The 52,278-nt window shown below is 28.9% G+C and overlaps 5 protein-coding genes and 1 long non-coding RNA gene across 11 annotated transcripts; 4 read left to right on the forward strand and 2 right to left on the reverse strand.

Annotated features, from left to right (window-relative positions):
• Positions 1–314: 314 nt before the first annotated feature.
• Positions 315–7,942, reverse strand: LOC107167586 (solute carrier family 53 member 1-like). Its single transcript, XM_015516715.2, has 10 exons — positions 7,451–7,942; positions 7,217–7,370; positions 6,903–7,150; positions 2,497–2,758; positions 2,054–2,418; positions 1,831–1,978; positions 1,543–1,737; positions 1,295–1,464; positions 999–1,132; positions 315–925 (listed from the first exon to the last, which is right to left on the reverse strand). The coding sequence occupies exons 1-10, from the start codon at positions 7,517–7,519 to the stop codon at positions 670–672; spliced, it is 2,001 nt and encodes a 666-aa protein (XP_015372201.1). The 5' UTR covers positions 7,520–7,942; the 3' UTR covers positions 315–669.
• Positions 7,943–8,048: 106 nt separating this feature from the next.
• Positions 8,049–18,477, forward strand: LOC107167588 (uncharacterized). Of its 2 annotated transcripts, XM_015516716.2 has the most exons (6): positions 8,052–8,855; positions 14,593–14,682; positions 17,049–17,174; positions 17,270–17,388; positions 17,529–17,697; positions 17,784–18,477. In XM_015516716.2, the coding sequence occupies exons 1-6, from the start codon at positions 8,658–8,660 to the stop codon at positions 18,141–18,143; spliced, it is 1,062 nt and encodes a 353-aa protein (XP_015372202.1). In that variant the 5' UTR covers positions 8,052–8,657; the 3' UTR covers positions 18,144–18,477. The 2 variants fall into 2 exon arrangements, with proteins under 2 accessions (XP_015372203.1, XP_015372202.1); XM_015516717.2 differs by lacking the exon at positions 14,593–14,682 and having other exon boundaries at positions 8,049–8,855.
• Positions 18,478–18,772: 295 nt separating this feature from the next.
• On the forward strand, positions 18,773–28,859 carry LOC107167584 (uncharacterized). The gene is made up of 2 exons (XM_015516709.2): positions 18,773–20,036; positions 28,165–28,859. Exons 1-2 carry the CDS (start codon positions 19,889–19,891, stop codon positions 28,371–28,373), a joined length of 357 nt encoding a protein of 118 aa, XP_015372195.1. The 5' UTR covers positions 18,773–19,888; the 3' UTR covers positions 28,374–28,859.
• Positions 28,860–32,260: 3,401 nt separating this feature from the next.
• LOC107167580 (uncharacterized) lies at positions 32,261–36,647 on the forward strand. Of its 5 annotated transcripts, none has more exons than XM_089224337.1 (4): positions 32,261–32,516; positions 32,602–33,822; positions 33,928–34,195; positions 36,063–36,647. In XM_089224337.1, the coding sequence occupies exons 2-4, from the start codon at positions 32,679–32,681 to the stop codon at positions 36,121–36,123; spliced, it is 1,473 nt and encodes a 490-aa protein (XP_089080463.1). In that variant the 5' UTR covers positions 32,261–32,516; positions 32,602–32,678; the 3' UTR covers positions 36,124–36,647. The 5 variants fall into 5 exon arrangements, with proteins under 5 accessions (XP_089080463.1, XP_089080462.1, XP_089080461.1 ...); XM_089224336.1 differs by having other exon boundaries at positions 32,263–32,516; positions 32,602–32,880; positions 32,950–34,195; positions 36,063–36,645; XM_089224335.1 differs by having other exon boundaries at positions 32,263–32,516; positions 32,602–34,139; positions 36,063–36,644.
• A 5,495-nt stretch (positions 36,648–42,142) lies between these two features.
• LOC149056677 (uncharacterized) lies at positions 42,143–44,710 on the reverse strand. The gene is made up of 2 exons (XR_016190921.1): positions 43,533–44,710; positions 42,143–43,368 (listed from the first exon to the last, which is right to left on the reverse strand). It is a non-coding gene; the product is annotated as an uncharacterized LOC149056677 (long non-coding RNA).
• Positions 44,711–45,971: 1,261 nt separating this feature from the next.
• LOC149056678 (uncharacterized) lies at positions 45,972–47,981 on the forward strand. The gene is made up of 2 exons (XM_089222622.1): positions 45,972–46,189; positions 46,289–47,981. Exon 2 carries the CDS (start codon positions 46,340–46,342, stop codon positions 47,687–47,689), a length of 1,350 nt encoding a protein of 449 aa, XP_089078748.1. The 5' UTR covers positions 45,972–46,189; positions 46,289–46,339; the 3' UTR covers positions 47,690–47,981.
• Positions 47,982–52,278: the final 4,297 nt, after the last annotated feature.

The raw sequence follows: 52,278 nt of genomic DNA on the forward strand, positions 1-52,278 counted from the left end.
GTAGATAAAATAAATAAAATATAACAGATTTTTATCATAAAACTATTTTTAATATTATAGTAATATTACACAATGAAAATTAATTGATATTCATGTTTTACAAATAAAAATCATAATAATTATAAATATATATTTGTTATGAATGTGTACACCTATAATTAAATTCTTTAATTATAACTAATTTGGCTTTCATTGAAAACACATTTACAGGAACATTAACAAATAATAATAAAGGAATAAAAATATTTTAATTAATTAAAAAACATGTTTTCATTATGTTGAATTGACTATTATTCATTTACTAAATCACAAAAAAAAATTAAATAAGGTAGGCACCAATTTCCCGTACATCCGTAATAAAATCATAGTTAATACTAAACCAAGGTTAATTGAAAATATATTATACTACTTAATTAAACTAGAGATCACAATATTTAAGTGTATAAAATCATTTCAGTACCCTTTTTTTATTTCTTTTTAAGTAACACATTTAGTAATTTGCATTCATTAAAAATACGTTCTAAAAATTAAATTAAATTCGATTGTTTTCGACTATATATATAAATATACTTGAGCTTACAAAGTCTATTATCAAGATTTCAATTTATTTCTATACAAAATGTAATGGAATTATAAAGTAGAATATATTATGTTAGATGTTTAATCGATTTATTCAGTTACATCCAAAGAATATGAATTTCGGTCAGTAACTAACTGCAATCTATCTTCTTTTAAAGTCTTCTTTGTTGGAAGAAGCTTACGTTTCCGTCTGTTCGTCACACCCAACTCCTCGTCCATCATGCGAACTATTTGAGCAGAGTCAGAGAAATCAATTGGCGCTATTGATATGTCTCTTACTGCTCGGAATTTACCACAATTGTTTAGATGTTCATTTTCTAACCGGAAGAAATTCCATACAAATCGTCTGTAATTAAAACCAAAAAATAAGTTAATAAAAAATATTCAATATGAATACTATACTGAATTGAATTCCTTACCTAAAGACTTCAAGAGGTGATACTAAAGAATTAGCCATTTCAGTAGATAAAATACCATAACTTGTAAGTAAATATTGGGGAACCCATAATAATCTAATCACAAGGTCTTCAACAATTGCAAAATAATAATAACCCTAAATAAATAATTATCATATTACACATCATAAAATATTAAAATATTAATGTATTTTTAATTTCACACTTAAGTACCAAAAGAGACAAATGGCATAATTTAAATGCATTTAGTAAAAAAACCCCATACTTAAATATTAAAAATAAAACAAAAATTAGCTTACTGTATTATCATATACAATCTCTTCTCTTAAGAATGTATATTCTCCAGAATTGTTATTGAATAAACCCCAATCCATTTTTACATCCCAGGTGTATGTATAAATTGAACTTATCACAGAACATATAACCCAAAAAAAAAAGAATGGATTATCATAACTACTAGTATAGTTATCTGAAACAAGACAAAAACATTCTCACACATTTGAACATAATAATAAGTATTAAATATACAGTCAAAAAGATTTATTACTTTTTGTTTGTTTCAACAATGTTCTTGCAAACACAACAAAAAATGTTGTTGAATACTTTCCGGCATTAGCTAAATGTGGAAATGTTTCACCAGTATCCCGGTAACGTCTAATACATTGAGCAAATCGAATCCAAGCAGGAATACAATTTACTATCATTTTAGAAATAAAATATTCTTCAACATTAAATTTAACATCTAAAATTAAAGAAATACACTATTAACACAGATCAAAAAGTGTAAATATCGTTCAATTCAAAAACTATATTTTAAATAAAAAATTTTCCTAACCTGAAGTTTGATACCAATTGTTATTGTAAATGTAAAAGCAAACCAAATAGTGAGCATCGAGCAGTACAGTTACCAAACTGTTCAATTGATCTGCAAGCCAAAAGTCAGCAAATCCAACATAATAAAATGGAGCACAAGCCATTCGCCACTAAAATCAAATTTTATAATTCTAAATATTTTATAAGATAAAAAAAACAACTTATAAATATACAAATTAACTTACTACTATACGTAACAGCCAAAACCTTGCTTCAAAGTAAAATATTTTAATTGGGTTTATCATAAGCAGTGTAAATAAAATTACTAAGGACAATGGATTTATATATGCAGGTATACTCAAAGCATCAGAGTATAAATAACCTAAAATACTAAGAGCACACACAACACCAAGGATTCCTGCTATTTCAAACAGGTGTTGTTCAGTAACATGCTTTCTTGGATCCAGTTCAAATATCAAAACATGATTAACACCAGAAGATCGCCATCCGTAAACATTAATGCCCATCAGAAAAAGGAACTCTATAATAAGGAATGGTCCACGATATAAACGGAATGCTTGTTTAATGTTGGTATTTTTTTCAAAAGTAGCTAAAACAACAAATCAAACATTATTTTTAAAATAATTAATATAATTTTTATATACACTCAGATACAATGTACACTCACCAGAAATGAAAATTGCAACTAGCAAAACAATAAGACATCCTAAGTATAATCCCACTTTAAAAGTAGTCCAAGGACTTTGTGTTTCACCAAGGGGCGGAACTCTGAGTCTTTTCATAGCTTTTTGACGATCACCGCATTCCAGATCATGAGTAACAGTATGTTCAGTTTCATTAATTAAACGTAATATGTCTTTATTAGTATAAAAATGAGATAGTTCAACTTGCTCTTGACGCCACTTTGCCCCACTTTCTTTATTCAACAACTAAAACATAAACATAACATTGTTTGAAACTTAATAATTAAGATTTTAAGAATGACTAAAGAAATAATAAAATATTTAAAACACAATAGTGTATCTCAACATTGATAAAGATGTAGATTGTGAGTAAAATTATTTAATACAACTCTTAATATTCTTCAGAATCCCTACATTTATTAAATCATAAAATTTGCAATGACATTTATGATGTTGTATTTAATGCTAATTAGTAATTGTTATTAAAAATCATAATTTTGGGAAAAACACGGTGATATATTTGGTCCACTCCAGTGTCGGCCTGGCCATGGCCGCGAACGCAATGCGGAGCCCCCGGCACCGTATTTATGTCGAGGGGCCCCGATATTACTAAAAATATAATATTTCACTACTTATAAGCATTTTTTATCATTTTTATTTAATAACATGTTTGGGAGCCTTTCTGAATAAATGCATCCGGGGCCCTTTAAGTACCAGGCCGACAATGGTCTACTCAAATATGCTATTGCTTAGCCATCATATAAATCTATATTAACCAACAATTTTACTTTTATACATTTTTTAATACTTTCAAAAATTGTTATTGTGGCTTATGGATTTTTTTTTCGTTATTAAAGTTTTCCTGACATTAATCAACTAAAATTAGGTGTATATTTAAAATTGTTGACATTTCTATATCAAATTTTATTAATTATAAGATTACTAGGAAATAGTTTAACAAAGCGGAGTATGACTTATGGACTTAACTGATAGAATCATGAAGATAAATTTAAAGCAAAAAAATAAAAAACTATTTAAAATTTAAAATTTTAATTCTCAACTTTCATGTGTTATGTTGTAATATTACATGTTGTAATAATGGACTATCAACTCATACATTGTGGCTTATGGATTTTTTTTTTTCGTTATTAAAGTTTTCCTGACATTAATCAACTAAAATTAGGTGTATATTTAAAATTGTTGACATTTCTATATCAAATTTTATTAATTATAAGATTACTAGGAAATAGTTAAACAGAGAGCAGTATGACTTATGGATTTAACTGATAGAATCATGAAGATAAATTTAAAGCAAAAAAATAAAAAATATTTAAAAATTTTTTTTTTTTAATTCTCAACTTTCATGTGTCATGTTGTAATAATGGACCATCAACTCATATACTGACCAATCTTATACCCAATATATTGATAATTTAGTGCTATTATGTCATATAAGTAAATATATATTGTACTGTATCACAGTAACTTGGTAATCGAAAGTGCCTACTATTTTGACACAATGGAAAAGTGTAGAGAACCGATCTATTAATAAAAGGTCATAAAAGAGTACCTGGTTAGATTAAGTTCTAACCAGAAGATAGCACCTACTAATCTATAGTTATATGATACTCAATTTCAAATATGTATAATAACTAGGACTCGGATTTATATGTATTAAAAAAACCAAATTATGTAAATATATATGTAATAATAAATCACTTTATATGTGATTAAAAAATGAAAATATGGAATACAAAAAAATAGCTTCATAAATCACATAATTATCTAATTTACTTATTTTACTACTATTATTCATCTTGATCTTGATCTTGAAAGCAATGAGATACTATATACATGCTCAAATTGTCAAAATGATCTACGGTTTGGTCATAACACAGATTTGTACTGACTGAAAGAGTGCTCGACTTCAACCGAGGTAATAGGTGCAAATTTCATATTTGCAATGTCCAAAGCAGTGAGTTCAGCCGGAAATATTACCCCATTCATTTTGCAATGTGTACCTCTAATTAGTTTTAGACAGTCTAAACCAAGATGTTGATGTAATACGCTGTTTTGATAATTGGTATTATTTAGTTTACATACTTTTTGAAACATGGGAAATCAAATACATCGTATACAACTATTAATAAATTGTAAATTGTCAAAATATGTAGGGAAAAATGGAATTATTGAGAAATATGTAAAAATATGTAAAATAAAATATAGTTCATTACAATGGAAATCCCTTGAAACGAATTTATCACTTACCTAAATTAATTTATCAAGTCACAATAAAAATATGTATTTACATATAAATATGAGCCCTAGTAATAACCTAAATAACTTAAGTTGTATAACTTAAACGTGTATATTATATAAAAAAATTGTCAAATTTAAAAGATTTTTGTTTTTCACTATAAAATTATCAAGCTCTTATTAAGTTAAAATATAATTTTAAAAAAAAGCAATTAAATTAAATTAATAAGGGTACTTAAATTAATGGATATTATTCCATATTATTATTTATAACAGAAACCTATGACAGTACCTACCAAGAATTTTATGTTTGTAAATATTACACTTAATATTAATTGATTATCATAATGAAACATGACACAAGACAGATAATTGATAAATCAATACAATTTAAACAATAGAAGACATTTGATTGAGTTTTGTAATGGTTTATAAGATTAAATCAAAATATGAATATTAAAGTCACTGTGACATAGTTTATCTAGACATATTTAAAAACTAAAGAAAAAATGCATTAAGTATTTTAATATAACTGTTTACTCTAAATAATAATAACTAATGTTAAGTTATTAAAATTTAAATGTTTTAATTTATTAATATAGTTTATTTTTTAAACTATAAGCAACAAATGTAAGAAAAATTATCTTATATAAAATAAAAATATGTTCTGTACGAATCTAGGAAAAAATAACCAAATTTATCTGTTTTTACTTAAATTAGTAGATTACACTTTACTTTTTAATAAAATTAACTTAAATATCAAATTATTTAATTATAAAAATATACCTAATTTATAATAATTATATAAATATAAATTACGTTAGTAGTAATAATATCACAAAATATACTGCACACACATTAGTCAAATAGTCAAATAATATACTACACTATTTTCTAAAAATTTAGAAAATTTTTTCTAAAAATGTATTAATTAGTAATAACCAATGAGACTGTTTTAGACAATTTTATATGAATGTATTGACTTTACAATGCGTGAAAGTTTTTTTTAAAAACATTTTTCCACATTTTTTAGAAAATAATGTAGGTAGTCATTTTTTTAGCAAATTATTGCTGTATTCATAAAAACAAACTGTTTTACATTTTATTTTAAGTTTTTAACTATTTGACTAATGTGTATTCAGTATATTTTGTGATATTATTACTACTAACGTAATTTAGATTTTTAGGAGTTAACTTTATTAGAAAATAAAGTGTAATCTACTAATTTACGTAAAAACGGATATGTACATATAATTAAAAAACTCTAATATGTATAAAGAATAAAAATATTTTGTTTAATAATTTAAAATTTGAATGAGATACACAAAGATGTTATAACTATGGAAATATTTGTGAATGATGAGAATTTTCTTTAAAAAACAATCAAATTGAATTTTAATTTTTAACCTATTATAATAATTAAAATATGTAAAATTATTTATTTTTCTTGAAAAACAATCCACCCACTTTATTAAGTCTAGATATTGTTTTTTTTTTGTAACCTAAAAATCACAAAAATAGTCATATACTTTGATTCTAGTGATTTCATCATATAACTGAAATTATCATTAAGATACAATAACAATATCAGTATTGACAAAAAATGAAGCAATTGAAATTGTATAAATACAACAATCAAGTAGTAGATTAATTTACTATTGACATAAAAATTAGATTTGTGTACATATAAAAGATTGGAAAATATATAATTATGAAAATGTAAAACAAATGTCTACAAATTACTTAGCTTAAAAAAATACTGATAAGACAGGATTCCAATAAAACTAATTCAACATAACATTTGTTAAGCAAATAAAGAAAGGCAAATAATAATTAAAAAAAAAAATTGGATTAGTATTTAGATTATAAGAAAGTAATTAGAAGCTAAATGATATGGTTAATTAGGTGTAAGCAAATTGATGACACAAAAAATATTGGAGATCACAGTTTATCAATTAAAAAGTTAATAATAAATTAGTATTAGATTCTACAGGATGATATTACCTACATTGAAACAAAGAAACTAAAAAATAGTTTTTCACAGGAATTCAACTATATGGTATTATATTATATTATTATGAATTAAAAGAAAAAAAAAGGATAATACTAAGATATTATTTATAAAAACACAAACCTTATCATGTTTTTTCAAAATCTTTTTAAACCCTGTATAGTTAAGATTTTGATAATTTTGTAAAAGTATTAAGCTCAAATAAAACTCGCTGAAAGCTAATTTGAGCTCTTGCACTTTTCGTTGAGGTAAATTCAGTTTATTGGAATCTGACTTTTTACCATAATCTTTCATTTTTACAGCAGTGGAGGATAGCAGATCAAGTTCATTCTTTAATGTTTGAAACTTACGCATTGCTTCGGCAAGTTTTTCTGAAAAATCATCACACAAATAATAACAAAATCAATGAGTATTTATATTTTAGTAGCACTACAAACCAGAGTAGAAAACATTGATTTTAGCCAATTCCTTTTCGCAATACTGCAAAAAATGTTCGTCGAATTGAATGAAACGGCGGTGCAGGTTTTCGGGGTCTGTGGACTCTATTGACGGTGCTTCTTCTATGATTTTGTAAAGCATCTCTTTCATGTCCTAGGTAATAATATGATGATGAAAGCTACAGTAAGAGTCGTTGGAACAGGCCGGCGAGTTCTCCGAGTATGGGTACATACCTCGTAGTTGATGTACTGTTTCCGCCATTCTGGCGTGATGTGAGCCTGGAGATGTTCTGCAAACTTCATTTCGGTGGAGAAAGTATGAGCGTAGCTTGGGCGGGGCAGGAACCGGAGACGGCTTGAAGCGAATGAAAATGAAAATAGGAAGAACGTAAACGAGGGAAAAAGAGGAGAAAAGACGTTAAGTACCTAAGATCACAGCGTGTTCAAGTCATGAGTGTAAGTACATCGGAAGTACTACTAACCCGTGGTGGTACGAGTACGACCGAGACCGTGTGCAATACTGCAACGCTTTATGCTTGACGTTGACGGCCGCGGCTGGTCGCACCAGTCGATGACGGAGAACGGAGATAAGGAAACAATTTTGAAGTGGTATTTTTTTTTCCGTACCGTCCACGATAACGGCAACTGATTCTACTATATAGTGATAACCGTACCGTGTTTCGCGTGCACGCGGTCGACGCGGACAGAGCGCTCGAGCGGACGAAACCGCAACCGCGATAACCGTTCCGCTCTCCGCCACCGAACCGCCTACGGCGCAACCGCCGAATGCGACGCACGCCGCACGCCGCACGCCGCAAGCGTGGCGCGTCCGGCGACGGCTGTTCTACGATTTCGTCGGTACTCGGCGGCGCTATAGTCAGCCGTCCGTCGTTCAGCGTCGTCGTTTTCCGTCGGCCGTCGTTGCCGTGGTTTGTGCGTTGGTTGTCGCGCGTCCGTGGCCCGTGCGATTATTAATTGTGGACGGCGGCGAGTCGCGACCGTTTTGTGATTTGTAATCCGCGCGCGCGCGCAGTAGGGGCCCATGTGACATTTTGAATTTTTTTCCGTTTTTATTTTCGTCCGCGGATTTTTGCGGAAGTCTACGCCGGCCGTTCGAGACCCGGAGATCTATATTTACTTCGCATTCCAGCGGGACACGGCCACCGGACACGTCTTTTCGCTGGACCGTTTGGCTTTGGCCTAGTTTCAAAAAAAAAAAAAATAACAACCCATCATATAGGTAGGTGGTGGTAGCTACAATACCGGCGCGAGGTGTAATAATAAATCGTAAAAGGTCGACGACTTAGGTGCGCGCGCGTGTGTTTGTGTGTGTGCGTTTATATGCACTGCTGCGAACGTCTCGCGTTTGTTTATTGCCCGTGAAACGACGAAGACGACGGTGGTTCCCGTCCCGGAAGAAGCACGACGCCACTCGCCGGAAATGGAAAGAAATCATTATCTGTCCGGTTCGTTTGATGGTCTGTCCGACGGCGACCGCGACCAGCACCAAGTCCACCACCAGTACTTCAAGAGCTCGTTCGCCAAGTCCATGGCGCTGGAAACGACCAAGTCGCTGAACTTTGCCGATCTGGACTTGACCGGAAACGACCGGTACAACACCGTCGGATCGCAGCGGAAGGTAATGATTGTAATCATGAGAAACGAAAACGGGTTCTCCCTTATTCCGGGTTCATTCCGATCGAGGTTTTGTTATTACCCTCGTCTTTTTCTCATATTTGTTCACTATATTTTCCGTTTGCATCGAACATATCGCCGATGTATCACCGCCGTGTGTTATAATTATTGTTAGTTGTTACGTCGAGGCGTATCCTTCCACGATATTGATTGATTTCTGGCCGCTGCCACCTCCGACCGGTTAATGGGTAAATACTAGTTACTCGGTAATAATAATATTATTAACCACTTCGTCGTACGTGACGGATAGGCAAGTTGGGTTTTACCCGAGGCACGGTGCAATGTTTACCTGTACCGTGCCATTGACCGGTTGCTAGGGGATATGGTGTTAATTGGAGCTCAGTAAAAACTTATCGTTATTATTGTGGGTGGAGGTGTTCCGTTTGTTGCGTCGATTCGAGCGAAAAAAAAATTAATTATTCACGTGGATAGATGTTGATGATGATGAGCTTGTTGGAAACATGGTCAGGTGTGTTGTTGTTATAGGTTGGTTTGGCACTATGTTGATATTATTTTTTTTTCGCGAGAAGTCGGCTAATAAAAAAAATTCAATTTCCGGCTGGTGTCCGTTTACCGGCATATTTATTATAATAATTTTTTCGCGGTCCTACCTTTTGGGTGGAAGGGGAAGGTTGGTTTACTCGTGTTACTTACGATATCTGTATGCTGTACATTTTAATATTCTTGAACTATTCCTGTGTTATAAAGTGTTGTTGGTTATAATCTAATTATGATTTACTAAAAATAATTTTACAATTAATTTATCCTGTAAATATTAAATTTATAGTTTAATCTTCGCTTAAATGCCCGTGTGGCATTTTAATATCAGTGAAGTACAAACAATTCTCGCCATGATAAATAATTGTAATCTAAAATGACAAATAGTTAGAAACTCCTAAGTCTATTTTTATCAACGTATTACATAATGTTTTGTTCAATTTTATGTACTGTAATATTGTCATTATATTTACGACATTATTTCTTAATTTTTATAATAACGTTTAGGCTTTAGGATACAACATTTGTATTCAATATATTGTAAGATGAATTTTGAATTATTATTTTTTTTAATACTTTTCCAATTTTCCATGAAAATCTATCATATCAAACTAGGTTAAATTTATATCATGAATGTATTGGATATTTTTACTTTTTGTCTATTTATACAAGGTAAATCTAGAAATTAAAAAATGGCTAGTCTTGAGTTCTTGACGTACGAAAAACGTCCACATCTCGTATTAAGCCGTATAAAATACGAATTGATGAAATACGTCTTGTAAAAACTTTAAAAAGGGATAAATCATAAACGAGATAAATATAATATTTTACCTTGATATGGTTACTTGATAGGTACCACATTTTTTAAAATATTTGGTATACCTATAATATTATCGAAAATGAACCTTTAAAATAGTCAAGTGACGCCTCGTTGTCGTTTGTATAAAATTCTCTATAAAATTGGACGTACCCATATTTATTTACTTTTACCGATAGTGATGCAAGGGGTTGTAAATTTAAGTATTGTGGAAGATGTTAGATCAAAGAACCATAAAAGGCTTGATTTGCTGTGACCATGAATCAAATAAAACCGGTTTAATTCGCTATCTTTTTTATGCATAATCATAATTATTGATATGTCTACTTGTATTTTCAAAATGATGAAGGTGTATGTAAATGTAAAGGTTATGTTATTTACACAGTAATTGTTAATAACCGGTAATTATTTTTAGTATTTTTAGTTTTATGATAGATTTAGGATTATTTTATTAAAAAAGATAACAAAATATGGATTTGAGATTTCTTAAATAATTCGGTGATAATCGTTTGCGCACGCCGAACAGTACACAATTTTTTACGTGACATAACTGACAACTCGTTTGTGTACTTAGGAAAATGTGAAACCCTGCTAATACAAATGTTGACCCGAAAGACTTATTTTGTAACTTACAGTGCAAATTTCAATAAGATACACGTAATCTCAAAAGTTTTTGGTCGCAAATGTTTCAGACATTTATGTAACAAATTAAATTAAAATAATAAAAATAAAAATAAAACACACACATATTTTTAATCACGCCTGTTGTATACAGACAATCCTAAGCCTGTAAAAGTGAGAAATACAATCTTAAACATTATTTTTGTTAGTTCTTTTGAGTTTTTGTAAACTTTTGCCATAGTTTATGTACGCAAACGAGTCCTACGTTTTGAGTCGTTAATCACAGGTATTAAAAATTCGTGTGCGCAGTTGAGTTGTACATTTGTACGCAAACGAATCGCAAAAAAGGTTGAATGTAAGCTAACGGGTATCGCCCGAATAATTTTAATAGTATAATTATGTCGTTTTAGATGACACTGTTAGCTTGTAGTGTTATTCCTGTTAAAAATAGGTGTTTGTTATAATGTATTACGCACTATTGTAGTTCGTTACTAATAAGCATTAAGTACGGATATCATTTATAACATACTGACGCAAAGCACTCGTTTAAAAATGCATACTTTATGAACACTAATGTTTGTTCTGTTTTATAGTGAATACTGAGCACATAATATAACAATATAATTTTATAATATGAGCTATATGAGATCTTGAATTAGAAAGTACATGGAGTGTAACGGTTTAAAGGTCAATTTTACATTCAGTTATTGTGTCAAAAAAGATAACAACGATATGGACACTTAGGTACAATTATATATTAAAAAAATATAATATTTGGTGGTAGGTGGTAGTTACTACTTATTAGTTATATTATTTCGTATCTATCATTTATAATATTATAGGTAGTTGTGTCTTGTGTGTTCTGTGTAGTATTTACTAATTTGTATCTTATTATTTTTAAACAAATTTTCCCAGACCTACCTTAGGTACTATTTGTCTATTCCTATATTCATTCAGTACTTTTCTTAAATTGATTATGTTTGTAATTAGGTATATACATTAAATAATGAAAATATAATAATTAATTTTAATTAAATATTACCGAAATATTTAAAATTGTTGATAAAATATTGTTACTAATGGAAATATACCATAATATATGATCAATACTTATAAAAGTTTTCTGTTTTTATATTTAAAAAAAAAATTATTTACTGTAATTTATTAATGAAATACTGTCATATTTCCATATAATTGTATAAAAGTTGCATTTTTTAAAAAAAATTTATCTGATTCACAAAATACATTTTTAAAATATAGATCTATGCTACGTAATATCGTAAATTTGAAAGTATAAAATTACATTTTGTAACTTCATATTGGTACTGGTTCTCGTTCCAAATTAACATTACATTTTCTGTTATTAATTTTACATTGGTTTTATTTATTTAACAGTAAGTATCTCGTCAGTGGGTCTCAGATGTATACTGATGTTTTAATTATAGTTTTTTAACACACAATGAAGAATTTTCTTTTGTTAATTTCTGAATTTTTGAGAGCAAATTTTCGCATACAAATCCCGGCTTAATTGTAATATTATATTTATTTTTGATCAAATATTACATTTTAGATGGATTAAGTACACAAGACCCGTCTAATATTAAATAAAATATTAAGAGAATAAGAAGTGGTGATTTTTCTTGTCACTTGTAAGTTGTAGCATAGAAATATAGATGTGTTCTATTTCAAACCTATCAATTGATCTAGTGAAGTGAATAAGCTTTCTGAAAACTTTTTTAATTTGTCGTAAGTCTACTTTGGATCGAATTTCCACTTTTTTATTTGATGCCCCTACATTTTCTTAGTGAGATTTATCTGAGATAGTTCATATTAGTAGTGCATTTTCTGATTATTTTTAACTGCTTTACTTTATTTGAGTTCGGTTATTATAATTTTTAGACTGAAATCAATTTATGACATATATGTGTAACTACCTATCTACTTCATACAATTCATACAGATGTTACGTTTGTACAAAATAATATATTTTTATTTATCTGTACTCTAGTAATATAATCGTTAAGAATTAAAACGTTTTAATGTTGAAGATGTAACAATTAAGTTAATGTATAAATAACGTAGAACCTAGAAATAACCGGACATATAATTACCAAAATTAGAGTATAAAGGCCTGTTAAAGAAGCGGTACAATTCTGGGTAACACAATAAAAATGTATCAGTACTACAGCAGCAGTTTGTGAGTTTTGCCTTTTAATTTTAAAATTTATTTATCCTGAAGCACTGCCTAATGTTTCTGTGCCTTCCTTACTGGATATCTACAACTATATTAGAACGATGTTATAAACTTATAACAATCATATTATTCTTATTCCGTGGGAATTTTCGACCAAAAATACCGTTGTATTAAAATGCAATTTGAATTATTTAATGGTTTCAAATTGTTATTAACCTCACTAGGTACTTCAAACAAAACAACGATGAGTCATAACTCAAAAATATTTGAATAAGTTCCTCACATATTATATTAGAATAATAATAAAATTGTCGGGTTTATTTCGTTGTTTCATTATAAGATTATCTCGTTCTCACGAGTCACCGAGAACTTAGGTATTCAATATTTTTTTGCTGAGGTATTAGACTTAGAATTTGTAGGCACGCCAAAAATGTATTTTTTATTTAATAAGTAAATGTAATACAAATGTGATGTATTGAGTTATGTAATAACTATAATAACCAACAAATACAAAATATGTACAATAATTGATATTATGATCACGACAGAATCACGATGTGTTCGAGGTTAGATTACAGGTAATATGCCGTTGTTTTGAAGTGTTAGAAGGACATAATACTCGTTGAACAAATAATGTTCACACATGTGAACAGTTATATCCATGTACAAAAAAAAGCATAATTATGACGATTATGTCATAATATAGCCAATATTTATTATGAATATTAAAACTTGATAAAATATGCTGTTTTTATATTATGATTTTACAGTTTATATTTATTTAAAACTGTCCAATACTTTAGTAAATTCTTTTCTTTCTTTTTTTTAATTTTCATAAACATTATTAACTAAACTTTCGTTCCCGTTTAATTAATGCGATGAATAATTAGACCATAAAATTATCTCGGTTTTATTTTCATTATTATTTTTAACGCGTTTTATGAATGTGTAAGGCCCGCAGAAATTACTGGCGCGTCCTCTAGTCTAAATTGTATAAACAGTATAATATTATACTATATATTCTGCGACCTGCCTGTATTCATTTCCACGCTAATTTCCTATATAATACCCGTATGGCGTATAATGTATATTATACAATTTTTTTCAGTAAGAGCATATTAATTCAAATATTTATATATGACATACAAATTAATAGTTGATGAAATGTGATTGTTACATCAGACTTACAAATGTTAATTCTAGAATCGTCTTTACCATTGTAGATTATTACTACTGGTATTGAAATTGTTTTGTAATAATTTAGATAACTTTCTCCATAAAAACTGTCAAGTATTCTCGATGCTATTCATATTTCTGGCGCTACTATCAAAATTCCATTGTTGACAAAATATAATATTTTGTGGGCCATAAGTGTGTACCTATATAATATCTCTTTTATTCAATATATTTTGTTAGTGTATTGTAAATATTAAATAATATTGTGTATTATGTATTTATTATAAATTGTTTTTTTTTTTTATTATTATTTAAATGATTATGCAAAGGTTATTGAATACAACTTTGTAAAATATGAAATATTATGGTTTTTAGGTAAATAGAAGACTTTCTCAAAGGTTTGAACCAAATGAAAACAGCGAATCATTCGAATTTATTAAAAAAGAATACAAACATTTGCAAAATGTAAGTATCTCCATACTCTGTGCATAGTTTCTTAAAAATATTTTATTGCTCATAGTTATCTAATAGATATAAGTAATTTAATGTTAATAGGTACCTGAAAAATATTCAATTTATTTATTCACAATAGTGTGATATATAAAAATTAGAAATCCAGTCATCATAGGAACTTGAATGATATTTATAAATAAATAGGTTGAGTTTATTTTTTCTACATAAATTCACACACACAAAATCATTTTAAAATCACTCGCAAGAGATTTTTTTTTCATTAATTTATTATGCAAAAAAAATCTAGATTATATATGATTATTTTCTTTTTAAATCGTCGGTAAAATCGATAGCTTTCCAATTGTACAACATATTTGTTCATTTATATTGTGATGCAGATATACTAACAAAAAATAAATATACCCGTGTATTGATTCAGTAACGTTTTTTATTTCTTCGTTGTCTCCTGAGTATATAATAAAATAATAACTGAAAGAAAAGAGGTAATAGTAATATTATACTATAATAATTGTGCAATCTAGCCGAATTATGGCAGGGAAGCCGGGGAAGGTCTGTCGACGCTTGTCGCCGTGTATAATTTCACAGAATTCGACATAGTAGTAAATATATTTTCTTATCATTTATAATCAAAACAAAAAAAACCTCGAACGTACAATATGACCATTGTAAAAATTGGATTTTTAACCTTCAACAATTTTAAATATTACATTAAACCAAAAAATATGTGTGTTTGTTGCATAAAATTACACTCCAGCGAATTTAATCTATATAGTTATACCTGTATGGTTTTCTTTGAAAACTAGAACACTATTGAACAAATAACCAAAAAATTTCCCATTATTTATCAATAAAGTGTAACTTTTTTTACTTCTGCGTTGTACTTGCTAGTCGATATTAGCAAGGTCTGTTGCATCAGATCGTATTATGTTTGATCTGGCTGAAAGTGAGATTGTTATAAAATTAATAATTATCAGATAATATTATTATAATAATGGCACATTAGTGAAAAATAACTTTTCTAAAGAAATATACTTTCACTGAATATTATTGGCTCTTTGTCAATTGTTATAAAATATAGCCTACTTTTGATGTTGTTATTGTTATATTGCGGAGTACTATTTGATCAATATTTCTGATTCAAAAGCGTGGAAATTAATTGATGATAAAACAAAACCATTTTAAATAATACTTCAGAGTACCTATATACCTGTCTTGATGTGGCGATGATTATTACTATTATTTTAATTATTTTTGTTAGAGTAAAAAAAAATGCTTTCTCTCTAGCGTTCGATCAATTGCCCGACTTGCATGGTTTTGTACTCATGATGTCAGTCTGTCACAAATTTCGTGTTCATGCATAGAGTGTATATAATTACACGTATAATACAGCCAGAGCATAATTCCTTTAAATGTTGTTTGGCTATTGTTGTTTCATAATAGTACGCCTCAGTACATGGTAAACCATATATTATTATTCTGATTCATTATCCGTCAAATTCTTTGTGGTTATTTTTTTTTTTTATATGTTTTGCTGCAATGTCAACAGTGTTTCAACATTTTTATTAATGGTGGTGGTTAGGTTAGTTTTTGTCTGGCCCGTATCTATCTGTTTCTGGTACTAAAAATGGGCATTTTACTATACAAATTGATTCTAACGATTTCTTTACACAAAGGCAATCTACATAATCCGTATTTTTGTTTTGCATTTCGTCTGAACTTATCTGAAATTATTGGTCTAAAAGCATTACATTTATATTGATCTGTGCTATTTGAAACAAACACTTGTTTGTTGCGTTAAATAAATACCTATTAAAGCTAAGCCAGTAAGTAATTAACTGATTAATTTGTACATTTTTTTTGCGCACTTAAGTAAAATATTCAGCTCTTACGTGACAATCGTATTATCATAATATTATTTTATTTCGAATATTAATAATACCATTGATTTTATAATATTGTGAAGAGAAAGTCATGTCTATTATATCATAGATCACGTGCTCTATATTAGGTCAAGAATCAAGATTAATCGTACTTAGACCATTTCGTTATTTATCCTTCGTACTATAAGCATTAACTAAAATTTGGGTATTCTGTGTTTTGAAAATTGAGTAATATGTTTAACATGTTGTGCGCACAAGTAGTAAACCCAGTTTCGGGACGGTACAGGATTCACACATGGTTTATCAACCATGACTGCCCGATGATTTTGTCTTTTTTTCTACATTAAACAAAAACAAAATAATATGTAAATAATTCGTCGTCCCGCTGTATAATCGCCCCTCGAAAACCATATTATTGCTAGGTACTTATTGTGTTAATTAATAATAAATTATCATTTGGTGTTTTATTCTTGCTAGCTCTACGACGACTTGCGTTCCAAACACGAGAAACTGATGCACAAAGATGCCAATGACCAGGCGCCTTGCATCGAGTTGACATTGGCAAAATCCCAAGTAGACACTCTTCAGTGGCAACTGAAGCAGGTGCGTGTTGTACACGTATATTTATATACAATTTTTTTCACAATGTTAATCGCATGCATTTTTTTAAACACAAATAACTTAAAATTTGTTTACAGGTTGAGGCTAGTAATCAAATGTATAAAGCAGTGTTGGAGCAAGTGTCTAAATTCTTGGAAAAAGCGCATACATCTTTAAACACCAACCACGACAAACCTAATCTGCCCATCAAGAATAGGTAAACTAAAAAAATATGAAATTCTTCAACAGGACAAAATGTCTTCATAACAATATCTTGCAAATGTTTGCATTTTATTCATAATTTTGATATTGCTAATTGTATTTGTATAATATTAATTTATTATTATCTTTGTCTAGAAGACCATCACTGAAGAGTAACAAAGGAGAATTTACAGAAAAGCTCTCACTAGAAGCTTATAGATTGTATCGCACCGTTCAGTCTATAATTCATACCAAAGAACCAGATCTAGTCCAACACTTAACACCATGCTATAGTACATTGTTTGAAAAGATTAGCAACTCTTCTGTAAGTATTAGTTTGTAACTTGAATATAACAGTATTTTTTTTTCTCATGTTCATAAAATTATTATTAATTGTCTCCCTATCTTCAGCTTTGTAGTTGCGATTCTTTACCGGCTGTTTGTAACGGTGTAAAATGCTTGGAAGTTTCTAGTAGCAGTTCAAACCATAGTGAAACATCTATTAAGGGATCAGACTTTTTCAAAAAAGAAACTAAGCAAAAAAATAATGTCATGGAAGATGAGAGTGGTTTCTCATCAATCAGTTCACATGATAACAGTAATTCTCCGACTTACCCCGAATTGGGATTGCCACCAACCGGACATTTTCCAATCGATAAAGTTTCAAGAAGATGGAGTTCCGTGTCAGCCACACCTATCAATCAATCATTTAATTACCATACGACTGGAAGTTCAAATACTTCGTCACCTATTAAAGTTTGTTGGGTATAAAATTAAGATTAAGTGTACAATATAACATATTGTACATATGAAAGACTTATGTATTCAGTAATTTATTTTTATTTATTGTTTTCATTAATTTGTTTAGAAGTATCAGCTATAATTGGCGTGCTTAAATTTTTATATATCATGTTTTTCATAATCTTAGTAGTTAAATTCTAATGACTGTCACATTTTTTAAATTTAAATATTTTATTTTACTGTTCTTATTTACATATTATTATTTTTATCCTTCACTGTGTTTGCTTCATAATTTATGATTATTTAACTCTGTATAATTTTATATTTTATTTTCATGGTTTATAATTTATTATTTTTGTTGTACGCAGGATTTGTACATTAATCAATAATTCCTTCTTAATTTGAATTAATATATTAATATTAGGATGTATAAAAGTACAAATATAATATATATTATAAATGTTAGATATATATTCATTTATGAAGTGTATTATTTTTTTTTCAACAACAGTTTTTATATAAAATATGTATTCTTAATATCTATACCTACTTTTTCAGATTAAGTATTGATCCGATAAACATTTTTCAAAACAATAAATTAACAAACAAAAATTGTTTGCTTTGCTCATTTAACTCTGAAATAATATTTTCTTAATTTGTAAGGGTTAGTTATTCTGCAAAAATTCTAGCCATTTCTAGTAATGTGCTGAAAATATTGTAGAATATTCTGAGTGCCATTTATTAGTCTTGGTAGTAGTATTATGCTTGAGTCCATCTCGAAAGTATTAAAATAAAGTAAACACTAAATATTACACTAAAAAGTATTTTAATATAATTTAGATAAAAAAATATAACAGTATACCCATGAAGAAGGAAAAAAAATGTTGAACGCTGTTGGTTTATTACAATTTACTGTTTTTTCTACGATTTAAATAAATTTGATGCACATCAATATAAGCGTTCTCGCTGACTTAGATATTTCCTAGCCGGGCCTATCCATATATTTTAATCATACGTAATTCGTCCGTCTCTACGATTTACACAGTGTAATGACTGTTATATATTATTATATTTTCCTCCTACGCACTGAATTATTATTTTCGGGTTAAAGCGTTCTCCGTTACATATTTTATACGCCGATGATAAAGTGTGAAAACTGTTCATGTTCGATTTCTCTCCCTTCCCTTTTTGCGACCGCAAGCGAAAAAAAAACCTTATACAAAACATCATCGCGCCGAGCCTTATGCGCGTTTTCCTTCTTCCGATCTCTCTCCGTTTCTGACGATCAATCGCGCGTCCATTTGACCACTGTTTCGTACCATAGGTATGCGACTATTCAAATCTCCATCATCATAAACAATATTTGAAACAACCTGCTTGATGCTCTCTGCCCCACATCCACTCGTGACTATCAACAACCGTGACCAAACGCGCATTAACGAAAATACCGCATAATAACTGATAAAAAAAAATAATATTATATATAGGTAGGTACATATATTGTAGAAGAGAAATATTGTTAGAAAAATGGCACTATTTGCGTCCTATGTGTATATTATTTCTTATGTCGTATTCACACGCAATAATAATGAAATATACCATAATATTAAAATATATATATACATGGTTTTGTTTTTATGCACGGAGCTGCGGTAGATATTGTGTACGTCATGTTTTTGTGCAGCCGTCGTTAGGCGACGATCAGACTTTGTTTGTTAAAAACCCGTTTTCAAAATTTTGGTCGTGGTCGTCGAGAAGTTGAAGATTCATATTGGATGACTATTATAAGTTGGTGCTGGGAGAAGATACGGTGTGCGTATGCGGCGTGTAAGCGCTTTATATTATGTCGCAGCGTCGAAAACATCGAAATGGATCAACCGGATCGTCCGGATCGCGTCCATCACGTGGATTTACCCGCAAGAGGTATGTGCTTACGATTTTGCATGTCGATCTATAATTATTCACTATTTAGAGCAGTGTTTCCAAGCCTATGATTTAAATATTTAAACACACAAAAAATATACGTGTAAGGGGGACTGCTAAAAAATTAGAGTTCAAAAAGGGAGTCGCCACAGTATACAGTAAAGAGGTTGAGTAACACTAATTTAGAGGACCGCGTGTGTGGTGGCGTCCGGTTTGCTAGCGCATAATTTACCAACATTTCGTCCAGCGACTTCGATTTTGTAGTATTGAGTTAAAATAAATGAATTGGAACTTGAATGTAAAAATATCATCATATCTGTGTTTCTGGTTAGTTTTTTAAGATGCTTTAATTTTTAAGTAAATTATATGACCATTTTTAAATCTTAATTTTAAATTGAAGACTCACTAAAAAATTTAATACATCGTAAACGGGCTAAATCATCAATGAACGATGAGCAGAGATGGATGTAGAAAAATAGTAGAGAACTATTATAAGGAATGCTTGTGAAGCAGCTTTAAACGGAGTACGGAGAGATATTGAAAGATGCTTGTATTTTTCAACCAAATGGTTGCCATAAAGTTGATAAGGAAAGAAGGAAGGATTAGGTCAAATTCACTCTTAAAATTTGAACTAATAACACAAAATTAGAACTGCTATGTAGTATGTACGTTCAAATTTTTATAAATTATGTGTTAGAAAGACTTCTGTGGATGAAGCGTTCTCTTTAGACTATTGATTTATTAGGATAGTTAATCATAATTAATTAGCATTTCTGCTCATTACTTAATTATGGTAATTACTATACTATTAACTGGCCAAGCTATTTTTCTTATAAGTGAATTTTGAAAAAAAAAAATGTTTTAAGTACTTGTGACTTGAACCACTATAAATGTACAAAATAATCTAATTTAGATTATGGTGACATATTTTTAGATTAGATTATGATTATTAAAAGCACTCCACGATGATAACAAAAAATTTAATTGCTTTTGATCGTTACCTTGAAAGTTTCATGAGTCATGACTACTGTTAGAGAACAATACTTAAATAAATTATGAAATTACAATTATGAAAAAGGAAAAACAAACATATTCTCGATAGATTTTTTCAATATGATAATTGATTTTTCTAATACTAAAAATTGTAATGTACCTACTAGGTTTTGCAGTGGCGTATTTTGGGTGATTTCTCGGGGGGTGTCAACATTTATTGAACCTCACAAACAAAATTTTTAGTATTATTTACTAATGTAAAAAGATATTGAATTAATTTTTTAACAAATTAATATGTTAGGAATTGACAAGAAGTTTTACATTTGATAAAAATAGTATACTATAAGATAAGTGACAACACTAATGTCCAATATATTAGGACTTTTTTTTAAATGTCGGGGGTGTCAAGACATGGAGGACACCCCCCCCCCCCAAAAAAAAAAAAAAAAAAAAATACGCCACTGAGGTTTTGCATTCTTGATTTTGTTTTGCGAATTAATTTCATAGTGCCGATAAAACATTTATAAAATAATAACAATGATTTGCATACTATAGCTCCTATAACAATAAAGTCATATAGGTACAACTAATTCAAACTACAGCAGTGTTTAAAATTTAAATTAATTAATAATATGAAAAATATCCATATTATTCATACTATTTTATGACATTCATTTTATACCTATACAATAAAATATAATCCCAAATAATGATGTCCGACAACAAAACAAATTCGGTGGCTTATGAAATATTTGTCGTTGAATTACGTTTTTTGACGTGTAATATATTTAATGTATATATGGTTATTTATTATTATTACCGTTAAAATAACGATAAATCAAAATAATATTCAACTAAAAAACATAAATTTTAACGGTTTTCTTTTGTACACCCTTGAAACAAGTTACGGATTTTTAAACATTTATATTATTAGATGTGGCGTTCAATCAAACCTCAATTATTATTGTTATACTTCGTCTCGTAAAATATTAAATATGACGTTCCCGTTTCATTTTTTCTATTAATATAGCATAAAAATCTGGCAGCGATTTAGTTTTGTTTCAAATGTCGCGTAAAAAGTTAATTCGGTTCCAGACATATATAATATAATACAGATAAATAGACTCGTATTTATATGAACCGCTACGCAGCATTAACATTTTAATAATCGTTTGTCAAAGTTCAATCATAATTAAATTTAAATGAAGAGTATAGGCACCCACGCATTATTTCAGTCTAACAGATGTTAATAAATATAATATCATATTTATATTATATTTGTATACAATCGACGTGCAGCCTTGTACATTAAACAATATATATTAAAATTGATTGGTCGATTTAACTATTAGGTTAATAAGACGCGTTTATAACAATTAAATTTAATCATATTAAAATAAAAAATTGGTCGGAAACGCTTGGTGGCCTATAGGTCAGGTCAATGGGCATTGCCTATATCTAATCGATGTGGTTGGTCACACAGTGGTTTATTTTAACATAATAATAATATGGCGGACGTCGTCTTCGCTCGTCTGGTTGAAATATAATATATGTAAAAATAATGATTATTATACAATGTCTTTGAACTCGAATAATAATACAATATTATACCTATTATTACCTATACGGCTCTATACTTGGTAGGTACTTTAATATAATAATATTATTGTTAACAGGTACAATATATTATAGGTACGTATTGTCGTATTATAGCTATAGAATATTATATTACGTAAAGTCACTGGTTGCGTTAAAGTCTTGCGCTCATGAATGTAACAATGCGACTACGATTGCGACCTCTGCGTATGGTACGCATTGGATCAAAACGAAGCATAATTATTATTACAATCGTACGCATAAATTTAGTAGAATGTTATAACAATAATATATACCCATTTATTACGATGTATATAATACCTCCTCTATAACTCGAGGATTGGACTCGTGAACGATAAATTCAAAGACGAAAACCCTTGAAAGTTGAAGGCCGTGTACTAATTATTATTGATTCCGGTTTATCGATAAACATATTATTGTATAGCCGCAGGTACCTATGTATTTTTTTTTTCATCCTCGCCAATAATGTGTTCACCGTATTCCGTTACATCTGTGATGACTCGATCGATGCTGCAGCTAGCACGGTCTTGCACAGGTAGGTTGATTTGCATGCAAATTTTCCACACAACTTGATCACGAGCGTTTTTTAAAAATTATTGTTGTACGATATGTAGTACCACCTATATAATAAAATAATATTTATGTTAATCGATTATGTCATACTATACAATCGGTATGGAATTATCAATATTATAAGTACCTATATATTATAGTAAGATGATATCCGAATTTCGTCCTATAAATTATAAAATTCGAACCGAGTAATATATATATATTAAAAAGTTGGTGCAATAAGCAACGTCACACACACGATTTTCCAGCATAAAAGCTAGCTCAGTGAGATCACTCAAAACAACAATATTTCGAGTTTAATTAGATATATAGGTTATAGGAAAAATAAAAAAAATTATTATTTTAAAATCGAAAGAGTACCTACAATAATTGTATAACAACTATTCATCATAGTTTATAAGCTTTTCATTTTTCTATTTTATTATATTATTATTATTTTCATCTTAGTTCTCAGTTACAAACCGGAAATGCGGAGTCGGTACTATGATCAATGACGATAAATAATAATAACTAATGACTTTTCGTACGTGCTTATGTCATAATAGGTATAGGTGCATTGTGTACATTAGTGTATTGTAAGGCAAGAACGTAATTGATGTAGTTGTAATATGAAAAAATCATACATTCCATTTTTGATTTATGTGTGATTGGCATAGGCGCCCGCAAAATTTTTTCTAGGGGGAGGCAATGTTAGGATTTGAGGATAAATATTATAATTTTACTAGGTGTTTTAAAATAATAACCTTTTTTATTATACTCGTATACAATATATTATATTTTATTACATTACAACTTATTTTATGCTTTAAATTTGTTGTTTAGTATATAGCAATTTATCTTAAAACATTCAATTTAAAAAAATATTTTGAAAAAGCCAGGAGAGGGTCAAATGCCCCAGCTTGCCCCCCCTGCGGGCGCCTATGGTGATTGGGTAACTTGAATATTTCGTTGACTTTTTAACTTATTTGGAGAGTGGGGACAAAACCGTTTTAATTTTAAGTTATATTACCTGAAAAATATATAATAAAATAATACAATATGTAATATTTCAATACCTATATGTGTTATTAAACAAATGATTTAGGCCGCTGCTCATTGCATTTTAATTTGTACCTATAATATATTTATAAATATTTTAAATCTTATCAAATAGTATTATGGTTTGTGATTTCAGAATCTATTTTCTTGGTTTAGTTATAATAGTATTAGGGTCTAGGGATGAGAAGTTATAGGATTTGCATATTTTTTTCTATATCTCCTATTTATAACTAGGTGAGCTAAAAATCTGTTCTATAACCTAATGAATTGAAATTTGATATTTCAATTTTGCATATTTTTGCATATATTGATAGTTTTCTTAAAAGTTGCATATTCATGTTTTTCTTGCATAAAAATGCATATTTAGTAAAATTATTTATTATTTAATTGAATTTTATAAGTTTGTAGTCAATAACCAATAACATTTATAATACTTATAGTATATAAAAGTAAATTTAGGATTAGTATCATTTATTGGATAAATCACATCTATGGACGAATTGCCAGAAAACTTAACCTGAAATGACCTTATTTACTTCAAGTATAACTTCAGTTCATCAGTTGATGTGGAAAGAAGTTTTTCGCGATACAAAAATATTCTTTCGGATAATCGTCGGAGATTGGATGTCGAAAATATTTAAAAAAACTTAGGTGGTTCAATGTAACAAATTTACAGGTTAGGTTAGGTTAAAAATTGTATTTTTATTTTTTTAGATTAAATCACCTGACTATCAATATATAATCAATACATCTACCAATCATTTATTATCTCATATTTATATACCTAGTATTAATTTTTTATCACACAGTTAAAAATTATTTATATTTTGATAGAATCAAATTTAACGAAATATTATTTATATTAATTTATTGTAAACATGTTTTTTTATTTATAGAAAGAATTGCATATTATAATATATTTTTTGCATATTTTCAAATTTTGATGCATATATCATAATTTTTCCTTGCATATTTGCATGCATATTTTGTCTATTTTAGCTCCTATAAGTTCTCATCCCTATTTATAAGCACATGAAAGTTATTTTACGTACCTATCTACCTGCGTAATATTATATTTTATACTAAATAGGTATAAACAATAAAATAATTAAATTAATATGTTTATTGAGGTACTTACTTAATATTGTTAAATGCTATAAAAAAATTTTTATTTTTCGTTTAATATTTTAATTATAATTGCGTTCTATATAGGGCATATTATATAACGAATATCAGACTAGTTCTTGCTATTTTTTAAAAATAATATAAAATTAAACAAAGTTTATTACTTTATTAGGTACTAGACTTGTTTTCGACGGATATGATAATTATTATTTTGTTTTAGAAGTTTTAGTGAAATTGAAAACGCATTCACTGGAAATAATTCCCTTGTACTAACCTACCGATGCGTATATATTTTAAATTATAATATAAACAAATAAAATATTATTTTATATAATATATTTTTATCTTACCACAGATTTTCAAATTATTCTCGTGGCCGTGAGTATACCTATATTATAATTTGTAGGTAGATACTCACAGTTTATTTTACTACCTATTCGATGAGAAATATTGACAGTGTTCGATTCGTTTAAAATTCATCTCGGTACATAACATTGTATATAATATAATATGCGTTTCACAACACTGAATGAACTCGATGGATATACGGGACGGTGACTCTTTCAACAGTGATCTCGATCGTTTTTCGGTACCTAAATCAAAATTTGACATTTAGGATTTTAAGTTGGAAACAATAACACAAAACGCAGTCGTCCCTGATCCCAGCTGTCCTTATTAATATTGCGTTCGTTTGTCAGTCGTACTTTTCCGACACAATATTATAACGCTTGCATACGCCTGCATATGTACCATATGTCCGTATTGTGTTGTGTGTTATTATGTATGCAAGAGTAGGTATACAATGGATAGCTGCAGTTAGTCACCGTGACCAAAACTTGAACAGACCATACGTAGCAATATATAAACAAGATGTATAAAATACATTTAATCATTTAAACATAGCTTAAATTATTTTGTTTTACATTATATTAATCTACGTCCTACGATGATCAATCGCAGTGTCATTAATTTATAAATCGTTTCTGTGTAACAGAACTCGACCTGTAATAACAGTAATAATTTATGTAGGCTCTATACAAGTCACAGGCGTCGACGTCTCTAGGACGTTTTAGAAATTTATTTCTATATCGAATCCCGGAATAAAAACCCCTAAGAAAAGACTTTTTTGAGGTATTTATAGACAACTGAAATTTTCAATTTTTCTGAAAATTTTTTTTTTGAAGTGTTGATAAAATTTTTTTTGCCCTATCAAAATACTTGAAAATTTAATACAAAGTTCCTCATAAGTTATTCTTATAGTGATTAAAAAATTATAAAAAGACATTGGCAAGATTTTTTTTTTATTAGCATTTGAATTTCAAATATTGACTTAATACGTAAAAATTACGGCAATTTTCAATTTATCTTAGATAGAAATTCATAAAAGTTTTTCTTTTTAGATCTAAGATTTGAAAATTTAATACATGGCTCTTTTCATATTTTTACAATAGCAGTTGAAAAATAAAAGAAATATATATGCTTTATTTTTTTTTAAAAAGCATTCAAAGTTTGAATTTTGACAAAATACGTAAAAATCACGAAAATTCGCAAATTATTTTAAACTAGAAATTCATAAAGTATTTTCCTTTTATATCTAAGATTTTAAAATTTAATACAAGGCTCCTAACATATTTCTACAATAGCAGTTAAAAAATAAAATAAATATATAATCACAAACTTTTTTTATAAGCATTTACAGTTCAAATTTTGACTAAATATATAAAAATTACGGCTAATGTTCAAATTATCTTAGATCGAAATTTATAAAAGTTTTTCTTCAACTCTCATAACTCTAAATATTCAACTTCAATTATTATTATTATCAAAATATTTAATAACATTTTATTTACTACCTATTTTTTTTTAAATTTAAAAATATACGGTGAGTATAGATGCATTATTATTTATTATTACCCACCTATATTTCACATCATATTGACTGGATCATTCAAAATATTTATTTAAATATATATTAAGAATGTATTTAAAATTATTTATAATATTATATAATATATATTTATTTTTTTTAATGATAAAATATAAACTTATTTGCAATTCAATATGCAAATAACATTTCCATTCCCATTTTAACAGACTGTCTATGATATCTATTTAGACCACAAGTATGGTTAAAAATGTTTTTTACAGTTTTTTTAAAAATATTAAAATATATAATAAAAAAATTGCAAGAATAATCGATTTGATTTTGTAAAATTAATGTCGTATACATTTTTACCAACACAAAAGTGATTTTGTGAAGTTGATTTTTTATAAAATATTAATAACTTATATTATAATGGAAAAGAAACAAAATAAAAAAAAAAAACTGTAAAAAACATTTTTAAATATACCTGTGGTCTAAATAGATTATAGACAGTCCTAAGTCTATTAAAATGGGAAGGAAAATGTTAATATAGTGTAGTACTTACCACAAAATATTCAAGAACTAATGTTGTATAGCTAAAATAATTATAAATAATTCAGGACCAACTAGTGTAGCAATTTTAAATTTAGGACCCAACTCGGATGCAGCAACTATATTAACACGCATGCCTAAATAAGCTAATTCTGCTAAATTTTATTAATATTCAGCTGCATTTTCATGACTGGTGTACTTGACCGATATACTTGGTACCTATACATGGTGGTTATTATTGGCTATTGCCATTGTAATATGATGAAAAAAAAAAACACTAAAAACGCTGAAGGGCGTCTGCAAAAAATATAGAGTAAAGGATTTTTTTTTATTTTCATAATAATAAATGATGCGTTTTTTAAACAGTGGGAGAGCAAAACCCGTCGATCCAGATGCAGTTGGTGGGTCCGTTGTCGCAACAGCGTCGCCGACCCGACGTCCAGCCGATAGGCATGCGACGATTCTCCGACCCAGAAAAAGTGGCGGCCGTGTTCAAGGCCTGCAAGGAGCTTCAGATTCCGATCGGCGAAAACCACTTCGAAGGCGACAACGATGGAAGTGGTCCTGTTTCGTAGACCCAAAAGAAAACGGCGCGAACCGAACCGAAAAAAAAGAAAAGAATATCGATAATATTATATATCGGTAGTGCATAATTTAGTGTGAATTGTCAAACTTGCATGGCGCATAATAATATATATTGTAACAATATTATTATAATATGACATGTGCTGATGTCTTTTTTTTTATCTCCGTTGAACCGACTTAAGTACTTAACGGCTTAATGAGATTTCGGAGTAATGTTGAGAAGGGTACAAATCGATAGGGCAATTTTGTTATAGGCAATTATTTTTAATTTAATAAAATCTTTTAAACTTTTATTTAAGTTGTTAGTCTTCTGAAACAAAGAAATTTCATTAAAACTAAATGCCAATGGCTAAATAAATAATAATAAATAAAACAATATTATCTTTACAACTATGAATTACTAACCTCAGAATAAATTATAGATTGTTCATTTTCATTATTTTCTCCAATTACTAAAATTTAATATACATATCGATTAAAAGTATATTGTGGTATATAGGTAAAATTGTATTTTTTACTCATCTTCATCCAACTCTGAATTTGAAATATATTCTACTAAAAAAATTGAATTTAAGTAGTAGATAGGTACCCTAACTATTTTTATATTAAACATTATAAATGTATAATATTTAACTAAAAAAATATAAGAAATAACCAAAATTATGTAGATAATGTAAATTTTTGGATGTAATAATAATTAAATAATGCGCATCGTATGTGTTGAATAACGGATGGGTAACCCAAGTTAAGTTGTCATAAACTATTACTTGTTATTAAGTATAATAAACTGTTATATTTAGGCTGTAATTTCACATTTTCACTCATTCTATACCAGTGTATTATATTATATTCACTGTTTAAACACATATTAATTAATCAAATTTGTTTTTAGAATTTGAAGATAAAAATTTATATCAACTTACTTGGCATGCATTTACCAATCAGAGTAGTATATCAAGCAGTAATAGAATCCACAATTAATTAAGACTTCTATATGGGAGGAGGGGAGTTTCTTAAACCTAATTGTTTCTTTGTTATAGATTTGCCTGATGGCAGAGACATAGCTGGTAATTTTATTCTCATCCCTTACCTTAAGTAGATATGGCATATCCATATCTAACTTCACAGCTTCATAGTTGTGTCTATCAGGTTGAAGATATAAATAATTTCCTTCATTGTTAAAATTTATATTAACTGTAGCCAGACTAATATTCAATTTTATTATTTCTGGTTTTCAAAAATCATTAATCAAGTACCTACCTTTTATGAACAGATTAAAGAATGTAAGCATAATTATTAAAATACAAAGGATCAATAGCAATATAAGTACTAACAATTTATTCCTCACAACAACTTTTTATAATATTTGTAATATAAATTATAAACACACATTTTTGAGTTATTGTGTAGGTAATGGGCACTTGAGGAGATCCTATATTTCTATATTTCTGATTAAGTTGTAAGTCTTCTGAAATGAAGAAAATTTAATAAAACTAAATGTCAATGATTTGATAAATAGTATTAATTAAAACAATTATTTTTATAAATATGAATTACCTGACATAATAAATGATAGATTTTTCATTTTCATTATTTTATCTAATTACTAAAATATATGATATTGATTAAAAGTATATTGTGGCAAGTAAAATTGTATTTGTTACTTCAATTACTTGTCTATAGTTGTCTTCATCCAACTCAGAATCTGAACTATCTTTAACTGAAAAATTGAATTTAAGTAGTAGGTACTCTAACTAATTTGTATTATAGATTATAAATTTATATTATTATTTAGTATTTTAATACACTGTAATCATTGAGCTATATTTATTAATAAAAGCTAAAACACAATATATACATAATAATATGTACATTGTACATGTTATAAAATAAGATCAAAATAATGTACATTTTTTTATGTAATAATATATAATGATTATGTTTATGTTGAATCATGAATGGGTATAATCCAAATTAAGTTTCCAAAAATATTTTTTTTTTTTACAAAGTAATAAATTGAAATGATTAAGACAATTATTGATTTGTTAGACAATAATTCGTTTTTGCAAACAAATAATTCAATACATTCATCAAACCTTCATATTAAATTTCATTAGTTCAATTAAACTAACTATTGAACAAAATTCTAAAATCGTATTTAATTCTTTTTGTAAAATCAGTCGAATGTTATTAATTTTTATTTCATAAATTGATATCTAATGCATATATATATATATATATATATTTTCACTGTAGAATTAATGAACCATGATGTTGTCATTTATGATTATACACAATAGAAATAGAATAATTTGTAATGACTCATGAGCAGCTAAATTTGAAAGTGTATTGTTTTATCTGGACATCATAAACCAGCTTACTGTACGCTAACGCTAAGCCAGTACTGTTTTATTTTTTGGATTTTCGCGGGTTTCGTCACAAATTAAAATCATGAAAAAATAATTTATTATTTTATCATCGATGTGGCTAACCTGTAACCACGGTTTAAGATAGAATGGTAAGTTGAGCAACGATTCATACAATCCCACGGTACATTACGGCGGGAAAGTTTCTTATCAAATAAATGTTTTTACTCACTGGATACCACGATTAAAGATATACAGGTTGGGAATCGGCCCATGTTTACAATTGCATTTCTTGAAGCCCAAATCTTCTGAGCAAATCAGCTGTTCCAACTAACCACTAGCGATACTATCGCAATTATTTTGTACTATACTACTATATTATCATTGATATTATCCCGCGCTTTTCATAACGAATTATAAATTATGAATAATTGTTGTTATATAATATAATATATATTTTATAAATATAATATAATAATATATATTGTGTACTTGTGTTTAAGATACCTATTACTATTACCTACACTATATAATCCGATAATCGTAAAATCGTCGTCGGAATTCCTATTACATAATAATGCGTATGAGGCAGTTTACTTACATTCAAAACCAAAAAAATAAAAAGGGAAAACAAAAGTAAAAAAAAGTTATCGAAATTAGTAAAAAGTTGAGTCACAGAATCAAATTGTTTTTTGTTTATATATTATATTATCATATTATATTGTTTAATAAAATAAAATGAAATTTAGTTTCATATGGTTTTATGAATTTGATTTATTTCATTATTTAATATTTATAACTTTATAAGTTATAACCACGATTAAAGATATGGTATATCTTTAATCGTGTTTGTATTTTATGACAAATTAGTAATAATTTTTGACACTGGGAAGTGACCGAGCGCTAGTGATTAGTTGGAACAGCTGATTTATTTAGAAGGTTTGTGCTTCATTTTATCTTAGCTCGATTCCCAACCTGTATACCTTTAATCGTGCTGGATACTAGCGCTTCCAGTGCCAACATGGCCAATCATTAAATGTTGATCCCAGACGGCATTTTACTATTTACTATATTTTAGCCATACCACAAAATAGAAAATAATATATATAATTTTATTCTGTATAACTGTTAATATACTACAGTATATAGCATTACTGCAATAGTCATACACATAAAAAGCGATAAAGGATGCAGCTGCTGGTATTAGATTGGAAAGCTATTAAATGCCAGTATAAAATTGACATTTGTTAAAAAAAATTACATTGTAAAGTTCTTATACGTTTTTAATCATAAAGTATTATGAAGTAGGTACTTTATAATAATAATTAATTATTATAATATAGTATTAATTATTATTATTATTTAATACATTTAAAGAATATCAAGAGTATCGTGGTAATTTAGTAGATCTGAGATCGCGCCACGGGGCAGCGAGTTTTTCATATTTTTGATAAGAAACTCTACCGCCGAAATATCAGACCTCGTCGCCTAACCACTAACCAGTTGTAACTTGTAACCATTCTATCTTAAACCATGCCTGTAACGTATTTATATAAACAACATTTTTAAGGTTAATTCCAGTACGACGCCGAGCATTTTTTAGAAAATCTGTCCCCCGTTGGCCCGCTCGGTTCGCAATTTCGCATTCACAAATCACAATCAATCTTACGATTTTACATTTAAGTTTTTACAACATTTTTCATTTATACTGTTTTGTGTTTTCGTCCAAACTCTAGATCTTTGCATCAGCACGCGGTGATAATATTGGTAAGTATTCGTCGTCATCAACGCCGTTCGACTACTGTTGTTTTTATATTTTATATAACATCGTTTTCCGTTCGTTCGTTTACAGTACACACGTGCCGCCATTTTTATTGTACAGTCCACGACCGTGTTGTCACTTTGTCAGTTTGTCAGTTGTCACACACTATGGCGGTAGTCCAAAACGGTACGAGTACAGTTTACAGCTTGTACAGATTAGCGTTGATGTCTTGTACGCCGCTAATGTACAACAGTATCAGAAATCTGGATATTCCGAATTTAGACCTAAGACGTTGCTGCATAAGAGTAATTAAAATAATACAATCGAACTCGGCGGACGGCGTATTCGACGAGTTCGGTGACTGGCATGGTATGTACGAAAAATGTATAAACAAAGGTTATGTTGAACCACATTATTTTAAATTGTTACTCAATTCAGCCGTTAAACACGGACATATCGATTGTCTGAAGATTGTTGTTGAGATGGGCTATCCGTTGGGACTGCACAATTATTATCACTTGTCTTCCACACCTAATATGCCAAACTATGTGTACGACATCCCCCATGACTCCATTGGTGTGTGTACCTTAGCCGCATATTTCGGACAATTGGAGTGCCTGGAGTATGCCCACCAAAAGGGGGGTTTGTGGGATGGTTTAACATGTGTTTTGGCTGTCCTAGGCGATAAATTTGACTGTCTGCGTTTTGCTGTAGAAAACGGATGCCTTTTAGATAGTCCAAATCCTATGGAAGCGGCTGCAAGTACAGGAAACCTGCCGATGTTGAAATACCTACATCTTAAACAATGCCCGTGGTCCATAAATACATGCACTTCTGCGGCCATTAACGGCCAACTAGAATGCTTAAAGTATGCTCGTGACAACCAATGTCCGTGGGACGTATCGACGGTCCTAGCGGCCCTCTTGATTGACAGCTTTGAGATCTTGAGGTATGCGGTCGATAACGGATGCCCTTTAAATTCAGTAATATTAGAAATGGTAGCCTTGACGGGCCCACTAACAATGTTCCAATATCTCCATGAACACGGAGCCCCGTGGTCTGTTAAAACGTGTTCCAATGCAGCTCAGGAAGGAAACCTGGATTGTTTAATGTATGCCCGAGACCACGGATGTCCTTGGGACATAACAACTTGCACTGCAGCCGTCCGAAGCAGCGATATGGAATGCCTCAGGTATGTTGTAGAGAATGGGTGCCCCATGATAACGTCGGACCCTATTAATGAGGCTGTAAAGCTTGGCAACTTGAGGTATTTAAAATATCTTCATGAACATGGGTGTCCGTGGTCTGAAGGTATGTGCATGTCTTTAGCGATCCAAATGCTATTATATTTAGAGATCAAAAGCGATTCGATATTTTTTGATAAATCTTTTTTTATCCAACAACGAAATTGTTTAGTATATGCATGGAAACATGGCTCTCCGTGGCTGGGCGGAACTTGCTTAGAAAGTTCAGGAAATGGGCGCATGGATTGTTTGGTGTCAAAGCCCGACCATCGTTGTATGTGGGACAGTGAGCAGTTTTGTGGTTACGCAGCTGTTATACGTCAAAGAGAATTAATCACATTCAGAAACGGACGCATCAGGCGCTTAAAGGGACCGATCACCCCGGTACTTCTTGAACCCTTGCTTCTAAAGTGTGTCACAGATTCCGATATATCTACAGGGTGATTCTTTTATCGTGATACAGGGTGATTCAGGGTGATTCTTTTATCGTGAACCACTCATTATTACAAATAGTATCAATGTTTTTGAAAATATTTTTTTACAAAGTTTCATGTTGTTAAAAAAACAACGTTTTTATTAAAAAATTATATTTTTAAATATTTTATATCCTTCTAATTTTTTAATTTTTTACTTTTTTGAATTACAACCTAGAGTTTTCATTTCATATTCCAAAGCAGAATATTTTTTAATTTTTTAAGTATTTTGATACATAAAAATCGAATTTTGGACGAGTAGTTTATGAGTTATAGGTATTTAAAGTTTAGAGAAGTGGAGTAGTGGACAAACATTTTGTGGCGTGACCCCGTACCACTTCACTCTGCCAATCTAAACTTTAAATACTTATAACTCATGTCTCATAAACTACTAGTCCAAAATTCAATTTTTACGTATCAAAATACTTAGAAAAATATTCTGCTTTGGAATATGAAATTAAAACTCTAGGTTGTCATTAAAAAAAGCAAAAAAATTAAAAAATTATAAGGATAAAAAAAATATTAAAAACATAATTTTTTAATAAAAACATTGTTTTTATTAACAACATGAAACTTTGTAAAAAAAATTTCAAAAACATTGATACTTTTTGAAATAATGAGTGGTTCATGATAAAAAAAAACCTGTATTATCTCATAAGTATTATTATACTATATCTGTATGTGTCAGTTTTGTAAAGCAGCGGTTCTTCCCAAACTGTGCACTACAAAAACTGCAGTCTGCAGTTCTTAAGAGGATGTTATACCCACATGTGTTATCTCAATCTTACAAGTGCATAATATAGCAAATTTGTGCTCTGCATATCACTTGTAGCTCTGTTAGTTTAAACTTTAAAGTGAATTGACTTCTAATATAATTTAAAGGTAAGATTATTATCTAGTCAACATCATAGGCTTTTTAAACTTAAATTTTGAAACAAGACGAGTATTTAAAATTGTAAATAGTTTTTACATCTTAAATACTCATAATTTGCTTCAAAATTAAAATATAATAAAAAGCCTATGATGTTGTCTAGATAATAATCTTCCCTTAAATTTTAATTAGAGGTCAATTTACTCTAAATTTTAAACTCACTGAGCTACATTTTATGTTCTACTAAGTTTGAATTTTACCATGTTACACATATGCGGGTATCACATCCTCTTAATAAATAATTCAACATTTATTTGTCTCATTTTAAGTTCATTTTTGATAATTATTATGCTATTTTCTTTTTGATTAAAACAAGTTATTAACCTTTATTTTTAAATATACATTACCAATTACTTATTAATATTAAAGTATCAATAATAACCAATTTTTATTTATTTTCATTTTTGAGTGAGAACAATCAACAAAATGAAGTTGGTAGTTCAAAGTTCTAAATTTAAATGATACCTACTTAAATTTGACATTATAATTGCAAACAATTAATTACTCATTTCAAAATAAATTTTTTACATTCTAGTACGATTAAATAATTAAAATTAAAATAATATTTAAGTATATGATAAGAATTTAAATTTATCCTCACTATTTTTTTGAATGGATATGTTTGAATTTATATTTTATGTTAAATTTAATTTAATTTGTACAAAACTATCAAAAAGCTGTCTGGTAATAACATTTGATAAAATAAAATATTCAATTATTATACATATTCTTGAGGGTTTTTATATGATATGAAATATTGATTTGGTGAAGAAATTTTTGTGGACCCATAATGTACACCCACCTTAACTATGTATAATTTAAACAATTATTATAACTATTAAATAAAGATACAGATTGTCATACTTTTGTCTTAAAATTGATACACTTTTAACTTTATCATAGGTGTGTCTACAGTGTCAGTCTAGTGTACCTTTGTTGCTCCTGGAATTTCCAAAAGGCGTAGTCATCCAGGACAAGACTTAGGCTTGTGAGGCTCGAGTCTAAGGTGACAAATTTTTTAAGGAACTTATTAAATTAAAATTTATTATTAATGCAATTGCATAAATAAATAATATGAAATTTTAAATAATGTTAGTTTTATCTCAATCAATTATTTAAATTCTTTAAAATATCTATACCCTATCTTAGTTAATTATCATATGTTTAAAATATTTATTTTATATTTATTATTTCCATCAATCATTGTATTTATAAAATATCTGTGCTACTTCTCGGTTAAATTGTTCAGGATCACTTATTTCGTCTTCAAAATTTGTCATTTATTTCTATTCTTTTATATTTCTTTCTTTTACGGACATGGAATGACTTATTAAATAACAAATAAACGCTTATTTATTCAAAATCTAAAACAACAATAATTCAATTCATAAGAAATTATAGTTTTTGTTTGTATATAAAATTATTCACAATTGTTTTTCTATTATTTTATTCAACATTTAAACTTTATTCATAATTTAAAAATTTCATATTTTTTCATAATTCCCAGTTATTAATTAAATATTTATGTTATTTAAATTAAACACCAAAAATTTATTTTACTGTATATTGTGTATTCCTTATGCCTTAAATGAAAAAAAAAATGTTATCTTAAATTATGTTTTATTTTTATTAATGACTTAATGCTTTATGTTTGAATATATACATCTACAATCAATTTATATACAATGGAATAAATAGCTCCAAAGGAGATATGATAAACTTATATAAGACTCACAACGCTGGTTATTAATGTTTGTGCTTTTATTCTGTTCTTGTATTGTTCACTTTGTTCTAACGGTTCTTAATTTAATATTTCTCTAATAATTTTTGGAAGGTGATCAATCCTTCAACTTGAACTCCCTAATGTTTTGTGTGCCAGCATCAGGTGAACTGTTGATGAAAGAACAGGATAAGTTGGGATTTCATTAATTTGCAAATCAATTTGAATAATTGTTTAAATTGAACTGTATTTTCTTAAAAATGCTCCACAAATAACAATAATTCAATTTCAATGTATGAAAAGGTATAAAATATTCAGATCAATAAATAATTTCAAACTTGACAAGATACACCATTCGACTAGTTTATTTTGAGTCCAAGTTTTACTAATCGAAATTAAATAATTCAACATATTAACTGGCAAGAAGATGCTCATACTTACAATGTCGAACTGGCCAACGCCCTGAGCTTTATTTATTGTAAACTTTAGTGGGGAAAACACATCCAACAATTTAGACCATTATAGATGAAACATAGCTAGCCCAAATCCAATTAGGAATAGCACATCAGAAACGGTAATAACCAGTGTACAAAAAAACACTGTTTATTCAATTAAAACAATTATGATAATGGTGTGTACGCTTTTTACATTTTAACAGCCGTCTCATGTCTTGTACCATAAGGCTAAGACATCAGGTTTATTATTCTGTACACAATTTATTTCTTATTATTTATTAATCAGGTAAAACTATATAAGTGGGTAAGAGTATATCAGATATCTGAACAAATTATAACCGGTAAATTAGATTATTGCGATCAAATTATAACGTTTCATAAGAACATTAAAAATTATGTCTAATAAGACATATTATGGCGAGATATAAAATTTTGGTTTTCTTACCCGTCAACCGTGTAGTGATCGGGGCGACTTGACGTTAGGACGAGCGGAAGCCAAGTTTAAGTTTTTTTTCACGACTCGATGGGAACTGACATTTTAAACGATTTTTTTAGGGTGCTAGAGACCCAAAGCATCTCCCTAGTTGCACCAATGCGTTTGGTACAAGACGTGTACAACGGGGTTTGCCATAGTTCAAGTTAAGGAGATAAAACACGATTGAGCATGGGACATTTTTAATTTGGACGTTGTCATGTTCGCCGAAATTTTGTAATATATTATTTTCATGTATTATTACAGCAATTATTGTGTCGCCGAATCTAACAGGCACCAGTTTCATCGACAACGTTTATCATTAATAATTAATGTTCAAAACTTCTTTATCTATGTTTGATATTACCATTGATTATAGAATGGATTCTATTCTATAATCAATGATATTACGATAAAAATTAAATGAAATGTTCATTTACAAAACAAAAATCGTTGGTGGCATTGCAGTTCATCCGCCAAAGTTCTAAACTACGTTTGTAGATGGCGCTGCCCGGATGCCGTTAACAGGAATGGATCTTCGCAGGAAGAATTTTTCATATCCGTATATTATATTGCCTATATTTGGCCCCTTTTCTGCAGCTAATATGATGTTATAACATTAATATTTTCATCATAATTTATAAAAATAATATATTATTAGTATTAGATTCAATGATATTGTTGAATTGTAAATTAAAATTAAAATAGTTAATTATAATACGATCGTTTAAAATATAATAATACACGGTTTGTAAATTAGTGTGAAAAAAACAGCAGAAAATGTGTATAGTCACAATTAATTCTAGACGACCAAAATGAAATTATTTTGCCATTTATTACAGATAAAATTAAATTATATAAAAGTCAAAATTAAATGTTAGGCACTAGATTTACTATCTATAAGACTATCTGCTAGCTCTATATAGAATAGCAGAAAGGTATAAAGCCAAAACTAATAAAAAAAAAATGAACTTTTTTATTGCTTTCATATTTTTCCATTCTTCAAAGTTCAAGATTCAATGATTTAATCTATATTAAACGAGAAGGGCAGATGGCAATCAATTGATTGTAACAAAAATTATCTTTTCCTAAATTTAATCTTACCCAATTGCCATTGGTGTTGAAAATACAAAACTGGATTATTGATAACTTTTACTAATTGTTAAGCCCAAAATTCAACACTCATAACGTAAATGTTCTAATGCTGTGAATCTTGAACATAATTTAATGCCCTCTGAACAGGAACTACCAACTATTACACCTATATGGTACTATAATAAGTATTACACAGAATAAAGTAATATAGCCAATCAGCTGTAGTAAAGCTTAATTTTCCAATTTTATTTTGGTGCCATAAATCAGTAGGTATTGTTGTGGCTTACAATTAATTGATTGTCATTTGCCCTTCTCGTTTACCTAATTAAGATTTAAACATGGAAAAATAAATAAATAAATAAATAAATAATTAAATCAGCCCATCGAGATTTTCACTTCTAGGCGGCCCATTTACATATTCACTGGCCCAAAATTTGTACCTATGGGTACTAATGCCGGGATAACTCCCCCCCCCCCCCGGAAAATTATGGTTCTAAATATTCAACTGCCCATGCCATTTTTAAGAAACTTATCATGTGTTTATATAGTTGAATATATTCTGTATTTATGTATTATTATGTATAATAATAATGCAGTTATTTTTTACTATATTTTTATGCTAAAGGTAATATCACATCATTTTAATTTTTTAAATGATTATATTTTTTGAAATAATATTGAAATTGCATATTTAACAAATTTGCAATTTTAGAATTCTTTTTGGCTAATTCGTTTATTATTTCATTGTTGTTTAAATTAACTAATATATCTTTTTCCACAGATCGTTACGAACTTATTTATTTATCCTAACATGTATTTATTTTCACCCACACTCTGACACTACCGGCCCTAACTTTAAGCGGCCCACCGAGATTTTCTCGGTAGCTCGCCTAACCAATCCGGCCCTGACTATTGACTTTGAAGTATGGAAAAATATGAAAGCAACAAAAATGTCATATTTTTTTTATTAGTTTTGGCTTTATACCTTTCTGTTATTCTATATAAAGCTAGCAGATGGTCCTATGAATGTATACGTATATCTAGTGTCAAACATTTAGTTTTGATTATTATATAATTTAATTTGATCTGTTTTAAATGGCAAAATAATTTCATTCTGGTCGTCCAGTTTGTTGTGACTGTTACGAATTCCTGTTTAGAATTATTTATTAGTAATCAGTACGATTTGCACAATAATCACTTTTTTGCAACAGGTACCGAATGACCGTCGCAGTCAGTCGTATTTTATATTATATTACACACTGGACTCGTGTGAATTCATATTCAATAAAAGTGTTTAGTTATAAGTGAATCAAATGGCTATTTAATTAACTAACCTAATAAGATCCTCCGTGAAATAATCTTAAAATAATAAAGTTGTTTCCTTATCGAAGACGAACTTACAAACCCGCAACGGATATAACCGAAAAGGGAACACAACATGACTATACACATTTTCTGCAGTTTTTTTTACACTAATTTACAAATTGTGTATTTTTATATTTTAGACGAACGTGTTGTATTTAACCATTTTAATTTACTTATAAATAATACCATTAAATCGAATTATAATAAAATATATTATTTTATATTATAAATTATAATGAAAATAATATTATTTTATATCATATTATTAGCTGCAGAAAAGGGGCCAAATATAGGCAATATTATATACGGATACATAATTTTTTTCCTGCGAAGATCCATTCGTACATTCGTTCTTAACACGATTTAAGATCGATATCTGAAATCATTAACTGACTTAATGATGACTGAAAATCGGAATTTGAAATGCTATTATATTGTATTAATAACACTGTCATACAAAAGAAACACGATTAGTGGATAACATAGTAATGCTTATTATTAATGAATGATTATAAAATATATTTTCATACAGTTGTATATTAATAAGATAAACACCTTCATATTTTAGTTTAGTATAAATACAATATCAAAAATTATTGAATGTATTTATTCTTACATTGAATTTAATCCATTATCTAATCACTATAAGTCAGATCACGAAAATGTTCCATTCCATGTTTTTAATTTTTTCAATTATTCATAAGCACTTATTTTAAATATTATTTCTACAAAATTGGCATGGGTACCCTGAAATGAAATCACTAAATAATAAAATTATTTATTAGAGATCATATAATAAGGCGAAGTGGGATAAGAGCAATTTCAGATTCTATTGTGAGAAAGTTAAAGTTTATCACTCATATAGTCCAGGAGCATAGCTATAAATTTCAATATGAGTAGTTGCATAACAATAATATTGCAAAAATATACATCAAATTAATAACTTTTACATACTTACCTGATTTGATGTACGATAATACAATCATTACAATAACACAATAGTCATTAATTATCTTATGAGTAATTATTTAAATATTTAATTTAAATTTAAAATATATATTTTGCTTTTATACCGATGTATTATTATTAGTAAGAAATAAATATATATATATATTTAATTGACTAAAAGGTACTTATTTTAAAGGTCTGCAGATGCAATATGATGCTATATTGCAAATTCATCAACTTACACGCTGTATGATATTGATTGTTAATCTGTATACTAATTCAGTTTTTTTTTCAGTGTGGTGAATTCATTTAGTTTAAAAATCATAACATTTTGGGCAGTGAATATTGTTATTTTATGAAGTGTAAAAAAACAATTTCAAAAAGATGTTTATTCTATATTCAAAAAACAATAATTGCATTAAACTCAAAGTACAAAAATTGTTGCATGATAGCTACAGTTAAAAAATGAATTGAGTTTAGATTACACTTGATATGATATATTTTTTATTGAACTTCCCCAACATCTTTTAAAAAAACTATAATTTGATACATTTATATTTATTAACAATTAAGTAATAAATATAATTATAGAGTAGATACAAACTTATGATGCTGAATCTAAAATAACACTATTCCATAATTTAAAATCAGGACTATGCTCAGTTTTAAGAGAATATTTATTGTGATATTTCATTTTGCAATTTTTATAACTGGGAATACATTACAAAATATTATTAGCGTGTGTATACCAAAGCTTGGCAATTTAATGATTTTTTTAAACTTAATTTTAGTTAATATTATACATAAATAAGAAAGTTATTTTTTTTTACAATGCCAGCATAGTTTATTTTTTACAAACTCAAAACTAATTTATAGCATATTGTATTTCATTGAGGTTTTCATTTCTTAAAAATGAACAGTAGTTATCTATGTAATAAATAATAAATAATAATTATTAATTAATATCTAAAAATAATGAATTAATATTATTTAATTAAGCCTTGGAAATAAATATGTTTTGTGTGTACGCGTTTGTGATAGAAGTATTACACTATCACTATATGTTCAATAAATAGTCAAGTATCAAATATTATGTCGGAAGCCCTCCACCCAGACAACATTAGCCGCGTGATGTCCTTTTTAATCAAGACCAACCTAATTAATAATCTATAATCTATTATGTTGTAATATGTGTAATATGTGTAATGTTTTTGTAAATAATGTAAATAGTGTATACAACAATTATAATTAACAATGTAAACTATGTCAGCCAATGGCCTCCGCAGCCGAGGCTTATTTCTAATAAAAAAAAAAAAAAATAAATAGTCACAAAATATTTTAAAAATATAAAATGTTTAACTTTAAACAATTCATGGTAAATATTTTACATGAAAACGAATTATACTGAAGGAATGAAATGCAAAACATTAAAAACAAAAAAATTAACTTAATTTATTTCTTATAATATATACTAATTTGTTAATTTTATTTTAATTAAAAAATAAATTTAGTAAGTTAATAGTTAAGTTAATAAAAATCCTGATAAAACTAGAAATTTAAATTAAATTAACTTTTCAACTTGACTTTAACTTTTTAATTGCCCAGCCTTGATGTATACTAAGTACCATCAAACATGGAACATAACTAATTTACGGTGACATATTTACAGGGCGAGATATTGGGGATAGATCCTCATAAATTATTACTTTTTATTTATAAATAATCTTCGATATTTCCAATTGTTAAATTATTTTATATTTTTAAATTTAGTTTTACAAAATAGAATATAATTTTAATTTGCTGTATTAAGAAAAAAATTAACTCAATGTGAGCATAACAAAAATTAATTCATACATTACTTCATAACATGAGAAAAAAATGTAACGCGTTAAAGTTACTGTAAAAACAAAAAAATCAATACATTATATTGTATACCTAACTTCATTTTGAATTTTGAACTTGTTAATGCCCTGCCTTGTAAACATTTGAGTAAACAATATGAAAAGTCATTAATAATTATCTTATCAATACTGTTTTGGTGTACTTGGAACCATTTCAAAGGCACCACCACATCCTGCACACATGATAGCTTTGAGTTTCTCGCTGAACCTTTGAATACAATGAACATTAGACCAGTTTAGCATATTTTTGCCACTAGAACATTAAATAAAATAACTGTTACAAATATTTCGTCTTAAGATAATGTCTTATGAAAAAATATTGATGACGGTTCCTGAAGAGTAATGGAGCAATCATTGTGCTCTCGCATCACTACACATAATGAAGTAAAAAACAAAACCGTCGCATATACTCGTTACCTTATATCGATAGTAGGATATAAAAATGAAGAATTCGGTTTTTTACGGTTGCTCGTCAAACGATTATCATTGTGTCTCATAGCGTCATAGCTGTAGTCGTGTAGGCTACGACAGGACAGATCATAGAATAGACAGTGTCTACATAATTTTATTTCATTAACGATTGAGTCTATGCGTCACTAGGCTAACTTTGAGCAAGGGAATGCTTGAGTTCCGTGTTTTTCTACGACTCGATGGGAACTGACTGTTTAAACAATTTTTTTAGAGTGCTAAAGCACTTCCCCGGTGTACAACGCGGTCAAGTTTGAGCGTGCGTAAAATGTGTTTATTGACTATTTACCGTACAACAGAGTTTGCCACAATTCAACTCAGGACGGTAAAGCACGATTGTGCTTATAATTTTTTCAGCAACACAATCGAGCATAGGAGCATTTAACGCGACGTTGACACGTTCAAATTGCCGAAATTTTGTAATTTATTATTTGCACCAACCGTTATAATACCAAACTTAAACGAGCACCGGCAACTTCGTGATACTGATTAATAAATAATGTTAATTGCTGATCATTAAAATATTGCCAATAGAAACAATACGATTTGCTATTAAATTAATAAAGAATAGTAATGAATTAAATATTTGTAAGTATAAAATTGTTACAATACATAACATATATAGTTTCCTTGTCTGGATCTACGTTTGTTAGTATGATTAAAATTAAATAAAAGGTTCGCTTTCCAAACAATAATCGTTGATGGCATTGCAGTTCATCCGCCAAAGTTCTAAACTACGATTGTAGATGGCGCTGCCGTTATGGTTCTAACCGCGATTTAAAATAATTAGATCTTCGAACTCATTGACCAGTTACAGTGGTTCTCAACCGGTGTGCCGCGAGAAATGTCTGATTATTGTAATAATGCAAATTGTGATATTTCGTTTTGTAATTTTCGTAACTGGAAATACATTAGAAAATGTTATTAGAATATGTATACTAAGTACTTACAAACATAAAACATATACATGCCTCATCATAATGGATTATAGATTTTTAATTTTCACTATTTTTATATTGATTAAAATTCAAAAGTACATTGTGGTAAGTATAGAATTGTATTTATTACTTGTCTTCATCCAACTCTGAATCTGATAATTATTTTCAACCAAAAAAATTGAATTTAAGTAGTGCCCTAACTATTTTTGTATTAAACGTTATAAATGTATAGTAATATTTACTTGTAATGAAATAAAATCATAATAATATAAACAATGTAAATTTTTGTATGTGTTAATAATTAAATATAATATGTGCTTTGTCTTTGTATTTGTTGAATAATTAGTAAGTTGGCTAAACCTAAACACTTATTATTTTTTACTAACTAAGTAATAAACTGTGGTGTGTTAAGCTGTAAATTCACTCATTCTCAACTCTAATAATGATTCACTATTTTAACTGTAACATGATGATATACAGAAAAACATAATTTTGTCAAACAATATTTTATTTTGTGAATATATTTATCAATCAAATTTATTTTTAGTATTAGAAAATAAAAACTTAAATTAACCAAATTGGTATACATAATTTTTTTAATCAAATATGTGATATTGTCTATTGCAATTTGTTCAATATCAACATATTATATGATATGTCCATTCAACACACTTTTGTTGCGATTTTCCATTATTTTTTAAATATAATTAGAATAATATACTGTATGTTGAAAATATGTGTTTGATCTATAAGTTATGCAACTGAATAACTAATATATTACAATTACACTGGTTTACTAGCAGCTGTTGAACTGTGAAGATGATTAAAAAAATATTGTGGTAGGTACTTATCTCATTTTCTAAATACTTGTGTAAAAACACAAATCCTTCTTTTATCTTCATTGCCTGGATACCGAATGCCGAATCTCCTTCCTTGAAACGAGTATCTTAAACAAATGTCTCTTATAATCATCACCAGGCCATATTCTAACCGGGTATTAGTTCAGACTCATCAACTCGGTTGATCTAAATTCTAAAATCCTATTTAATTCCTACGGTGAAATCAGTAAACTATTATTTATATATAGGTAATTCATAAATCATAATATTTGATACCTAATGCGTACATGTTTTTCGGACGTAGTATATGAATGAAGCATTTCTAGAGTTATTAAATATCATATTATATTAATATACTGTATAAAATAGCATAATTTGTTATGACTAATGAGTTACAAGCCGCTGAATTTGAAAATGTATTGTTTTATCCGGACGTCATAACTATATATAGTTTACTGTACGCTAAACGAGAATTGTTTTAATTTTTTGAATGTTCGCGGGTTTCGTCACGATTTCAAATATGCGACTAAATCGTTATTCAGTTATTCTAGAAGTAATGACGTGGCTACCCTGTTTGATAAGCAACATTTTTTGAGGTTAGTATTAATACTTAATTCCGACATCACGGCGTCGACACAGTATGACGCGCAACGTTTTTCTGGAAGTTCTGTCCGCCGTCTCCGAACGATCAACAGGTTTCCTTTCGTTTATAAACGATTTTTAAATTGTGTTTTTAAATTTTTACTACTCATCAGTCATCGTTTTCGCCGTCAGTCACCGTCGTCTGAAAACTCGCGATCGTAAAGTAAACAGCTCGCAGCGGTTATTGGTAAGTACTCATCGACGCCGGTGTGCAACTGTTGTTGTTTGTTCGCCGTCTTTCTTTGTAATATATTATAAACATCGTGTCCTGTGTGTTCTTAAACAGTACGCACGGGCCGCCATTTTTTCCAGCCGTCGACAACTTACCGTGTCCACGATGGAGGTAGTTGAGGAACAATCATTTACCGTTCCCAGTTTGTTTAAGTTGGCGTGCCTCTCGTGCACGCCGGAACAGTTCCTGAAGATCAGCACCAATCCGAAATATAAATATTTAAAAATCGACGTGAAACCTTGCTGCCTGATGGTGAAAGAAATCATTGAAATTAATTCGGCCGTTGGAACTTTCGACCCGCAGGGCAATAGAGAAGACGTTTATGACAAAGTGAAGATCAATTTCGACGACTTAAATTTTTTCCGTTCGGCCATCAAGTACGGGCACCTCGAATGCCTGAAGATGGTTCATGAGTTGGGCCGCCCGTTAAAAATGAGCTTGGAATCCAGTTTTCGTGAAATGTATGATTTTAGAGATCACAAGATTTACGCTATAAAACCCAGCTTTTCACGGTGCCCAGAGTTGTGTTCCATAGCCGCGTATTATGGAAAACTGGCATGTCTAGAGTTCTTCCATCAACACAAGCTTCCATGGAATGTGTTGACATGCGTCGCGGCCATTCTGAGCAACAACATAGATTGCCTTAAATATGCAGTTGAAAACGGATGTGCTATAGATAAACCAGAACCTATCCAAGCGGCAGCAGCTATGGGCAAACTAGTCGTTATCAAATATCTTCATGAAAACGGATGCCCGTGGTCTGTAAATGCATGTACCTACGCGGCCCGGAAAGGTTACCTGGAATGTTTAAAATTTATGAGAGAAAACGGATGCGAATGGGATATCTCAACATGCACTGCGGCTGTCAAAAGCGGTAACTTTGAATGCCTCAAATATATAGTTGAGAGTGGGTGTTATAGGATCTCGGGAGACCCTGTAGAAGAGGCGGCATTCGTTGGTAACTTAAACTTCTTAAAGTATTTACGTGAGCAAGGGTTTCCATGGTCCGATTCTACATGTGGGTACGCCGCAGGTCAAATAACCCTATCCTTAAGATGTGCTCATCTAGAAAGATTTTCTATAGACGAGTCAGACTGTGTGGATGCCTTTAAGGATATTGAATTTTGCCTGTTCCCAATATGTAAGAATTTGAATCACCTTCATGACAACAAGTTGTTTAACCAACAAGGCGAGTGCCTAGTGTACGCGTGGTTGAATGGTTGTCCGTGGGATCTGGGAACGTGCTCGACGGGATCAGGAGATGGCCGCATGGATTGTCTCTTATCTGAGCCAGACCACAAATGCATGTGGGATAAAAATAAGTTTGATGGATTCTCAGCTGTTGTACGCAAAACAAGACCGATCACCTGGAAACTCCTTGAAACCCTGCTTCTCAAGTGTGTCAAACAAATATTAATTGAAGAAACTGTTGGAATGAATGTTAAAGAAACCTAAATTTCATATAAAAGATATTATGATTTCTAAATTTAAATGATACTTACTTAAATTTGACTACAATTTTAAATAGTTGATTAATAATTTCAAAATTAATTTTTTTATATACAATAGTACAATTAATTAATTTAAATTCAACAAAAATGTTAAATATTTACATTTGTTCTTACAAATTTTCTGAATGGATGTGTTTGTATTTGTATCTTAAGTTAAATATAATTTAAAAAGTAATTTTTGCAAGACAGTTCATTAGCCATTTTTTTTATACAATAAAGTATGTAATCATTATTTATTTTTACTTTTTATTTATTACAACTAAGATGTTTCAGCATATTGTGCATCCTATTACAAGTTTCAGATTTCAATTTAATTATGGTTAGTTAATGATTTTCGGTTTTTTATACAAATAGAATATAGTATGGGGATTGTAGATAATTCCAAAGAAGTTTATGGATTAGAGATTTAATGTGTGAAATAATTACTGTTTTGAGGATATTATTGTGAGTTTGCTTAAAATTACGGTTGCTATGGGGATTAATGGATTTAATAATGTTTCGAGTTTGTTCAAAATGTTTGACGTTGAACCTGTGTAGTATTGGTTGGGCTGCTGTTATACTGGCGTATGATGAACTGGACGGTGGTGAATATAATGCATGACGACGTGCGGTGTTTGAATTTTATGTAATCATTATAATATAATGAATATGCTTGAGGACTTTTTAAAAATATGAACATTCAATATCATGTTATTCTTAAACCACACATTTTTTTATCTAACAACATCATTTAAATCACTAATTTCATTTGACATTGTTTGTGTCATAGTATTTGTCGCCTTTGACCTTTTTGGTTGAGAAAAATAATTTTTTATTAGTTTTCCCTTTGTCTGTTTTGTATGGAGTAACTTTATTTGTATTTGGTGCAGCATTAATAAGCGCAGTTAAGGCTTATAATTTTTGTAATGCGGCGTAAAGACCACTCAGATTTGTTAACACCTTGAACAATGTTACTTAAACATATTGCTTTATCCTTAAATCTGACATGAAGTGTTTTGTGCACCCTCACTTCTTTGTACACTTCTCGTGTGTCTTATTTCTTTGCCCAAGTTTGATGTTGGTGTTCTGTTCCAGTTGTTAATTCTACAATGTTGATGCATTTTTAAAGGTTATATCCATAGCCATCATATGAATATGTTTGCACAATATTATTGATTTAATTTGATAATTTTGGAATGAGCTTTGATACTAATGTTTACACATTTTATACTCGAAAAAATCAGTGGACAACATAATATGTCATTTAAACATTTTTTTATTGAATAAACAGTATGTTTTCACTAACGATATTCCATTTATTACTGTAAAAGTTATGTCAGTTTTTTGATTTTTTCTTATTTCATTTATTCTTGAAGTAGATTTACCCTCTGTAAGTTTTACCATTATCTACACATTTTTGCCTCTTGTAAAACGCTCAAGCACAATTAACACTTTAGTTCAAACATTTTTCAATGATAATATTTGTTAAGTCTCTCTAATGAGTATTTTTTTGAGAAGTTTTTATTTCAAATATCATAAGGAAAATCCATCTGGAAAGAGAAATCAATATTAATGCTTAGTTATAAAGATAGCTTAAAACTTGTTTTTGGGAAATAGTTATGTAGTGTCTAAATTTTGAATACAATGCCATATTACCATATTTATTAAAAAAAATTTGGTTTGCTCAGTTTGCTGTATTTAAAACTAATTAATCTAACACTGCAGATCATAGGTAAACTAGATGTACAGATAATAAAATAGATATTATCATTATCTGTGTCTGAGACTGATTTTTAAACGTTCCTCTTGATGGAGGTTTGGCGTTGATGATACCACCGACTAGTGACTACCTTGTTGCAAAATATTTTTTTTTACACAATTAATGATTTCGACATTATTTATGAATGGTTAATTAAATCCAGAATTAAATCAATTGATATAAATTATGTATGGTTATGATGTATGTTAGTGACATATGAAAATTGCCTTGGCTTCTTTAAAACATTACATAAAAAACACAAAATTAAAAAAAAAAATTTTCCACAAAGTCATGTTCCCATTTTTATCAAATATCACTGGGTTCAGGCGAGTTTCATACTCCCCTGATTCAATGAACTGGAAACCAGCAGCTTGTCAATGGCGTCGATTTTTTCAACAGACATATTATTAATTATTTTATTTTAATAATTTTTTTTTAGTTAACTTCATCTTTATGTTTTATTTTAATAATTATTTATTATTTTATTTTTGTACAACTGACAACAGTGTGGGGGTCGCAGTGGGCCCCGAGAGCTTACCACGTCATATCTGTTATCTGTATAAAACACAGACCAATAGATTCAAAATGTGACGCCAAAGAAACCCACCGATAGCGCTGAAAACGTTTGCTGCCCATAGTGTCGGGAATATCTTTTGATCTCCGACCATGACGTTTCCAGTCCGTTATATCCTAATCCGTAGGTGCATACAATGTGGAGCAACAGATAAAACTGATTTTTGGAACGAACTTTGTTTAAATTTATATTTTTTTTTATTTCTCATTAAGTGATCCTAGCGCTACATGTATAGTAAATTTTTCTTATGTTTATATTTTAATACTGAAAATAAATTTAATAAACAGTTTTTTGGATAAATTTAAAATAGCTTATTTGTGAATCTGATTATAGGAACAATTTTGATGGTGAAATGATTTATCTAAGTCAAGTAGTTAAATTTTTAGAATTTTTTTAAAATTCAATATTTCTTTGGTTAAATTAATTTGAAACGTAATAAACTAATAAATTTTTTTTAAAGTGTGATTTATGAGAAATTTTTAGTGATTTTTTTTGATATTAAAGTATTTTTTTAAGGAATTTGGTTGTATTTTTTTTAGGATATTTTTTTTTTAAGACATTAAAGTCCATTCCCTACTGATCATATTATATTAACAATTTTTGTCATACGTTTAATAATTAGCATAATATTTGTTTTTGTTTTTTTGTCAGGTCTTTCCGTTACATCCTGTATATCTCAGTGTGCGTATTTCAAAGGGGCTTAGCCCTCTCTAAAATATTTTAATTATTTACGGTATCTTAATTACATTAAATTATATAATTTAATACCTATATTTATAATATTAACTGTATAAATTATGACTATAAATTTTTTTAATATTTTACGGTGGTTCAAAAAATTAATTTACGTTTATTTTGTGATGGTGGTTTTGAATTGTATCATACAGATAAAATTGGGCGTCAAATCTCCCAAAACATGTTTTTGTTGAAACCTTTTGGGCTTAAGCCCTATGCACTCGAGGAGTTTACGTCCATGGGTATTTCATGAGATGAATGGTCTTGAGTCTCTACTACAAGAGAATACCATCAATCCACCTCCACCGACCGATTTTCATCAGTGCTCACCATCTCCCACCAATTACCCGGTGTTGGTGTGATCACGAGGTTTTCGAGGCGCCAACGATCGCATCGGTTTCACCCACGAAAAGTGATTGTATGTCGTGGAATTGACTGTATGTTTTTTTTTTAATTTTTCATAGACTTCATCAATATAATAAATAAATAAATTATAGCAAAACGGCGTTGTGGATAGGCTATTTAGGGACACCATTGCATTTGTTGAGCAATTTGCATTTTTCAGGAACCAATTTTCAGTCACAGTCACGACTAAATAAATCTTCGAAAACCATAATTATTTATTCTTTTACAAAATTATGTTACCCACAAATATTTTTCATATTTTTATTTTTTCATTATTTTTTTATTATCTGTTAATCTATTATTACTGAAATCGGATAGTCGTTATGACTAGATTTACTGCGTAAAGATTATCACGCATTGTAGTGCAACACGTGCTTTTACAGATACGCCGATGCATACGTTTATTGAATGTTACAATATTCATATTGTATTGAATAATTCCGATGAACTCATCAACGAAATTAAATTGACACTGCCGATCGTGGTATTATATTGTAAATTAAACTATTATTAGAGTATACGGTTATTAAATTAACCAGTCATTATAAGTGATTTTTTTTTTTTGATACTTTCTCAGTTCATTAATAAAATATCAATTTTTAGCAATTTAATAATAAGTAACACTGAAAAAATGAGATAATTAATCAACTTAGAATAGACCACACAAAATTTACACATAATTATGGCAAAGAGATCCACCCCTATGCTCAACATGCAATGAAAACTACTCCATCAAACACATTATTGTCCACTGCCCTAACTTCAACATCCTTGATAACCTGTGCAAAGCAATTGGTCCATTTTCTAACTATCAAAACATAATTGATAATTTTATATCTAAAAAAAATTGAATTGTACAATAACATATGATAATGTAAAAATGTAATACTTTTGTTAAAGTTAATAACCCAGGTAGTTGATGCTTAACCAATAAAAAAAAAAAATAATAATAATAATAAGTAATAACTAATAAGGTATTGCAACTTTAAAGAGTTTTTTTTTTATTCTTCCGGTCACGTTTCATTTTGCATTTATAATCTTACGACTTGTTAATTTGACATTATCACTACTTCGAACATTA

The sequence above is a fragment of the Diuraphis noxia genome, unplaced genomic scaffold (assembly GCF_037042655.1).
Source record: "Diuraphis noxia isolate RWA-SAM2 unplaced genomic scaffold, SU_Dnox_SAM2 contig0003, whole genome shotgun sequence".
Taxonomy (NCBI): domain Eukaryota; kingdom Metazoa; phylum Arthropoda; class Insecta; order Hemiptera; family Aphididae; genus Diuraphis; species Diuraphis noxia.

Excerpts from the sequence above, each read along its gene's own strand:
- LOC107167586 (XM_015516715.2), bottom strand. The coding sequence starts at position 7,519 with ATGAAGTTTGCAGAACATCTCCAGGCTCACATCACGCCAGAATGGCGG. Across the intron at positions 7,151-7,216 it reads AATCAATGTTTTCTACTCTG|AAAAACTTGCCGAAGCAATG; the intron begins GTTTGTAGTGCT and ends ATGATTTTTCAG. Across the intron at positions 1,133-1,294 it reads AGATTGTATATGATAATACA|GGTTATTATTATTTTGCAAT; the intron begins GTAAGCTAATTT and ends TTATTTATTTAG.
- LOC107167588 (XM_015516716.2), top strand. The coding sequence starts at position 8,658 with ATGGAAAGAAATCATTATCTGTCCGGTTCGTTTGATGGTCTGTCCGAC. Across the intron at positions 14,683-17,048 it reads AATACAAACATTTGCAAAAT|CTCTACGACGACTTGCGTTC; the intron begins GTAAGTATCTCC and ends TATTCTTGCTAG. Across the intron at positions 17,175-17,269 it reads TTCAGTGGCAACTGAAGCAG|GTTGAGGCTAGTAATCAAAT; the intron begins GTGCGTGTTGTA and ends ATTTGTTTACAG.
- LOC107167584 (XM_015516709.2), top strand. The coding sequence starts at position 19,889 with ATGACTATTATAAGTTGGTGCTGGGAGAAGATACGGTGTGCGTATGCG. Across the intron at positions 20,037-28,164 it reads CGTGGATTTACCCGCAAGAG|TGGGAGAGCAAAACCCGTCG; the intron begins GTATGTGCTTAC and ends TTTTTTAAACAG.
- LOC107167580 (XM_089224334.1), top strand. The coding sequence starts at position 32,679 with ATGGCGGTAGTCCAAAACGGTACGAGTACAGTTTACAGCTTGTACAGA. Across the intron at positions 34,196-36,062 it reads GATTCCGATATATCTACAGG|GTGTGTCTACAGTGTCAGTC; the intron begins GTGATTCTTTTA and ends ACTTTATCATAG.
- LOC149056678 (XM_089222622.1), top strand. The coding sequence starts at position 46,340 with ATGGAGGTAGTTGAGGAACAATCATTTACCGTTCCCAGTTTGTTTAAG.